Source organism: Centrocercus urophasianus, unplaced genomic scaffold, assembly GCF_019232065.1.
Source record: "Centrocercus urophasianus isolate 14NV4802_14NV808 unplaced genomic scaffold, USGS_Curo_1.0 seq_24, whole genome shotgun sequence".
Lineage (NCBI taxonomy): Eukaryota > Metazoa > Chordata > Aves > Galliformes > Phasianidae > Centrocercus > Centrocercus urophasianus.
In genome coordinates this window covers 16,471,035-16,542,895 of record NW_024884800.1, presented here as the reverse complement: position 1 = coordinate 16,542,895, position 71,861 = coordinate 16,471,035, and the positions used below count along the sequence as shown (strand labels likewise).

At 44.1% G+C, this 71,861-nt stretch overlaps 2 protein-coding genes across 10 annotated transcripts in view; one reads left to right on the top strand and one right to left on the bottom strand.

Annotated features, from left to right (window-relative positions):
* LONRF3 (LON peptidase N-terminal domain and ring finger 3) overlaps positions 1-2,875 on the top strand; it is an 18,496-nt gene extending 15,621 nt beyond the window's left edge. Inside the window, exon 12 of the mRNA XM_042824932.1 lies at positions 1-2,875. This exon is cut by the window's left edge and continues 2,333 nt beyond it. The gene's annotated coding sequence lies outside the window, so the exon portion shown is untranslated.
* A 15,453-nt stretch (positions 2,876-18,328) lies between these two features.
* On the bottom strand, positions 18,329-70,500 carry KIAA1210 (KIAA1210 ortholog). 9 transcript variants are annotated; one of them, XM_042825383.1, is made up of 13 exons: positions 47,353-48,639; positions 44,395-44,471; positions 39,768-39,936; positions 36,869-36,998; positions 34,265-34,423; positions 32,991-33,056; positions 29,818-30,027; positions 28,595-28,697; positions 26,844-27,101; positions 25,524-26,738; positions 24,621-24,772; positions 24,086-24,188; positions 18,329-20,454 (listed from the first exon to the last, which is right to left on the bottom strand). In XM_042825383.1, the coding sequence occupies exons 1-13, from the start codon at positions 47,403-47,405 to the stop codon at positions 20,282-20,284; spliced, it is 2,868 nt and encodes a 955-aa protein (XP_042681317.1). In that variant the 5' UTR covers positions 47,406-48,639; the 3' UTR covers positions 18,329-20,281. The 9 variants fall into 9 exon arrangements, with proteins under 9 accessions (XP_042681317.1, XP_042681315.1, XP_042681314.1 ...); XM_042825381.1 differs by lacking the exon at positions 47,353-48,639 and adding an exon at positions 70,426-70,500 and having other exon boundaries at positions 25,524-27,101; XM_042825380.1 differs by lacking the exon at positions 47,353-48,639 and adding an exon at positions 69,648-69,876 and having other exon boundaries at positions 25,524-27,101.
* Positions 70,501-71,861: the final 1,361 nt, after the last annotated feature.

The following is a 71,861-nucleotide window of genomic DNA, read 5'->3' as shown; positions in this document are numbered from 1 at the left end:
ATTTTGTTGATTCAGAAATTGCCATGCAAAGAATCCTCGACTCTATAAGTGAACATTGTCTTTCTTTATTAGACTTGAGTAAAGCTGCCAGAACTTCCTCAGCAGAAATCTGCGTATACATGCACTGTGTTGTGAGCCCCCAGTGTATTTGGTGTGACTTGGAAACACGAACTGCTGCCTACACTGCATGCAGGTGACCTGTGCATGCACTGCAAATTGACTCCATCAAGAAATTCAATCTGGGACTGCTGTGTGGCCACACATCCTAGGTTAATGGGTAGTTCGTGCATTCCTTCAGAGGAAAAAGATCCTGAAACAAGTTTCTGAGAACACAAGCCTGCCAGTAAAAGCTGGACAAGGAGTAGCTTTAGCCCTCAGTGAACTGACATGGTGGTTTCAGTAATGAGCTTTACAAACACAGCTTCTAGTTGTGCCATGCTACGGGTGATTTCAGTTGTACTAATTGGCACAAAGCTGTAAATGCAGTATTTATTACAGGCATAAATAAACAACTGAGCAGACTCGGACACCTTAATTTGAATTATAGAAACTGCATTGATTACATCTAACTGGGGCTGCTATTTTATTCACTGCATTCTAGGCACTTGTTTTATTTCAACCACTCTTGCTTTTATTTATCTAAAAAGAAAAAAAAAAAAAAAAAGGAAAAAAAGAGAAAAGCACTTATTGGATTTACATTTCCTCTGTGGCTAGAAGTAGTGATTATTCTTTTGTAGTGAAGCCGTAAGTAATCCGTAGGCTTCCTACTATTGCCTTCAAGGAAAGGCATTTCCTTAGACCCTGAGTGACTGAGTTCTGATTTTAGCAATCCTAAGTTATTCCATTTTCATAGAAATGTGATCAGTTTTTTTCCTGTGATGGAGAGTAGAGCCAATAATAGAGTGATCCAAGCAAGTGCTGGTCTCCTGTAGGATATGGTGGTGAGCCATCCGGGCAGCTGGAGACCTCCTGAAAGTGACACCTTGCACTTGTGAGATGTACTTCATTCATTTGAAATCTCTTCACGCTTCTGTAAATGAAAGATTTAACAAAATACATCAAATAGCAAAGGCTGCCTGTATCACCTTTCTAACTTTTTCTGCACGTATTTACCTTCTAATTAAACAGATGGGTTTTCTGAAGGAAATTACATTAATTTTCCCACTTACAGAGTTCTGTAGTAATGTTGACTTACGTTGCCTTGTGCAGGAGTGGTTTCTGTGAGAACAGCTGTTAGCTGGGCATGGAGAGCTTTGACAGTAAACCTGGGGCACAGCTGCATTTTCAGGTTAAATTGTACAATGTGACTGAGCTCAGGCACAGCTGTAGAATGCAGTTGATTAGTATTAATAATTAAATCATAAGTTGGTGTGATAAAATCTAATTGATGGTTTTAGTTCCAGTTGATGCTAAAACAGTTTTAGTTACATAGTCCTCTTTTTTTCATCTTTAAGTGCTGATCTCTTCCATGAGTGGTAGCAATAAGAGGCAAGCTGTCACACTGCATGGCTGACCAGAGCTTCTCTCCTGTGCTGCTGCTTGTGAGCAGAACACCTGAAGCACAGGTCTCCTCACCCAAACTTTAATGAAAATAAAGTCATTGAGATTTGGATGCAGCAGGTCTGGTTTCACCTGCACTGTGAAGAAAGAGCTTTATGAAATTGTTTAGACAGTCTTTTGGTGAATCCTGCTTGGTGCTGAAGTTTTGCTGATGTTTAAATTAGAGACAGACAGCAGTTGTAGTGAAATGCAGTGCTTAGGAATGGAGGACACATTCAGAAGCTTACTTTTAAAAAATACATGTAAATTAATTACAGTTTTTCTCATGCATACCAGCCCCACTGGAACTGTATGCACTGAGGGCAGTGCTTTCCTGTCCCCTGAGCCCTACATTAGGTGAAAGCAAAACGGGCTGAGCTTGTATTGTCAGCTTTGCAGCCTGACTTGTAAGTGGTGCAGCATGTCCTCAAGATGTGGTGGTCTGGGGCTCAGTCCAAAGCAGCTTTGGAAAATCTTTGAAAGCTACAGCAAGGTGGTAGCTCAGTCCAGTCGCTGTTGTGAGATGCTTTGTTAAATAAATGTGGTCTGGATACAAGAATGAATCTGCTTTGTCAGGATTAAAATGATGGGTAATACTTCAAAAATAATAACAGTTAAAAAAAAAAATGGAGCTGTTATGTTGACTTACTCATCCAGGTGTCATGTGAATTGCTTACAAAGAGTGGAATTTCCTAAGGTCTAAAGTAACCCTCACATAGAAGTGCCTGTATTCTGTTATTGCCATTCTTGAGCTTTTTAAGAGAGTCACAGCCATATATTTTATAAATATGAGCATATGCACCTTTCAATCTTTAAATTTGCAGATCAAAGGTTTACAGAGCAGAAGTGTAGCAAAACCAATGTACTAGCTTCTGTAATTCCCTGGTGGGGGATGGAGAAGTACAAAAATGGGGAGGAACAGACTATCTGTATAAGATGTCTTAATTTGGCACCATATACTCGTCCAATTCAGTTCCATCAAGCTACGTGGTTATAAGAGTGCCAGAAATATATATCTCTCAAGCCATTCTAAATAAAAAGCTCTTTGTTGACCTGTATATTCCATTTGTTTGTAAAACATCATTTTTGTGCACTGTAACGAACTTGAAATGAAACTCTCATGCCACTGAACAGAGCACTGTTCAGCTACCTCAACGTAAGGTTGAAGTATTTTGGTTTTTTTTTTCCAGATTTGTTCACATTGTCATATAAAATATTTTTAAAAAAATCATAGTCCAAAGATCCTGTATTTGTTTGTAGATGTACTTACAATTATGTTGTACCAACAAAGTCTGTGTGAAGCCTTGTTTGCTAATTAAAATTTTTGTGTTCTTTACTCTTTGGCTTGCATAACAAAGTACGTCAGGTGTGAACCACCGTTGACACAGGAGCTGCTTTTTTTTTTTAGGTGTTAGAGAAAAAGGGACGAAGAACAAATCCTAGGCCCTGCAGCCACACAGCAGAATCTGATGTGAAGGGAGGAACCCACGGGAAGGAAGGCGGTTGCCCAAAACTCTGCCTTTGTAAGGGACCTCCAGAGCACTTTCGATCTTTGCTGTAGAAGAGAAGGGGCAACGGGGAGTGCTGAGAGCCTGGCTTCCACAAGGTGTGCTTCTGTGCCTCCTGTGCTGTTTGCCTTAGTGAGTTGCCCCTGTTTCTGTGATTAGAAACGAGCCAGGCTGCCTTCCGTGCGTAGCCTTGGCCTGGAAAAGTGAGCCCCAGCTTCTTAAGCTGTGCCTGTGAACCCATGAAAGCGTGACGTTCAGCTTAGAAGCTCTGTAGCACTTCTGAAGTCCCCAGCTTATAGAAAAAAGCTGAAAAAGAGGACTTTCATTCATAAACCCCAGGCTGAGAGAACAGCTCCGCATTTTATCCTGCTGAAAACATGGAAGAGTCACCAAAGTTTAGCTCTTAGAGATATGTAAGGGCTGCTCCTTCACCTCATCACCAGACAAGCTGAGTGCTGTGGCTGCGCTCTGCTGCTCCAGTCCTGTCACCTGTGGCACCAGAGATCACCTCGCTGCTCTCTTATGTAAGCTTGCTCAGGTCCTGCATTTATTTTAGAATCCGGGGCACAGCCTGAAGGCTGAATTTAGTAAGCCAACAGCTAATTATGTCAGGGCTGCGGTTTCCTATAACAAAAATCTGAATCTGAGCAGGGAACTATTTTGGTTGAAGTGCTTAAGAAACAGCCAAAGCTGAAGCTTTGCTTGGGAACATGGCAGATAAATGATTCCTTTCAGTTCTCAGTTTTAATTCTGAAAGCCTTAATTAAGAATGGCTTTTAGTTGTAGTTTAAAGCAGAAAATAAATAAAACAAATTTGGGGTAGCAAATGTAATTCCCAACTCTATTTGTTCAGCACGCTTTCGAAGAGATTTATTCAAGGGACTCATGAAGTATTCTGAAGTCAATTACTTAATGTCTCACTTGAAAGCGATCACCAAAAAGCAGAAGCAGCGTAAAGCAGTTCCTGGCAAAGCACTTCCGTGCCCCGCGTGGTTCCTAATGCCGCAGCCATGACGGCTGGGCTGTGATCAGGGCTCGGCCCACAGCAGTGCCTGGCTGTTCTGCCCTCACTCAGTGCGGGCAGTGAGCTGTGACGTGCTGTTAGTTCTCTTAGTGAAGTGTCACAAAGTGCTGGGACGTCTCCCAGTGTGCTGCAGTTCTCTGTAGGGCCAAGTTAAAGCTCTGCCATGTTTCTGTCTCCAAACGTGAGGCGCTGCCTGCCGCCATCTTGGCCACGCGCGCAAAGGGAAAATAGAAACTTAGGTTGCAAAGGACCGCGTGGCTGGGCTTTGTTGTCACTGTTGTTCTCAAATCTGTGTTGCTTTCGAACTGAGCACGTTTTCTATCAGCAGCCACTTAGAACTCCAGAAATCACACAACACAACAGATGAAATGGTTCTTCCTAGAGGGTGGTATTGTCACCTGGCCTTCTTCCCCAGCTGTATTACAACTAGCTGCTCTGTGAAGCTCTACGTTGATGGAGGCTACCTGAGAACCAGAGCACCAGCAAAGAGCAGGGTTTGCATGCACAGCCCTCAGCTGCCGCACACTGCACAGTTTACCTCTTCTCATGGACAGCTTTCAGGTAGTTAAAGCAGAACTGACAGCCAGAGCGTGCTGTTGCTGGCAGCCTTGTGCCAGAATGGCATCTTCTCTCACAGTAGATCTGCTCTTGACTTGTAATGCTATAAGCGAAAGGAGAATTAAGCTATTTATGTAAGTGGCTTTATTTATATAACTGACTTATGCTGTATTATATGATGAAAAAGGAGGAAAAAAAAGTGGCTTTTTTTTGTCTTTTCTATGAGCTGCAGGAAGATTTTGTAAAAGTAACACTAGTAATAAATGGTTTTCTCTATGCGTTTGATGAGAAGTTCAGCTTCATCTGCATGGAGGCTCTGGCATGCAGAGGAAATGTAGTAATAGGTGGCACCACAGTGCGAAAGGATTTTAGCAGGTCTGCAGACAATCTAGAAGCTCTGAATTCAGAACACCAGCATTTAGACTGTAAGCTCGTTCAACAGAGCAATTAGCATTCAGTCTCTTCCATGGATGACTCAATGATTTGCACTGTGACTGTTAGCACTGAACGTACCAGCTGAAATTTGTTTTGAAGGTTTAGTGAAGCATTCACGATTTAAAAACGGTTTCTACCAGTATATATTTTTTTAATCAATGAGAAGCCCAAGCTCCACCATGGCTGAAGACCATACAGAAGCATTTTCAACAGAGCCGAATTCATTTTCTTTATGCTTGATGCTGTTTTTCACTCCTGAGCGAACGCCGGCTATTTAATATTTGGGAAATCAGGGTCAGTAGAGTAAATGTTTCTGTAGCAATTTGGCAGAAACACCTTTCATAACTCATAAAGTCACTCCTGGAAAGGCACAACTGGGTCGCAGAAGTGCATGGTGGGATGCTGCTTTCCAGTTATGCAACCAGGGTAACTAGAGGTTAGAGAAAGCAGTTGAATAATGAGCTTTTTGCCAGAAAGAAGGGAAGAGAAAAACACAGTGTTTTTAATGCTGGCTTCTGAGCAGCAGCTCCTAATGTGTCTAGTTAGGAGTCATCAAACTGAAATAGAACCGAATGCGTCACAACTTTGAAGAATGGCAATTCACATCCCCAAAGAAAAATACATCTGCTTGTATTCTAAGAGCAAATCCTACCAGCTCTGTGATTCCCATCGATGATGCTAGAGCCACTGGCAGCATGCTGCTCAGCTTTTCTCCCAGCCCATGTCACTACCTTCATCACTCCCCCTGCTCTTTTTACTGTATCCGTCATCCAGCAACGCCATCGCCCTTGGGGAATCACATTTTGTGTGCACCATTTCTATCACACTGAGCTCAACTCCTCTCTGTCCCTGACAGCTCGTAGCACCTTCACTTCTCCCACATTTTCTTTCCTGCTTTTATGTACTTCACTGGATTATTTCTTAAAAAATGTAATGAGTGAGGAATTCTTGCACTGTTTCTTAAAACAGAAGAAAGAAAGGAAGTTGTCTTTCTGCACCATGAAGATTTTCTGAAGTTTGGAGGGCTAGGATATGGCCTGAGGGCACCAATTAGCACATTAACTAACGAATAGCTCCCATCCAGTCTGGGGATATCAGTTACTAAAAGTGAATCCTGCACTGCAAAGAGACTAAACAAAACGGTGCTTTTAACCACAGTTATATCTCCTGTTACAGCTGCACAGCAGATAAATATATTAATCAAAATGACCTCATTTTAGGCATGAGTAGCAGTGTCTTATATAACCATGTTAAGTGTGCTGTTTTATTTCCCTCCCGCCAAGGAGAAACGGTGTTTGTCTTACAAGGGTTCCAAATAAGTCTGGTTATAAAGCGATGGGGGAAAGAACTGGAGGAAGAGACGAAAGTGGAGGAATCAGTAAGCAAAATGACTCATTCCCCGAGAGCAGAGGCGATGCTACGCTGCACTGTTAAATATTAGTTGCTCTGTAGGAAGCTGATGTTGTCATAAGCAGTCTCAGTGCTCCACATGTGCCCAGCATTTCTCAGGATGGGAAAAACAGATGTGTTAGAAGAACGGAAGCGCCTTCTTTTCAGACCTCTCAACCAGTGGCCTCAGCTTTCAGCGTTCCTTGTTCTGTTTCCAAAGCTGTTGGTGAAGGCTGCCCCCAGAAACGAGGGGCTTGCAGCATCCCCTGCCATCCTTTTCGTTCTTTGGAGAAAAGCAGCATTCGATTCATTCTTTTCTGGTGCTAATAATCATGCTTTAAACGAGCTCACAAGCACCCTGAAAAGTAGACTACATCCCCCCACACACTTAACAAGGCCAAAACTCATCTGGATTGATGCTGCACTGCAGCAAAAAGGACAGAGAGGCGTACATTTTTGCAATATAAGATCACTCAGGCAGAGAACTCTGATAAGCGCTGAAAATGTGAGAAACAAATGGCAGGGTATGCATTTCCCATTTGCTTAATACACACACATAAAAGAAACACTGTGTAGGCTTCACTGCAGCATGCCAGTGCATCCAAAACTCAAAGGTTAGTTACATAAATGATAAGGCGTGGGCTTAAATGCTTCATTCAGCTTGTTAATTACTTGCTTTGTGGTCCGAGCCAACATTCTGAAACAGGTTCATCCAATATTGTGTTGCTTCCTCTTCATTTTCAGTTAGTGTATGAAGCTGAAGTGCTGGGAACGATTTGTTGCAGCACATCAGGAGAGTCTCTTTTCTAGCAACTCACAGAACAAACTTACTCAAACTCATCCACAGATGCTCTTTAAATGTCTTCCTTAATTCAGAGAATGATGAAATTTACATCTTGGAACATTCCTTTTAAACGGGGGAATTGCTGGCTGCCATGAGCATATCTTTATAATTGACATTTTTTGTTTCAGTAGTTTCTCCTTTGTACCCTTTTTAACCACAAGGAAATGAATGGGAGCCCGTTAGAGAACTCTGACACACATACTCGCCGTATCTCTGGCAGAAACGTAGAAGCTCTGCCTTAATTGCAGATGGAAATAAATAGTTCCCTCTTCAGTTCAGTGAGCCTGGACACCAGCTTGGTCGATGCCATGGGGAGAACAACTGGTCAGTGCCAACCGGCCGATCCAAAGAAAGGCAGACCTCCTCTTATTTCATTACGTGCAGGCAGAAAGTGGAGATGCAGAATTCCGTATCGCCGTGGCAATAAATCATACTGTATCAGGAGCAAACTGTGATCATGCCACAAGGCATCTCACCAAGGTCGTACCTGGGAACCGCAGCTAAGATTTACTTCAAACAACAGATCTGTTTTAAAAGCGGAACGGTGTAACTTGCCTTGATTTCATCAGGGTATGTTTGCAGACATCTCGATTTCCTACTGTTGGATGTCATATGAACAGGAATATGTTTTAACAGCGACAATGAAGTGGATGCAAATATTGTGGAAGTTTTTGACTCCCGACCTTTTAAGAGACGCTAACTCACACCCTTTAAACTTCACCTTCTTATTTCTACATGAAGGCAGCATCTTTCTCCTCTATCATAATGTTGCCAGTTAGAGATTTCTGAGTCACAAATGCAGATTAGCATTTGGATCTGAATTACAAGTCTTGAAAACTGGAGGCTGGCTGAAAGAGAAACCTCATCGAGTCAATCCTATGGACCAACTGCAAAATACAGATTGCAGCTGCAAATCTGGGCTGAAGCAATCTGGCTGTTGCAGTGCTGTAGGAAAGGTGATGAGATGTATCTCCCTGCCAGTCTATGCATAACCTTCTTTCCACATCATTCTCTGGATGTTGCAGGAATGTTGCTCCCAAAGTTACTCATTCCCTTTGCTTCCACACTTCAGATGAGTTTCCGTGCTGTACTGTCTTGCTTTACTTTCCTCATTTTGTTCTTTCCTGCCCATGGGCCGTATCATATCCTTCCATCAATATTTCAGCAGAACGACTCCCGGTTGGAATCAGAATGGATTGCTGCTTAAAAATTGATGGCACAATATGGCCCCGCATTTCTGTTGCTGTGCACCTGTTCCTCTTTAGCTACACTCCCTCTGCCTTTAATACTTCCATTCCTCAGATTGCTCAGAACACCAGTGTATTCTTAGCTGTATTTAAACGATCAAATGAATACAATTTCTAAATTAGAACGCACACAAAAATGCCTTTTTTTGTCACCAAGTGAAGCTCAACTGTGCAGTTTAGCAGATCTCACCATACAGATCACTTTTGTCTTCAGGCTAAACATTGTTCCTTCAAATTGAAGATGAAAACCGCAATTAAATATAGGCCACAGATGTTCAGGATGCAGAGGACAAAAATATAGGTTTCATAACTTGACAGTTATGCAACCAGTTGCTTTTCACATATTAAAACAAACATTTAATTTTATGCTCTTATTTGCCTTTAATCTAAACACACATACAAAAGAAAAAAGAACCCAAACCAACAACCTGTGAACTGTCTTTAAAATGGTGAGAATTTAAAGAAAAATGGCCCTATTTTAATCATTGCTAATTACTTTTCCTCAAGATCTTCACTGTTTTGTAATTTAACGTCAGATCCCCCAGTACTCAGCCAGCCAGCTCTCCATCAAATCTCCGAGGCACCTCCATAATGCCAAGATGTAAGCTCTAATCGTGTTGCAGACCTGGTCAAGGCAAGATTACTTTTAAATGCAGTTCCCCTTACCTAATGAATCTCATTCTGAGCATCTACCCCAACAGCCAGAGCCCTCCATGCACCTCTCACCCAACGCAGCGCACCAGGTGTGCCAGAGAAGCACATGATGAAGATGATGGGATTTAATCCCTTTGCAGATAAAAGCCAGCAGAGAACTAAGCACATTCGGTACTAATATAAAAATCCTTTTCTTCAACTTAGCTTCCCTCTAGTAAATCACACATTAATTCTCTCTTGCAAAAACAGAGAAGCAAACCAGCAGAACGTTTGCTGAATGTAAATGCATGAATGAGAATTTTCTCTTACAACCACTGATGCTTTGTTTTGTACATGTAGGGAGGCTTCATGTACAAAACTGCACTGCTTGTCCACCATCTCCAGTAAGTTTGGAGCTGGGGGCTGGTTTCAACCAATTTTGCAGAGATTTCTACCACCCCCTCTATATGACAGCAAACTTGCATTTGCAGATTTGACTTCTAACATCTTCGGGAGACACTTGAACACTTTGGCAATAGTAGCACAGTTCACTGAATGAAAAATAAAAACAGAAAGGCTTGTTAAGGATTTAACCTTTTTTTAGTTAAAGTCAAAATCTGTTATCTTTACAATAAAAGCAATAGTAACTGCAGAATAAGAAGACAACCAGTTTGCCAGAGTCACCAAAAGCAGCCATTCCCCATACTAGTGATGAATGAGACAGGCCATGCGCAGAGCTCAATCTGTGCTTTCCATCACGGTGTGAATCCGCAGAACCGACACGCTTTGGTTTTGAAGCTAAAGAAGTTTAACTCAGACACAGCCCAGGGCCTCACAATGTCATTTGGCAGTCATAGAATCATAGAATGATTTGGGTTGGAAGGGAACTTTAAGGTCATCTCGTTCCAACCCCCTGCTATAGGCAGGGACACCTCCTGTGACTGCAGGCTGCTCACAGCCCCATCCAGCCTGGCCTTGAATGCTTCCAGGGATGGGGCATCCACAGCCTCTGGGCAACCTGTTCCAGTGTCTTACCACCCTCACAGCAAAGAATTTCTTCCTAATATTTGGTCTAAATCTGCCCTCTGCCAGTTTAAAACTAATTTCCCCTCATCCTGTCACTACGTGCCCTTGTAAAAAGTCCCTCCCCAGTCATTTTAGAAGCAGAATTGCTCTTAGGAGAATGCAGATAAGAAGAGCTAAGAGCCTCAGATTTCTTAGAGCAAAACCCATGCCAACATCTCAAAGTGCTCTTGACCCTTCTGCAAGATCTGGCAAACAGCACAAACAGGACACCTGCTCAATGTGAGTTACAGCTGCTAGTAGAAAAACCCAACATGTATGTCTGTTCATCCCACATCCCCACAGCCTTGTAAGGGCAGGATCAGATGTTCCCAACCCCTGAAGAGAATCTTCATTCATCTTCTCTAAGAACTGTTGGTTGGGTTTGTCAGGTTCAGCCAATTTGGGTCACACGAGTCAGGAGCAGAGTACTCCTGGTAATGCAGAGAGACAGACTGAGACGTGGTTGTTGGAACCCCTCTAAGACCAATTGGAATGTGGCAGGCCAGTCCCCACACACAGAGCAAGCTTCTCACAGCCTCTAAATGAAGCACAAAGTCCTTAATGCTAGTTACTAAATGAGAAGTGGCATCTCAGTGGGCTGCCTCGGTGGATTAATTCTAAATGCATAATTCAATACAGACCCACATAAACCTTTATGAATAGAAGTAGGGGTTATGTAAGCATGTTCTTACAGCGTATACTGCAAACTCCTCAGTGTAGCTACCATTTCTGTGCTTTAGGTATACAGCTGTCAGTAGAGCAATTCAAAGAGAACCAAAAGAACAGCAGGCCTACTTCAAACCCATAGGCCATGTGGGAGATGAACCATTTCCGAGAAATCAATTCCTTTTGAACCAGTAACAGTTTAGTTCAGCACACTATGAATAATAATAAAAAAGTCAGATTAGTTTGATGATCCCAGAAATACAGTCATCTTTTTAGGCGGGGATTAATGCTGCCTCCAGGGTAAATCCCTTTCTCATTGAATGCCTGCAGAACTGACCTGCAAAAATAATACCAGCTTCACTGGTTAAAAATATGGTGAAGGGGTTACTACAATTATCATTAAACATAATTGTATTAACTAAAGCAAGAACGTCAGGCTCAAGCTAATGGTAGCAGTAATGATGACTGCATGTTGATAGTAACAGCCACGATGCTCCTGGGCTATGGCTTAACAGCTTAACATGGTTCCTAAGAGCTAGAAACTGGTAGGGGGTTAAGGACAAAAATAAAAACCCCTCCAAACATTCCCAAGCTTTGAGGAATCTCAGATCCAGAGCTGGACCAGAACATTGCATCTGATTCACAGCTCCACAACCTTCAGAACCAAAGCATTGATCTTGGTCTCATCTGCTGAGAAGTCAGTAGAAAAAATGGTATCAAGAAACCCCAAGAAGCCAATAGAGATTATTTTAGAAAGGAAGAGCTATTGGTTACCTGTTGAGTTTTGGAGGGGCTGCCTAGGAAACACGGGTATATTTGTTTTAAACATTATTTCACTGTAGAGTGCCGGACAGTGTGAATCTGCGACAATTTCTCTCAAATTCAGAATAATTCTGGCATACACAGAAGATTTGACCCTAAGTTCTATGCTGAGATTTATATTTGAACAATACAGAAACAAAAAACGAAACACAAAAAAAGGCCCAATTATAATCTTATTTAGACCAGATAATTCCATTGGCTTTAGTAGGTTTGTTCCTGACTGGCAGAGTTGTTCCCGAGATTTGAAAGAAAGCCCGGAGTGCCACTCAGCATTGAAATCCTTCTTGTTACATTACGTTTCCTTGGAAAACTTCATCAAGTCTGTTCTTGCTTAGGTCACTCCCAGAAAGAAAACCTCTTTGCTGTGGAACTGTGGCTGCAGACCCACACTGTTAATAAAAACAAATGCAAGAGCATAGCAAGAATATCAGTTCCATCTAGGAAAATTGTTGGGTTCATCCGCTCAGTCAACACAAAGGAGCCTGTGAGTCCGTGCTTCTAAAATTCCCATTCTCAGACTGAGCGACACTGCACAAGGCACAGAAATGGGATGTTCCAGCAGCCCTGGCTCCGCACGCTGCCAGCATCGCTGGCTCAACATCCTTCACATGGCAGAAGCCATGAAAAACTCATTTTAAGGACCAGGCTATTATGCAATGGCCTTGGTTGCATCAGCGCAGCAAGGAAAGCACTGGGGGAAAGTGAACTAAAAGCTGAGGCTCTGTGCCTGCAAGGCAGTGGCAGGGCAGGAGCAGAACCACTGACTTCAGGTGGGAGAGCTGTGGGCTCAAGGCAACCTGAGCTCCCTGCAGAGTGATCCACCCTGCTGTCTGCCATGCTGCCCTGTCAGCATTCCAGGGACACAAGCTGTCTTTGCAGAGAAGTGGCAGACTCTAAAAATGAACTGGTCCTGGCAGTATGGCTGTATTATCTCATTTTCAAAGGAGAAAGAGGAGAAATCCAAATGAAAAAGGGTGGAAAAAAATACAAAGCAGTATTACGAATGTCATTTCCACTGTCTACTTCATTGACTCCAGTAGTGTTGCAAACAAGACTAGTGTTACATGTACTCCATGTAGGTACAAGGCCAAATCAGTGCATGCAGTCATGTGGCCACCTCTGCTGTAGGAAAACCACCACCCCATGTAATTGAACGTACCATGAAGGACACCAGAGATCACCTTTGGACAATTCCTGGCAGCAGGTCACTCAGATGTTTGTGCTGAAGCTGCACAAACACTTCTCTTGCAGCACTGCAGCAGGGAGCTTCTGTCTGGAAGAAAAGCAAAAGGTCCTGCAGAGCTGAGTGACTGCTGGAGCAGAGGCAAGCACGCCGCATGGAGCAGCTACTCCTTGTTTGGATTGTAAAGGCTCCCAGAAGCAACTTACCAAACCTGGGCTTATGGAAAGTGCGTTTTCTTGGAGCTTGTGACTGACACCATAAGATCCTACAGATCACGCTGTTTGGTGGTGTTACATTGCCTGTTGAGCCTCCAGGCCGTGCTGTATGAGCCAAAGCCATCTCCAAGATGTCTGAGGCTGATCACAGCCCCAGAGTCATGCTGACCTGGTTTCCAGCCCTGGATTCCCAGGTGGTAACACCCATCTTCCCGCCATCCAGCATTGCTGGGCTCAAGATGGCAACACCATCCTTTGTCACAGCAGCCCCTGTCACTTTACACCCCGGGATGCATTGCTGCAGTCTGCACGAGGTGGGAAGGGCCATGTGTAGAACGTGGACGTGCCCTCCCTGAGGTCCCTGGGAATGAGATGGAACAAAGCTCTATGCTACAGGACCACATTTAACCCAGAGGCTTGGAGGAGATGGCAGGAAGTTTGCCGACTGCTACTCTGAAGGAAAGTCAACAAGCAGGGCCACAAAGCTTTGCTTCCAGCTGATATATGTAGGAACTAAAGGACATTTTCTAGTCAGGTCAGCAGTTAGAATATGCACGTGGAAGGAGAGACTAGAAACATATCTTCACTTTTATGAAGGAATGTACCAATGTCTTGCTCTACTACAGTCTCATATAAAGTTGTCATTAAGTAATTCCTCTTTAATGCATCATTCCCAGCAGTGGTTTTAATACGATAATCAAAAAACACGTTTTTCTGATCCTTGCCAGAGTGCTTTGCTGTGTGCTGGGCTTTGGCAGTAAGTTATGCTCTGAAACTATTGGGCAAGTAGCAAGTGAGAAATGATGTCAATATGCCTAGCACTTAATATGCAATGCAAATATTCCTGTTGATTGTTCTCTCTCCATATGTAGCACATCTTCACAGTCAGAGCTCTTTTTTTATAAACAAAGTGAAGCAAGGAGACACTTGTTTTCATAAAAGATCATAACACTAAGAGTGCTTATGTAATAAATTGTTCTGTCTAACACAGATGGAAAACACAAAATGGAAACACAGAAAATGAAGCTCTGTTTTCAAGCACCTCTGGTTTCCTTCCATGCAAATACAGATCAGGTCACTGATCTTTAAGCAGAGCTCTGTTGGCCTATGAAATGCTGTAGTGAAAATGCTAAGTCACACCCTGAAGCAGTGATGGAGCACCTGGTGGGAAGGCAGGGCCAACCCAGGGGAGCTCAGGTGCATGCAATGCAGCTGAGTGACCAGAATGTGTGGATCCAGGATCGACCCCTTCCCAGGCCTCATTTAAGGGCTGGCAGTAGATATGAGGGGGGTCCTTCTGCAGTTCCCTGCATACCTGAGGCCTTCTGAAGGTAAGCAGCTTCTTTCCTTTATTTGTGTGCCCATAGCTGTTCATTTGGGTGAATTCTCACTTGCTCCAGCCTAGGACCTTGCTGCTCTGCTTTCCATCATGTTACAAATTATGTGTTTTCCTCTCCTTCGCAATATGCGTGATTCAGGCTCCAAGCTGAGTGAGTGCCTGTTTTGTTTAAAATGCAGCTCTGGTTTTATGTAGATATATCCTAACTTGTGCATCTACTTGTGACAGAGAAGTCATTTTATTTACTCCCATGTGAATAAAACACACTTTCACAGCTCACAAAGCCCGTGGAAATTGTTTCTTCCTGCATGCACAACTGATAACATGCTGACCCTCTGGGGGGCACATCTCCCCTCTGTTTGCTTCTCAGTGACTGTTGCTTTTCTTCACTTGCCCATGTCAGTAGCGATGTACAGCCAGTACTTAGGCCAGCAGGAGTGACGCATTTATAGAAGGCAGCCAGCAACATCTCCTGCTTGCTAGCTCTGCCAGTGCCAATGGCACCGTTAAGGAAGGCTGCTGCGAGCAGCTCTATGGAAACACAACACAGCCCCAGGACTTTGACCCCTTCCCATACATTGCTGCCATTGCTACAACGGCCTTATTGTGTAATTTGGGAAAAAGTTACCTCAGTGCCACAGAAACAGATTCCAGAGAAGTGTGGCAAGCTTCTAATTTGGGAACACTCAACCTCACCCTGCTATGTTGGAAAAATACCTGTAAGTTGAAACTAATTTGGAGGCCGGAATAAGACAGTAGGGAAAATATAATGGAGTATCAACTGTAACTGCTTAACAAAATAGGTTAAGGAGATTTCTAAGCAGAGCAGCATTGCCAACGCTGACAGGTATGCAATCTTGAACTTGTTAGCTATTCACTGGATTCCTGTAAGACATGGTTAGCTAGAAAAGAAATTAAGGGAAAAGTAGGTTTGATCCTAGACGTGAAAAGGTAAAAAGTTTAGAGAAAGAAACTCTCTATATTTTTAAGGAGCTATTCTGAGGCAGAGAGAAGCAAAGATGAGAGTCCCAGGTATGGAACAGTTTTTTGTATTAGAATGTTTGTACCAGTCCCTTCTTTCTGCTTTTTCATTTCTATTTCAGACAAAGTTATATTAATGAAATACTCCATGACTTCAGTGGCTTTCATACCTACTTGTAGTTTTGGAACTAGGTTGGCTCATAGATCAGCGTAGGAATTGGTGGACAATAATCCTGTTTACATCAACAGCCTGTAGGTTTTTCTGAACTGCCTCTAAAGAAAACAGCTATTAAAAGAATTTATTTTTAAATCCCTCCTCACACAATAGGAACAATAATAGCATCTCACTATTTCCATAACCAATAATCTGCCCCTCAAGCTGGGAGAAGTTGCAGAACTTTGGCTCTGTTCCTTTCTTAGGAGCTATGTTGCACAGCTCTGCTATTTCAAGCGCTGCACTGCAGCATCCCACTGTGAGCCTTTTGTTTCTTGAGTTGTACCATCATTCTTCCACAGATTCACCTTCATCCTGCCATGCCCCTTCATTCATCCAGCTGGAAATACCTGAGCAGCTTTTCTGATCTGTGAAGATGCGTGGTTTTGTGTTCCAAGTTTAGAATTTATCCCACCTGCTTATTTCTATAAAATGTTTTTTTGTTTTTTGTTTTTTTGTTTGTTTTTTTTTAAAAAAGAAAGGTTGCACTCAATCTTTGTAGCAAGAACTGACTCGGGCTGTAAGAACAGCAACACCCCATATTGAATAACGACTCTTTGAGTACAAGCCAAAATGCGCACAGAATGCAAGCGTACCAAGCAACAAACCAAGGCCAAAATCCTAAACAGATGTCAGGATTACCTAAATGTGAGGGGTTCCACACCTTAATTGCCAACATTCCAGTGGCAAACGATGAGATGTTTGTCAAACCTGGGAAGCTCAATGTAAATGCAGGCAGGGAAGCATGCACTAGAGGAAAAGACAAAGAGGGACAAGTGTCTGACTCTGTAGGCAGCTAATTGCCTCTGTGGTTACTAGAATCCTTCCAGTAACAGTTCTGAAGGACAAAGTATGCCTAATGCCTTTTCTGTATTGATCTGCAAAGCACTTAACTGAGCAAATGGGACAAGCTCAACCTTTCTAAGCTGAGAAGTTCTACTGTAATATTAAATCTATAGGTATATAAATTCAAGCAATTAAAAAGAGTCTATTGCTGCTTAGGGGACTTTCTCTGTCCCAACAGGAAACAGGACAGCAGAGTTTTCAGAATGGTCAGTCATTCCTCACTATTCCAAGACCTTCTAAACCATGGTCATTGAAATGAGGACTGGCTCCATGGTGATATCCAGGGGTTTTTGATTCTTTGGGTGTATTTAAGGAGATGTTAAGCCATGTTCTGGTAATGAAAATGTTTTGGAGTACTGATAGTAGTGCGTAGCTTTGGAGGTCTTTGAATTATTTTCTTATTTCTTTGTTTAAATGGATTAATTCCTACTTGCCTGCAAACCCAGTTAATTGTAAGCTGATTCACAGCTGGATGATAACATAACAGTCTCTTTTAGCCCGATTCATTGTAGGTCACTGTTACAGTAAGAGGAACCTCCATAATCTCCAGTGAGGTGCATGCCAAGTTGCTGTTTGTATCTCTGATCTCTCCCATAAAAACATCAGGTCCTGTATCTGGATGAAGATCTACCTTTAGCCAGGCAGCAGGCGTTCTGAGCAGTAGAACTAAAATTCTAAACTGTGATTCCCTGTTGGACACAGTCCTGTATCTTCCTGCATGGCCTCCTCACACAACTGAACTCACTACCTTTCCCTATCAGTGGCACCAGTTTTCAGTGACTCCTTGTGATAAAGCATTTTTTTCCCCACACTTCATAGCTCCAAAACCTCCACCATATCACAAACAGCAACACACCTCACTCTGTCTCCTCCACTTTCACAACAGCTTCCAGTCTCCCAACTGTGATACTGTACAGTGAGTTGGATGTGGGAATCCACTTTCTGCAACACCCAGAAGCCCTGTTCTCCTTGGGGATGGCACTAGCACCCTCTGCTGTTGTACAGGAGCACCAAAGCCAGCTGAAGCCCAGTGCCAGCCCTGAGTGCAGGGCATCTCAGGGACAGCCCTCAAGATCCTTTGCTGAAGGCCCTGAGCCGCAGAACCTCACAGTTACACTCTTGGCAATGTGACTTCGCAGTGACTTTGAGGCAGCTAATTTCCAAAAGCAGTGATTGTATTTGAAAGTGATCATGTTGCTTTGGTGTTTTTTTGCTTTTTTGTTTTCTTAAACCATGCAGAATGAGCTTACTATGGCAATTATCTGCACTCATCTATCACCTACAATCTACAAGTGGGCAATGGCAAGTTGGAGCCTCACAAATGCAACAGTCAGCTTTTATAAATGTATTAGTAAATCACCAGTGATTCAATGTTGATTTTAAAACCTCACCTTGCAGTTACATGAGTCTAGTTCTGATTTCTTCCTCTCTGAGCTTTTTGTCCTCCTGGCTGTAGAAAGAAACTGGAATAAAATAACTTCAGAAACCCAGAAGGCAACTAAATACCAAATGCAGCATCTCATGATTCTCATGTTCCTTTCTTCTTTCTGAAAGCAACCCCAAGTGGCTGGTGAGTAACTCTGAAATCCATTCGAATGAGTATTCACAAAGTTTCTTGTGATCACAGCAGCGCAAGCTGACCATGACCTACGGGAGCTGCAGCAGCCCCAGAACAAAAGGAGCCATCAGCCCTCTGACGATGTTTTACATTCCTAAATAGATTTAGGAAACCTTATTAGTATGACCAGCTGTGCTGATCAGTGCCAGACCACACAAAGACATCCCAAGACAAGATCTATGCAGTATATCCATACAGAGAGTACATATTAAGCAAGTACCTCTTTTTAATTTTTTCCTTATAGTTTCCTTTCCTTCCTTTCCAAACAAGGGCCATCTATTGCTCACTGTTTCCAAGAAATTGCATCGTCACCACTGACAACCACATTTAATAGTAAAATAAAAATGAGAATGGAATACAAAAGGGGTTCCTTCAAGACAAGGATTACAAAAGCATCTGTACATACCAAACATAATGGAAACAAGATCAAAAGCAAAAACAGGGCAGAGATTCTAGTAACATTTGCAGTACTTTAGGGAAAGGACCCCAATTCCCACTAACCGAAAGAGAAGAGTTTGCTGAATAAGGCAATACATGTATTTTACATGGGGTCAGTGTAAGAGTCTGATGGGGTGGCAGCTGGACAGAACTTCAGAAATCAAAGCTGAGTATGTCCATTTATGTTACACTCAAAAGCTTCAGAGGAATACAGATACTTCAGATTTTTTCAAAAGAAGAAATTGCTGTTAAGAGAAAGAAAACAAGTAGTAAAATAGGCCTGGATTAACAAACCAGCAGTGAAACTCTTAGTCTTTTTTGTGTCAGTACGAAACAAACAGAATCTATAGCTTCAGTGTGCCTACTTGAGTAAGTTTTCACCTATCTAGAAGAGTCCACAATCTAGCTCTTAATTAATACTGTTTTCAATTATTGTGATCTATATATTTAGATTTAGGCCAAGACTGGAAGACTGAAATCTTCCTATGTGATACCTATTTTTTGTTTTGCAATTAGTCCTAACTTTTTTTCCTCAAAAATACCTGCCACCTTTCCAACTAAAAACTGCCCATCAGCCAAGTCGGCCTTCAAAGTTTGCACTGACTGTAAACAAGAATTTAAATGTGCAATCCTGCAAGAAAAGACAAAAAGGACCACTGGGTGCCATTGGCTTTTAAGCCACTAACATCATTTTATAGAGCTTTTCTTTCAATAGCCTGCTCCCTTCAATGATGGCATTTTTAGTCTGATGTTGGGTTACCAATTAAGGGTGGATGACTCACTGGGGAAAGCAGCTCCTTTATCACACAAGAACGTGGAAAATGGAGTGGCCTTTGTTGAACACATGCTGTGAATTTCCAGGTAGCAACAAGTTTCCATCCGCTGCCACTCTTTAAGAGAGAGGGTCTGTTGATGAATCTCACAAAAAAGAAACCACTCTTTGCCATAGTTAAAGGAAGAAGTTTTTTGAGGGTTTGGTTTGTGGGTTTTTTTTGGTAGATTATTCCAGATTTCCAAACAGACAACCAAAAACAGAGTGGATGCTAGAGCATGATGGTTTTCTAGGATGTGGGAGAGAAAAGGAGGCATGTGCCTCTGGGTCATTCCAACCTGGCATCACTGAGCAAAGCACAAGACCTGCAGCATTGTGATTTCAAATTATCCAAAAGGCAAAATGACTCCAACTCACAGTGCTGCTGTTTGGATCCTGCAGCTATCACAAAATAGGTCCATTAGCAATCAGAAGCAAAAGAGGGCCATTACACACAAGTGTGATGACATCAATGCCCATGAGTCACAGTGATGCATCAGTATACAGCATCATATCTATTTTGTAGCACACATTAATTCCTTAGCCAAAAACACATTGCACAAAACACTACATTGTTCATGGAAACTTTAAAAACATATTTAGCAAGGGAAACATTTCAAAAGCCTGAAGCATGTCTTCTTAGAACATCAGTGTCTTTTAGTCAAATACGTAAGTGTATGACATAAAGATCAAGTTTTCCTAGTACTTGGTAGTACAAAATGCTCTGCTTGCTAATACTTCAAAATTGAGCCCCAGGTGGCATTTCTTCACTGTATGTTCACATACAGCAGTTTGAACAAAAGTTCTAAGGCTCTAATTTCTTGGAAAAATGATCACAGTGAAGAAGGATTTAAATGGAGTTAATGCAGCTATTGACGGTACAAAGAAGGATGTCCACATCATTTGCTATTGTACAATCTGGGGCATTTCACTCCATGCTTTGGCTTTCTTCTTGGCCAGGGATAGCCAGGGTGGTTCAGCAGGACTGCATGGTGTCATTGGCAGGTTAGAAGAGTGTCTTGTTTCCTTTTCAACAGCAGGAATCACAGATGCTTCCTGAGCAATAGGTCCAACTTTACCTGCCAACAAGAAGATAGCCATCACTCATCAGAAGGCTAGAGAGTTAAAAACTCACTTTCTGCCAATAATATTTTTGTTCTCTGGAAAGAAAATCATTTTACAGCCCACAATGTCTGTGATTCAAGAATAGAAGTCAGAGAAATTACTAAACTGGATATCACTGGCACGATCTGGTCCAGCTACAATGAAAGCTAGGACCAACTATTGCGATGGAAAAAATTGTATCAAGTTTTAGTTGATAAAGCTGTCTGCAAAAGAATCTTCTCCTCAGCACTAGCAGCAAGTGCCTAGACCCTGACGTATGAGGATGTTCTTCAAAATTCTTCAGACCTGAAGACTGCAGTCCCAGGCATTTTTATAACACATCATCAGGGCTAATTCATTTCTTAATCTTTTCAAACTCTTAATTGCCATGACAGTGCCAAGCAAGGAGCTCCACTGGCTTCTTCTGCTCTGTGACTGGCAAGAATATCTGGGAATAAAACTACTGAGTATGAAGGAAAATGGAAGCAAAATACTTGCAGGGCAAGGATCACCCCAGGCTCACTGAAGGCTTAAAAGAAACTGGTAGATGGTCTTCAATTCTGCTTCAGAAATATTGTTAAGTACTAGGTAGAGGTCAAATGCAAGAAGGTGGGATTCTGGAAGAGTTAGGTGCTCCTTTTAATTGCAGCCTAACACAAGCCTGTCATCCTCACAAAGGGCGAAAGACTGTAGATAGGGCTCCTTGTATGGCTTTGAGTTACTGTTTAGAAAAGGCATCCTCCCTCCATCTTCTTAGAGAATTTTCAAGATTGATCACTTCAGACAGCCTGGCATGGGGCATCACAGGTACAGCTCACATTTCTCAAGATATGATTCACAAGTCTTTCAACATTGTGCTCTCCCCATCCCTTTCAACCCATACAGGACATTATTTTCATGTCCAAGTCAAGCTGGGAAAACTCAAACATTTCCTCAGTACCACATCAGCCTGTGTGTGGCATGTGTCTGGCAAGATGAGGCTGCTGTGCTCCAGCACAAGAACAGAGGCCACATAGGGACTTGTGCAACTCTAAGTACAGGAAGCTTGATCTTGCACACACTTAAATCAATGAAAAATGTCAATCAGCTTCACCAGCCACACTCCAGATCAAAGCCGAGGAAGTTCCATGTCTCCATGCAGGAGGTCTCCTTTCACAGCCCTGACTCAGTGCTATCCTTGCAGGAGGCAAGCTATACTTAGGAATAATGGAGGAAGTGTGCTATCCACTAAAACCAGGCTGCAGCTCTACATGCACAGTACATTTTTTTGAAAGCATCTAGGAGGATATAGGAATTTAAGTGTACTGAAATCTTGAAAATGGGTTTTCACTTTTCGGGAGACAAACCTCACCATGCTTAAGCAAAGTGAAAGAGAGAAGAGGCAAGCTGGGTAGTCTTCCCATGGTTATGGAACATGTGGGCACGGGCCGTCACACAGCAAAACAAACCAAACGCACTCAGCTGCATAAGTATCTGATTTCTTGGAATTTGTTTCCAAACTTAGCTGACACTGAGCTGTCCTGGCTTTTGCTGCTGCGTACAGAATGTGCAGAATTGTACACAAGGCCTCAGCCATCTATTATGGGAGAAGAAAACTGCTCAAGTTAACGTAAGCCAAAAAACAAAATCCAAATAAGTATCTCCTCTGGATACTGAATCTAAATCCCCTCCACCAACAGCACCTTCAACTGGGTGAACTGCTGGCTGTGCTAATGGGAACTGAATAGGAAGAGGAGAGTTTACATTTGGGATTCCTAACTTCCTGCTCACGTGCTGATTGTGCTGAGTGTTTCCAAAGTGTGGTTTTCTGAGTAGTTAAGGAGTGATGTTTCCCCTAAACATCAGACTGATTAGAGTTCTCTTTGACATTCCAGGAGTGGAAGACTATCCCAAAAACGCTGTCCCTGGAGGGGAGAAATAGTCCTTGGTTATCAGGAAACTAGTTCAGTTCTTGGGAAGAGGTGATGCAGAAAAATTCTGCTGCAAGGCTCACAGGCAGGATGAGTTCTACTAGATGAGTAGCAGCACGCTTTGTGCAGTTCTGGGCTTCTGCTGAAGGGTGCATGGCTTCCAAGACATGGATAATTCAATGCAGAAATCCAGCCTGTTTGGGACAGCCTTTCAAAGGAAGACTGCCATTTTATCTGAGCAAAATTCTCACTTTGCAACTAAAACCGTGAGATGAAGTTGGCCTATAACAGAATACTTTCTAAAAAAGATGGTATTTTCATCCCCTACCCATAGTTCGACTAGCAACAGACATAGAGTCTCCCTGCAGGTGCACATCCTCAGCTGGTCAGCTGCCTGGAGTAAGAGAGAAAGCTCATTCTGTAGCACTTGTAAACTCAGAAAGGGATGAATGGCCTATAAAGGCTACCATGGGGAAGAGGCAGGGATGTTAACCCCTTAGTATCTCTAATAACAAGAATTCTGGGTGCTGTGGATTGTAAGGGGAAAGTGGCCTTGTAGTGAAAGTGTCAGCAACAGGGATCTGGATCAGAGCCACTCCTCTGACACACTGAGGCATTTCTTATCTTCTTAGGCAGCATCTGAAATCAATAGTTTTCAGCTCACATAAGATGCTTGCACAGCGGAAGAACTGGCTTATCTGTACCTAGCTGGAGCGTGCTTGGCACCACACTGAGTGAGCAGGGAGGTATAAGCTGCAGCCCAGCAGTAGCCCTGAAAAAGGCATGTGAGTCACAGCGTCTGAGTCACACTCTTCCCTTGCATTTCTCATACAGAGAATCAGAGTTAATAGGGCAGGAGGGGGGCCTTTCAACCTCTGCTCTCCCAGGGGCGGAAATGACTCTTACCTGTATTATTCCTGAGGAGCGATTATCTAACCTCTTCTTGAACGTATCCAGCAATGGAAACTGCAGACTATCTAGAAGACCTTATCCTATTCTGTGTATCAGTACTCTTTATTGTTAGGAAGTTTTTCAGCCTCCCCAGTGCATTCTAAGCTCATGCAGGGCATGAGCTTCCTCTCTGCAGCAAATTAAGTCCTTCTGTAGACTAAACAACTCCACTCCCATCAGTATTTCCTGGCTGACTGGAGGTCTAGAAGACCCGACCTTTTTGCTGCGCTGTTCTGGACACTATCCAACTTCAACTGCTTCCTGGAAAATATTTTTTATTATTGATCTTTGCCAGTAATAAATCACCGTTCTGTTTAAATGCCATTCCATGAACAGGCCGTGGAGATGAAAGCACATCACTTGCTTTCTCTGCTGAAAAGCCAGTGCATATAAAACTTAAACACATGACCTAACACATATACAACTTATATGCAAACTACAGTCTGAACAGGCCTCATACAAAGTATGCTGATTATACAAAAGAATAGAATCATGGAATCATTAAGGTTGGAAAAGACCTCTAAGATCACGTAGCCCAATCATCCACCTACTATCAATACTGCCCACTAACCCATGTTCCTTAGAAGCACATCTACACAGTTTTTGAACACCTCCAGGGATGGTGACTCAACCACCTCCTTGCACAGCCTGTTCCAGTGCATCACCACTCTCCATTCCCTACCACTCTTACCACTTACTGGTGTAAATTATACCCATTATGTAAAGATGTGGCTGAAAGAGATACCTGCTGCAGCACACACACTGGTCTTCATTTGTGGTTTCTTCTCCTGAGTCCTCAAGCTAGAAGGCATGTTCTTCTGTATGTTCTCACTACCACAGATGACTTGCTAGAAAAGGAGGAAGAGAAAAAGAAAAGGCAAATAAGAAACCTGCCAGACAGCTGTGTTCCTAAAGCTTGCCATTAGAACTCTGGTAGCATCTCCAAATCTAACTATGGAAATGCAGAAAAGGCCAGACAGGAATAGTTAGGGAGGGAGAAGACAAGAAGTAAGATAGTTGTTACAAATACAGGGTCACTGCACATGCAAACAAGTTATCCTCTCTTTCTCACTGAGCAGGAATTTAAGGCTTGCAGAGGAAATATATGCAAGAGTCAGTGGAGAAGCCAGACCTTCAGTACATCTTCTGCAGTGAAGCAGAAGCACTGGAGCAGATTTGTGAATGCTGTCTGTAGGACACCAATGGTGAGAAAGCTGCTGCACTGCAGAGCAGCTCTTGGTGAAGGATTTACCCCCAGGTAACTTTACTTGGCACTCTACCTCCTCTCGATCATCTTTGCTCGAGGTTTGCTCTTCAGCCTTCTGTTCTTTGGCAAGAGGGTGGTCCTGGAAACCCTTTTGTTTTAGTTTTGCCACGGAGATCCAAGCCGGCTCAGAGGAAGCAGTTTCCAAATGTAGAGAGAATACTTTTTCTATAGAAGAAATATTTTTGCAATAAAGAAGGGATTTAGGTCAAATCAGCCAAAAGCTAGTGTGTTTTCTGTTTTAAATCCTTCTGCTTCTGTAATACCCTTTGAACACCAGGGAGATAAAATTACCTTCCCTGATGATCCTGTCCTTGGCATTAACCACTTCTCTGTTTATTCTACGGTTTTTTACTCAACTCTGCTTCCGTTTAAGTCAATGGCAGAACTCCCACTGGGACCATTGTGAACCGGATTTTGCCTTTGAAACAACATCCTTACACCGCAGACTGCAGTAAGATAACCATTATTTTTTCATGTCGGCTGTAAAACACAGGCTACCATTTTGCCTTTTGAGTATTTTAAATTAAGTGACCATAGGAAAAAAAAAACATGCCCAGTGCAACTCCTAGTTAACACTACTGCAGTCTGGAAAATTAACTACAGAACAGCAGCAACTTTTACAAAGCTGTGTTAAAACGCCAACTACATGCAGAAATAGGTTGCACCAGAAATATTCCAGATGCCCTTAAGCTGTTATTCTGACATTATTCTTGCTGGAACACACCCCTCATTAAGATAAGCCAAGAATTCTCTTGACTGGCTCAATCATCAAGCTATGAAATGATGGTAATAACCATCATCAAACTCAGCTCAAGGCTGAGTTTGGTCCTCTTCGAGAGGATTTTATCTTCTGTTTGCCATTTTTTCAAAGGTCACCACTTCCTACAATGTTTGAGTAAAAGTACAGCATAAATACCTGAAGGTTTAGTACTATTTTGCTTCTTTGTCCCTTCTTCTGATCTTGTCTTGGCAGGACTTTTGTCTTCTAAATCGGCTTGTTTTAAAAATGATGTTGTGCTGACAGGAAGGCTGGGAGATGGCTTCCCAATGCTCGCTGGCTTCTGATCCTCCTTGACTGCAGCAGAAGCAGTGGAAGCAGCTGAGGGAAGCAGCTTTGGAGACTCAGCACGGCTTTCACTCTGGTACTTCAGTAAAGAAGATGTCCTCCTTAATTTGACCCCAAAAGGATTTTCAACACTTTTTGCTTCATGGTCAGCCCACTCCAGAGAAGAATTCAAATGCAAATCACCGTCCCTACAATCTCGATCAAATCTGTTGGAGTTATTTTTCATGGAATCCTGGATGACTGCATGTTGTTTTGTTATTCCTTCAAATAACTCTGGTCTTACAGGGGAGGTTGGGGAACTTCTCATATAGGAATCTTCCTTTGAATTTGACCCCCCCGAGAGAGATCTTTGCCATGCAGGTGCAATGGTAAACCTAACTGGCTTCGCAGCAGCAGTCTTTAGCAGACTTTGTATATTTTCTTCTGAGGACTGACTGTCTTTCTCTGGTTTCCTGTGAGAAGCTGCACTGCTTACTTGGTACTTACAGTCATCGTTAGAAGAGACATTACATGTCAGTCCAGCCAAACTTGAAGAGGCCAGACTTTCAATGGAAAGCTTTTCAGAAGCATGTGATGTGCAGGTTTGCTGACTGACATGGTTATCCTTTGAAACAGGACAAGGTATTGCTGCTTTAAGGCATCGTTCCAATTTGCTGGGAGGTAGCATGCAACCTGCTTCTAACACAGACGCAGCAGTGTCTGGTTTTTTTCCTGCACTGCCTTTGGATGGCTGAAATTCTGTTTTTTCACAAGTTTCACTGTCATTTCTTGTCACTGAGCTGTTGTCAGACTTCAAAACATCCACTGTCTTGACGTCAGAACACTCTGAATCAGCTACAGCAACCTGTGAAGTGCTCAGAGCGGTATTTAAGACAGACTGGTTGGAGCAGCTCTCATTAATACCCAGAGAAGCTTCTACTTTGCCAATCAATAGTGTACCCACCTTTTCCTGGTCTTTGACATTTTGGTCCACAGATTTTGCTGGGGAGTTTTGTGCAACATATGCCAATGCAGTTATACTCTCCGTTTCAGTGCCACTGCTAAACAAGTTAGCTGCTAGTACACCTGGAAGCACAACAGCTCCTGCTTCAGTTTGTTGAGATTTTGGAAGTGCAGATGCTTCCATATCGGTATTTTGCTGATGTAAATTCAGTTCCCCAGAAGTCTCACCTGAACACTGTGGCACTGCAGCACTGTGCTGTTCCCCCAGGCTCACTGGAGGAGACTCAGGTCTCAGAAGAGATGTGGCTGCATTACAGTGATGGTCCACATCTGGAAGGCATGCATCTTCTTGCAGCAGAGTACAAGAGTCTTCTGCCATAAGTGTGGAACTGTAGGAGTCAGGGTAAGCATCAGCAGGACATTTTACACTTGGTGTCTCCTTAGAACCACCTCCCTTTTCACCATGCTCCACATGGGCTGATAAGCCTATATTAAACAAGAGAAGAGCGTGCATTTCAAGGTTCAGGCACCATCTATATTAGTAATTCATACCAGAAAAATGGCTGTTAAAGCATATTTTACAATAAAGCTAAATGAGTGTTGTCTGCTCAAGGTGTACCTTATCACTGGCTGTTTAGTTCTTTCCCGTGTGCATCCCTGTTTGTAAAGCTAACAAACAGATTTCTGGATATCTGGATTTCCCTAGATATTTCCTCATGCATATACCTAAAACAGTTGTCTAGATTGACCTGGAGGATTTTTTTGTGTTTGAACAGAGGATCTCAGCATCAGGTAGCACAGCCTCCTGGAGCTGCGGCAGGGCTGCTGAGCGCCTGCATGGCAGAGAGATGTCTGCACATGGAGTAACTCTGATGTGTCTCTCTGTGAAGCAGCTCAAGGGACGGCTGCAGGGACAGGCAATGCATGTACCCCAAGTGAGATAAGCAGCTCACCTGGGGTTGATGTTACCCTTTATCAACTATAGAGTGTACATTAAATTCAATCCTCCCTGAGCACCTGAGACCCACCAACCTGCACTGATATCTGGGAAATCTGGGATAGAAATACACCAGCAAGACTCACCACAGCTGACACCTTCAAGTGCAGACTCAGACTCTTCTCCAGCCCCTAACCTGTACTGATGTGTGCGATTACTCCTCCCCATGTGCAAGACTAAAACACAATTTGTGTACAGCAGACTCAAATTAATGCAGTAGAGATGCCCAGCTAGCAAGCAGGCGATATCTGTGTGCTCCATTTGGTGCTCGCTCCTGTGAAACAGCAGGAATCCTCAGTGCTTTTCATGCAAATGACAGACACTAATTTCTTGAGCTAGCAACACTTAGCTAGCTCCCACAGGGTCAGGCCATGAGTCTGCCCTGAAAACAAGATGCCAACATTCCCACTACACTGTAGCATTACCATCAGTCAGTGCACTTTTAATATAGTGCTAAGTAAAAATGTATGCATTATTCTGCAGAAATTTCAGTTGCTTTTACAAGTTAGATTACAGCTGTTTTACCACATGTAATTAGCTGTTATTCAAATGATAAGAGGGAAGGCAGGAGAGGAAGGTCTAGTAAACAAGCCAATTAACGCCACCTTACACATGTAACATACAATTACAGAATCACAGAATCATAGGATCACAGAATGGCTTGGGTTGGAGCAATGCTGAGGTTGTTTTCTTCCGAGTTTCAGGAAACTCATCCCCAGCCAATGTGAACTAGCCAGCTGTGTAGAACTTCTGAACCTGGTACATTCACCTCACTTATTTTTCACACTGTCCTCAAAGAGCACCACAGTTTGACTGAAGAATATGATGTCGTCACCATCACACTTCAGCATCCAGGACTGGTTTTAAAGTATAAAACTGAGAAGGTGCCTGGTTTGAAAGAACTCTCAGCCAAAATAGGTCATGTAGGCCTATTATAGAAGAGTTCAATCCACTGTTTTGGAAAGTCACAAGTTTGCATTACCTTCCCAATCACTTTTATGCTGGTCACTTTCAAGTAATTCTGTTGGATTTCCCTTCTTTTCAGGAGTTTCATAAAGGCATGCTTCTTTTTCTATGTGTTCCACCTAATGAAGTGCAGAAAGATGTTTTAATTAAAGAATAATGCACAAAAATTGTATTTTATAAATACACATGGATGTTTTTGAATACACAAAACATTTAGAAACGAAACCTGTCTTCTGTAATTTACCAACACTGTGGGTAACGTTCTATCCCAGTTAAGAAGCTCAAAATCATTCATGTTTTAAACTATCAAAGGTCTCTGGAAAACTCTGAGGTTCATGTACTCTGAGAGAATGAACATGTTTTGAAGAGGTCACCCAAGCAACCTGATGACAGAACAGAGCAAGGCAGAGACATCACCACCACTTCTGGTACCTCTGACCACCATTCCAATTAGCTTTTCTCCTTCAGCACTACAGCTGCACCAGCCACAGCACAAAAACATCCAGCAAAGATGCTACAGGGCCCAAGTTTCCAAGCAAACCTCATTCTATATTCCAGTCTTCCAAAATTTCCAGCTCTCCCTCCCTTCCTCAGAGTGGGGCACTTCTAACTCCAGGACAGATTGCCATGCATGGGTCTATGATGGAGGGGGCACACGCAGTACAGAAGGGTTGTTCCTTTTTCCTTCATCCTCCAGCTTCACTGCTGCCTTTCCTTGTGGCAAACGTCACCTTCACATTTCCTAGAGGGCAAGAAGACAAGCCTCTCATCCTAATTTCTCTTTTCCAGGAGGTTTCTCATCCCATTATCACTCAAGTATACTTTCTCAGGCCACAGAGACAGCTCAAGACTTTCTGTATTTTTTTTGTTTTCATCCACCTCAGCAACAGATTCTCACAAGCAAAGGCACAACCCTTCCTAAGACCCTTCCTTCGGCATAAAAAAAAAATTACACCAAAGATAATCTGAAATTGTTTGTAGAAATAGGCCTGGGCTTCTTTAAAACTGAAAACAAGCTTTTCAAACAATATGGATGTTTTTACAGATGAGTCATAACATGAAATTTTTTTGAGTGAATAATGAAAAAAAATTAAGTTGCATTTTTATTCAGCATCTATTTCACTGAAGTAATGGGTTGGAAAAAATCATGTGGTTTGTCACCTATTTCCAGAAGGCAAAAAGTAAAGGAAGGTGAGCATGTTCTTTCTGCACAGGAATTCTTTTGCAGAGGAGACCCACCTGGCTTTGCTGGCTCTTGCTGGTAAAGCCCTTCTGTCTCCGGGGGTTGATGGCAATGCGGTGCCGGGCAGCAGAGGTGTCCAGGCAGCCCAGGGGGCTGGCAGGGATGGTGAAGTCAATGGGAAGGGAGCTGCTGCCCCGTGAGCCTGCAGCCCCTGGAGCAGCAGAGGCTGAAGGACTGATGGGCCTGGAGGAATCTCCAGAAGGTATCTGTAAAACACAGACATGTCACTGTATGTTTTGCCCACACTCCCACAGCTCTGAAACATCATTCCTTTGTTAGCTTACTCTGTTTCAGAAGCCTGAAACAGACATAAATCCTTACTTTAATGTCTAATGCACGTCTGATGTCTATGCATGTCTAATGTTTTTTCTGCACAGAGATTCCTCAGCTCTGCATGTTCGCAGCTGTACATTACACAGAAGTGAGAAATGCCCACTGCAAGTGCCTCAGCTGCCCCTTCCCACTTAGTGTCTGAGAAGCCATTTGCAATATATATATGCACCAGCAGGAGACACTGGTGCAGTTTTTATAGATGCCTTTTCTTCCAGATAATGAGACACAATGCAGGAATGTACTATTAAAAAGCCACAGTAGCATGGGTGTTTTCTCCTCATTCCTTCTACTTCTAAGAAAGTTACCACAACCACTCAGCTCTTAATATCACCCTCCCAGGATAAGAACCAATGCTTCTCTCCAATACATCTCCCAGACCCATCTCCCAGACAGGGGTGTGGATCTCGTCCCCATACCGGTGCTGCTCTGGGGATCTGAACAGCAGCAACCTTAGATTAAATGATCAAAATACAGCATTTACAGGAATGCTCGTAGAGAAACCCCTAAACATGCAGTGGGACTGGTACTGTTACTGATTTGAAATGCAGACCTGCAAAATGTCACACATGCTCAATAAGTTTGATTCAGTCTAACACACTCACTACTTTGGCTCTGGACACAGAAGCAGGTGAAACAGCCATGGGCTTGGCATTTGGCTTGGTTTAAGCCTGATATACTGCATGGAATGTGAAGCATATGTATGCTGATAAGGTTCTAAAGATAATGAGAGCATCTTACCAACTGAGCTACAAAAACTAAGTATGCTGTTTTGTGTTTAAAGCAACTGAAGCTCATTTCCTTATTCCCTATGCCATCGTCGGACTGAAACAAATTACAACAGAATGTCTGAGATTCTGCTCACAAAAGTTTTATACATTGTGAAAAGACAAAGAAGAATACATCTAGTAAATTGTTATTACTATAATTCTGTAAGATTAATGTTATGCTAAGCTCAAAAGGATCACATTCAAGTTCTTCTGCCTTTCAATTATGGAATCACAATTCTGCTTATTTAATATACAAACCACCTAAAACTAGCATCTGAGCAGCTGCTGTTATAAATGGCAAATGTATACAGCTTATTCCACTGAGGATATTCAGGATATTTTTTTCCTGTGAGCACTGACTGATGACTGGTATCTTCTCTCACCAACAGCGGAGCAGAGACAGGCTTTGCACACCAACATTGGAGGATAAGGTAGATTTGGTGCTGGTTCTCATGCAGTGATGGAAGCCTGCACAGAGAGTGCTGTGAGGCACATTTCCTACAGAGCGTTTGTGCCAAAAAATTGTTCCCAGCCACAGAAGTGGAGGCCCTACTTTGATTTTATTTGCCCTGGGCTGAAGTTAGATTTCCATACAGACTCTCTGGCAAAGCAGTGTCAGTGCTGGTCAGTGTCTCTGCAAAGTCACCTGATGCTGGCTTTGACAGTCTCAGATTTATCCCCAGGTAACCAGGAAGTTGGCATCTATAAATGCAGAAGTCTCCAAGAACTGACACCAGCGATGCATCAGGGTTTTTCACACAGCATGAAAGGTCTTGGAAAGCCCAGGAACATAACAGAGGGGGTTCAGAGATGTTCAGTAGCCATCCTCTGCGTCAAAAGCAAGTAAAATGTAAACCACCACACTGTGTGTCGATTCACACTGCTTAGGATTGAATTCTCTTTAATAAATACAAACATGTTATTAAATGGAACAAATGTTGCTGAGTTCTCGGTGCTCTTCAGCATTTCTTTCATCTTTGGGATGAGGTCACTCCCTGTAGCAACTTGTTCTACTAGTTCAAATCCTGGCATTACACAAAGACCTACAAATGCTACTGAAAAAAACACCTGATGATTGCTTCGGAATTACGACTTTTAGTTTTAATAAACATATTAGGAAGATTTCTGCTTAGCCAAACTGCTCACCAAAAAAATACCAGGTAAAGAAACAGATGCTGCACTGTAGAAATTAGCCAGATTCCTAGGGAAGTGGTGAGAAAAAGAAAGAACCTTTCCTTTCCAAAGAATCTTTCCATTCCTAAAGGAAAGGATCAAGGGATGACCATGCAGGAAAGCACCTGGTCTCAACCGTAGACAGGGAAGCTGAGCTGGTTTCTCTCTCCTTTTTCAAAGGCTGGAGAAGGAGAGAATGAAAGCGAGTTTCCTCAGCCATGGGCTGGCACGAAGCGTTTGAGAGTGTGGGGTGGGCAGGAACTCCACTCAGCTCCAACCAGCAGGGACAGTCAAGGAGAAAACCAACAAAGCACCCTGCAAAAACATGACCTCTATACATTTTGCCAGGCTGGTCAAGTAACAGAATGTGTTGTCCTGACAGCAGAACTTGCTGCTTGTGATAGTCACTTGTCATTCAGAGGAAATGCCAAATCAGTGCGGAGCTTTTCCTGAGGAATGTGGTGTAAAAAGGACAGATCCTGCACTTACTGCCAGTGATGAGAAGCAGGCCATTGCTTGCAAGCCACTGGTCGACAGGTGTTATTAAGCTGTAAGTGCTGCTGGGTATTTGGTCATGGAAGAGGAGATGAAGTGCTTCTAGTCCTCCTATCTTGTCTGTTTTTCTGCTGTGTAACTTTAAAGACTTCTACTGTGTTACAGAGCTGACTACACTGTTCACACAAACTCCCTACCAGTAGATTTCTGCCTTTGTTTATTTGGTTCTTATTGAAAACTCTGTGAGAGATATGATTTCAATACCGTTGGCACCACTCTGGACTGTTCATGAGCAGTTTGCTACAACATACTCTAACCCAGGATACACAAAGTGAGTACTGTAATGGCTCCATACCGACACCACACATGCTGGTTTATTAGCAGGAAGAGTAGCTATTTACCTGTTCATCTTCACTGTCTGTCCCGCCTAAACTCAAAGAGCTATGACGTTGAACAGGGTTGGAGGACTGTGGGATAAAATAAGGAAGAGGGTAAGTCAAGGGAAGGATCGCAACGAATCACCTGGGACTGGACGTGCAGCATTAAGATTATGAAAAAATACAAGAGGAAAGTTATAGGAAGGGTGACTGCAAAGTCCCTGCCTCACAGAACACCTCTGATTTGTTCACTGGAGACCAGACATGAGGTAGGGGAACTTTATCCTCCTACAAGATATGCCTTAGAGGTTGACCTCAAAGAACCAAAGTGCTCTGCTGGGTGTATTTGCAACAGGGCAACATGCACTTTAATGAGGAATTGAACCAACACATTTTTTAAAGTTAATTTAGTTTTTGGCTTGTTGTTTTAAGAACTTTGAATTGACAAATGCTTGCATACTCACTCAAATCCAAAATCATGCATCTGCTATAGAAAGGCTATTCATAAGAAAGATAACTCCAAGTCTCTTTAGAGCCTATCAACACCTATTCTCATGATACTCATGAGATTCTAGCTTCCCTGTCAATTCAGTTAATATTGCCCTGATTCTGAACTATTACATTCTAAAGCCAGTAACTAAGATTCTTCTGCAGTCCCATTACTTTTGTTTTCCCTATTAGCTTTAAAGCACCGTAAATATCTTCCTCTTTCATATACGCAGCAAACTGCCAATCTGCCCAGCTCTTTGGTGCTCAGAGACATGGGAAGTCTGTGCAGTGTGTGTACCTCAGCTTGTTCTCAGGCTGGGAGTGGTACAGTCACACTAACACAACACTCACCGTGAATACTTCACTTTTTATGCTTTCTGCCTTGTGGACCTGCCAGGAGACACTGCCTTTCCCAAAGGCATTCAGAAATGTCCTACCAACTGACTTACTCTCCTCCTTCCTTTATGATATAGGTTGCAATTGCCCCAGAAGAAGTCTACATAAAGCCCAGAAAACTGTACAATGATGAGTCCACCAAACTCATAGATAACTCATTCTAGTTCTGACTGATGGGTACCATCACAAGATACCTGGCAGTAGAAAGAGCTTTAAGTGACTCCAGTGGTGTTTTACACAACTATCGTGTCTAAATACCATGAGATTGCATAAACAGAATAGAAAATGGCATCAAAACACATATTTGTGTGTACAGAGGTTTTATCACAAGTGAACAAAAAGGCCTTTCCCTTCCTCAAACAGATATTATTTTTTCTGTGCAGAAGGTCACTGAAGTGATGTAACAACTGTACCTTGCTTGGTGAATCGGTCAGAACTTCATGAAGGGTTGAAATGTCAGGAGGGCTTCTGGGCAATCCATCATCCTCCGAAACTGTGCCGGCATCTTCCGTTTTCTTTCCAGTGATAACAAGTGGAGGAGATCCAAGCCTGATGTTTCGCTGCAGCTGAAGCTGTGGTTAAAGAGCAATTTAGACTTTCACTGGCACTGTCTATAATTTGGAAACTTTTACCCCAGTTGCTTCTATTAGACATGAGGAGTCTTTTGTTTAACAAAAGTATTTGAAGGAACAAGCTACTCACAGAAAAAAAGAAAAAAAAAAGAAACATTAATTAAATTTTATTTAATTGTATACATCAAGGACCCATAGTTAGAACAGACTTCCATGCAAAACTAACTTAAAAATCAGTTGTACTCAGTAAGTTACCCAAGACAAATTTTACCAGGCAAGAAAATTCATAGCAGCATAACTAAGTTTAGATTTAAGCTTTTATCTTAGGCTTAAAAATTCTCTACATGATTACACATGCCAGGACACCCAAACAGTCCCACAAAGTACTGTGAGCCAGCATTCCCATCCCAGGCTTATGAGGACAACTCTTCTTCCCAAAGCCCTTCCAAATCCCACCAGCTTGTCACCATCCTCTGCTGCACAAATCACTAAGACCCACTGCTTACAGAAAGAGAACTTTATTCAATTTCTGGTCCACCCTAAGGAGCTGCTTGTTTGTTTGCCCCACCATCACGTCCCGGTTCTGTCTACAGCAAGAATGATAACAACGGTCAGGAACAGCTTTGTTTGTAAAGGAGCATGGAGATTCTTTTCCAATCCTGCACAAAAAAGTGCTCCAGCAGGCCTTGACCCTCAGCAAGAAAACAAAGTCTGTAACCTCACAAGGAGCCAGATGTTCCCTCCAACTAAAAAAGCTCCAAACTCAGGAAACACCATTACCTGAACTCTTGGCTTAAGTATTTTGACTGTGTCACATCTGGAGTATAGACAAGGTCTGAGCAGCATTTTTGTGCTTCAGACCTCATTTCCCCAGGATAAACATGCAGACCTCTTTTTTTCTGGTTCTTTGCTTATTGAACTAACTTTGGACATTCTACACCTAAATTTCATGCTGTTCTCAAAGCTATGCATTCACTTGTACCCTTTAAAACAGATTTAAGCAGCTGTCATTCAGTGGGATTCATTTGCTGCTCATCCAATAGCTAAAGCAGTTACACATGGTAGCACAATGGCATCCTCAACTTCCAGGCCCCCAATTTAAACAGCTTTCCTTCTTCTTACCCTGATCAGTCAAATAAGTATTACCAATACAGTCTGCACAATCAAGACTGACAACAAACTGCACAAAGACTGCATTATAAGGGCAAAAAAATATGATATATAACATATGTGCATTTAATGGGAAGAACACGGCCAATTTTATTCTCCTCTCTCTTCACAACTTGCCATCTCTGACTTACTAAATTTACTGCATGCAGACAGTAAAGTGGTAGGTGAGAAAATCTGAATTTGCAGTTTTTCTTTTACTAGTAGAGGTTAATCTATGCTCCTAAGAAAATATCTGCTTTTGTTAGCGCTTGGCTTTTAATCTGACAACAGTCAAACACAAAACCAAGCTGTCTTTCATTGCTAAGAAAGTAGTGCTGGCAGTATTAAGTTACCATGAAGGATGACACACAGATGAGGAGAGGGCACAGGGAGTTGGAAATAGCATGAAAAGAGGTTTTTCTCCTCAGTGAAGTTCTATCATACACAAACACGACCTCCCCTGCTGCTCCTATTGTTGTGCAAAAAAATACCCTGAATTGAAGGTTGGCTTACTTTGCAGTCTCATGGAGGAACAAGTCTCTCTGTGCATCTTCGGTTTCTTAACATGTGATGCAATGGTGCTTTGCAACATGAAGCTCACATTGGGCCAAGGAAGAATTTCAATGGCCTTTGGCTGCCTTATCAACAGTTTGTTTTGGTCTCTGGAAAAGCCTTAAACTTTTATCTCAGTGCTCTGAGCTGGGTAACTATTTGAACGCAGTTAACGTAGCCAGCAGCTGATAAGAGAGCCGTCAAGGAAGGATCGGTATGTGCTTTGGAAGAAGGAAATGACCTAGCAGAAAACAGTATCCTCTGCTGGCAGAGAACAGAAGAATAATGGTATAAATAAAGCTGTCGTTAATAATGACCTGACAGATCCATCATCCCACACACTTGCACAGACCCTGGTGCTAACGTGTGGAAAAGAAACGCAGCCAGAATTGAAAAAAAAAAGGCAACAAAAACCCAACAGCTCCAAAAAACACAGTACAGATAAGTGGCCTTAACCCAAAAGCAGCAGCTATGAAGTAAAGAATGGGAATTCCATTGGAAGAAGACTTACTCATTAAGGAAAGATTCAGTTCACAGACTCTTTGCACAGTAGGGGACCTGGACAAGGCTGAAAACACCACAACTATTCAAAGACGCAGCTTCCAACAAGCTGAACAGATCCAAAGCAGTTCTGCCTTGGATGCTTCAGTCAACACAACACACAGCAGAGGCAACAAGCAACAGAGTTTCCTGGGAGACAGCTAATGGAAGGTAGCACCATGAATGAGAAAAAGATGTTCTCACCTGCAAAGTTTTCACTCTTCCAGGTATGCATTCCTGAGATGACGTGTCACCTGCTGCACTTCCTGATACGGACTCAAAAATGAAGACACTGTCATGCGACAAGGCTTTGTTTCCCATGTTTCCTTTGGGCCTAGAAGGAAGGAAGAGCAGTTAATGCCATAGGTACAGCTCTCCAATACTTTTCCTTGCATGGTGATCTTAAAGAAAAGGGGGTGAGATGCATCTCACTCAACAGCAAGCTAACTGATTGAGGTAGTCATAGCTAGATCCTTCTACACCCAGGAGGGAAGAGGAAGAACTTTTTAGGATGCTAATTGAATGGAAGTTTCTATTTTAGGATGTGAGCAGCATCAGCCTTGAACACACAACCTGGTCTTTGTGGGCTAGAGAGGGAATCCAGGGTGGTATGTCAGGTGATGACGACATTCACTTCTTTCTCTCTGTATATATATCATAACAATTGGACAAAATGATCTTGAACGTCTTTTCCAACCTCGATGATTCATTGACTCTACTTGCATTTGCAAGAGAATTACTGTATTTTTGTCTGGCAGCAGCAAAAAGAGCATCAGATGAAATATACTTAGAATTAACTGTAGATTTCATACAGATGAGTCTTTTATGTGCAAACATTTGTGTGCAACTCCAGGCAGTGTATTTTTATTTGCACTGAAGTAAAAGAGACACTGTTAGTTAAACCCCTAGATGTTTTAGCTACTTTATTTCCAGCACTGCTTTTCCTATGCAAAAGCTCAACTCATTCATGTGCAACACCCCTGAAGCTGCTATCCCTAAGGATATGATGGGGCTTTCAACCCAGCGCCTTAACACTGCCGTCAGGGAAGCTTTTCTATTTCCATTCAAAACTCACACCTCTCAGAAAACTAAGAAGTAGTGGCACATTCCGCCCACTTCTCCTTCACAGATGACCAACCTCATCGATTCCCTGCAGCACCATGGCATTTGGTACATCTGGGGTTCAGTCTCTGGATGTTATTCAAAGAAGACTGCATGTTAAATGAAAACAAAAAGGAGGAGGAATGGGAAGAGTAGAAGGAGGAAAAAGAAGCAAACCCAATACTTCTGTCTTAAGAACAATAAACAAAACTGTTTTAGGATTGGCTTTTGTATCCAGCATGCCAGGAATTGCAAGGCTCAGGACCTGACTACAGACCCTTCAAAGCTGTACTTCCATTGGCTTTCAAGATCAGGTCTTCCAAATGATTTGTCCAATCAGCCTCTCTTGGTGTCTATAAAGTGTGCTCATGCCATGCAGAGTCTGGACAGGACAGGGTTTTCAAATAGCACAAACATACTTTTTTTTATTATTATTATTTTTTCTTGCATAGTCCAACCAATCCTAAGCCTAAAGGAAAAAAAATGGAGAGATTTTACTCACTTATTGATCTCTGGTCTTACGAAACAGTTTTAAATCACTGGAGAGCAGGGAGAAAAGGGCTGAGGAAAAGAGCAACTGGACTTGGAGAAGGGCAAGAGAAAAGTGTTCTCACTTACACAGTTTCTGTAGCAGACAGTTGACTTCAAGCCAGATCCCTTCTAAGGGCTGATGGGATAAGCTCAGCCATTCCTAAACCTCTGGGACCAGGTTAGCTGAGTCACTAAAATTCCCTTTATCCTAAGGAGGGGTTGTGTAGCCAGTTACTTACTCTGTTAATATTGCACTAACAAATGAAAGAAATAAATCATTGTTTCCTTAAACCCAAATTGTTTTTATGATGCAGTTGTATAATTATAACAGACAGAGTGGAGAATGGTAGCACAAGGAGGCACAAGAAACAGTAAGAAAGTAATATCCATAAGTTATTCCACCAGGAGAAACCAGTAGCATCCAGCTGTACCTAATGTCTTTTTCAATGATACAGTGCATTTGGCAGCAATGCTGACTTAATGAGTCTCACACTCATGGCTTCTGCCAGTGTCTTATGCATCCAATGTTCCCTCCAACAACATACTGCAAACCCTGGGAGGTGATCAGTACTGTCACACTTGGTCCATCCAGTCCGTAACTCCACAATCCAAGGCCTGAGATACTCAAAGAGAGGCCTGAATAGTTGTGGAAGGAGAGGAAAGCTGGAAAGCAACCAAGTTACAGGCTGCAAGATACTGACCTGTGACACCCCTGGTGAGAGACATAACCGTGTTCAGAGGTTTGTCCTGTTCCAGAAATAGGGCCAAGCAATGTAAATGTTGTAGCATAGATGGTCTATGGCTATAGGTGAAGCACTATTACCAGTGCAAGCTAATACTTTCTATTTAACTAAGTGAAAAAGGATAATTTTCTGAACTGACTCCACTCTGTGACCAGAGAATTGTTGTGGGCACAAACTTCACTCATATGCACAGCACTTCACGGTGGCTGACACAAAACTAGAGGGCTTCTGTTGCTCCCTGTACCTAAATGGTTGTGCAAGAAATTTAAACTAAGCAGCATTTTCATACCAAGAACACATAACTCTTTCTTTTCCCTTATCCCAACCAGAGGCCACAATTTATGCTAAAAAATAGCAACTCAACTTGGCACGTATTCCCTGTGTTGCAGAATTCAATCATTCTCCTCTTGTAAAGCTGATGATTATCAGACCTTCCAGGACAGATTTCAAAGACTAAAACAAATCAAAACAATCTGGGCTGTATTCAGTTTTACAGTCTACAAGGTTGGATCACCCCTGCCCCTGGCTACCCTCCCCCTCTCCTCCATGTTGGCTTTTGAAGCAAGTAGCAAAGAAAGAGGAAATTCCTGGAATTCCTTCATCAGCATTAGGGCTTGTTTTGCACAGACTTGGACGGAGGCTGCTCCTAAGGGGCCAACTTGTGCTTTCATCCTATTGCAGCAAGAGGTCTGCTTTTATTTATTTATTTTCCTTCCCCGCCAGCTTACCCAGCCTCCTTCGGCGAATGAAGTGGGTTAGCATCGAGCACATAGATGCTGACGTCCCTGATGGACTGGCTAGGTTTTAAGTTACTCTCCCCTCTGGGAGGTGGAGGTTCTTTCCTTTTCTTCTTGGCAAAGAAGTTCTTGAAAGTCTGAAATCTGGATTTTTTCTTTCCTGCAACATGAGAAAAATGAAAATTTACGGAAGTTGGAGGTGTTGCTTAGCTTGGAGAAATTTTTTCTTAAATCCTGGAGGAAGCCTGTGGAGAGCCAGGAGCAGGAGCAGCCCATTCAGTCCTAACCAGCTGCTTTGTAAATAATTCAGCGCCAGAGTCCTGTGAAAGGTGAAGCTGCAGTTCTTAGACTGGCTGCCTATAAAGGAAATGCTGGCCTTCAGCTGACAATGGTGCTGCCTACTTAGGTTCCAGTTTATGAAAAATGCACCTTACGTAGAGAACACTTCTATCTACAGCTGAACAGTGATAACACAAATCAGACTCAGTATAGCTTCGATAAAACAATATTTTAAAATCTTTCACTCTGAATGCCTTTAATTTGCTTTGTTTATTTCCGCTTTTTCTTTACTCAGTGCTGTAAGGACACAAAGAGGTTAAAACTGGCAAGAGAATTTAAAAACCCTAAAGCAAAAATATCTGTATTGCTCCAAATTAAAATCAGCTCCTCCAAGATCAATGGAGCAAGCTGAAATGAAGATGCTCACCTGCAGGATGTGAAACCCCCAAACACAGCAGCTCTGAGAACATAATTACAAAACTGTTGATCTCAGATTTTCTACTGTTGTTGAAGCGAAAAGAAATACAAAAAGAACAGCACAGACTGTAAGGGACATAATTGACGTCTTTCATTTTGAATAAACTAAGATATTTTATCATTATTATTTATATTTTCTTTCAATGCACAAGAGCTGCATTTTATTTGTCACTGACTCTTACACTGAAGGGTTGGTTTGGAGTGGTCTGGGCCAAGCTATTGTACTAAGACCCTTGTGGTGGACATAAATGCATATGCAGAGCAATAACATCACTGCGTATCAGAGCCAAATTCATTGTTCAATTAATACTTTACAGCAGTTGGCATAATGAATGTTCACAGCTGGAAGATTCCTGAATAAGCAAGGCATTCTTTCCACAGTCATTGTCTTTTCCCAGTGAAGATTTAGTCAGCAATGCTCCGTCTCAACGTGTGCCCTGTACGTGTAGGGATTTCTGCCAGCAAGCCTTATCAGGGCTGAAACTGTGCCACCACACAGCTGCATCACACACCACACAGTAGCCACTCTGAGAAGTAAACAATGATGCTGAGATCTGTTCCCCCATCTCCTCGTGGCTCTCAGGCCAGCGCCAGCAACATGCATCGTGACATACAAGAATGCAGCTGCCATGGAAGACCTGCACTTTACTTTTCCACTGCTTTGGGCTGCCTCTGGCTCTGAGCCATCTTTCAAACAGTACAGTGTAAAACTGCCAATGGATTCCTGCTCACCTAAAGATGAGATGTGGAGCTCCCATGGAGGGTTTATCAGCAGAAGATCTCAAGAGCTGCTTCTCAGACAGTAAGTGAACGAGGTAGTCATGGAAAACAAACAGGATAAATTGACTCCCTCGGACTCCAGAGCTGAGCACAAAGCTTTTGGATTTAAGACTCTCATGGAGCTCAATGAGAGAGATGGTAAGAGAAGACAGATCACACAGCAATCAAAAGAGCATCGTGCCCACAGAGAGCACAACTGTGTTGATCGAGGCTTTAGAGGCTTCAGAAACACCTCTCCATCATTGCTGTCATTCACATCAGCAGTTACACAACTTACATGGTATTCTCCCAGCAAAACTGACAAAGGGGAATCGGTTTACACCAGACAAGCAAAACAAAAGATTAAACATTTTCATGAAGCAGTGCCCCAAAATTACCACTCCAGCAATGCCTGCAAGCGCATTCTGAAGCCTCAAAGAGCAGAAGAGCAAACTTGGCTGCATATAAAGCTGTCCTACACCAGGCAGCCACCAGTGGTATAGTCAGCGTATTACCAATGAGTGCAATTATAGGCTAGTATTTCCAGAAGCAGCAGGTGAATGTTTGGAATACAAATAAAAAAACCCACTACCAACAACAAAAGAAGTGATCCTAAAAACATCTAAGGGAAAGATACAAGAGAAACAGATATTAAGACCTACCACAAAGGAGAATGTTGTCAGGGCACTACTCCAAACACTTGTTTAGATCAGAAATGGTGCTAGCTTTAGAAGAGACTACAGAAAGGATTTGAGACCACTGCCAATTAGTAAACCTCAGCTGGCTTGGGCCAATACCTGGGCACTGGTGCACTACATGGAGTTCTCCAGTGCAGACACACTGGTTACTTCAGAGCCTCCTCTACACTCCAATGTATTACTGATGTCAGGGCACACTCCTCCAGCAATAATTCCTCTTCAGCTGCATTCTGCTCAGCAGCGTATCTTCAGCTGCTTCAGAGTGAGGAACACCACGTTTCTCTCAGCTCCAGAGGATGGGCAATTGCCATATTATGGCATGAGAAAGATGACTGCTAAGCACTTTATGCTGCGCAGAAATGAAAACCATGGCACTGCTCTGCACTGGAGCATTTGATGAAGATGACACCTCCCAGAAGGATTCATATCAATGCTCTGCTGCAAACACTTGTGTATTTGTTCCGCACACTGTTGATGGCAGTGGTACATTTCCTTCATAGGTATCTACATTTAATTGCCCTGTGATAAGGCCAATATGTCATTAAATTGGTAGAGTGCTCTGTGACAACTCAAGCACAAAGATCTTACTGCTTAAAGTGGAAGAAAGTTGTTGCATAACAAACATCTAGTCAAAACAGGGTGAGAAAAACCCAAGCTCAGACAACTGCCTATTCCCCACTCACCCACTGATAGACATTGACTCATCATTTCCAAATGCCTGCAGTTGCCAAAATTCCATTTTAAGGCATTAAAAATAAAATACTATATTTAAAGGCTACTGTCCTAGCAAGCAAAAGCCTTCCTGAAAATGAATTGCTTATTCTAACTGATTTAGCTCATTAGCTTATACTCAGTTCTCTCTAACTTCCTAAGGTGTAATCAGGGCACACTTCGCTTTTTTTTTTTCCTTCAAATCCAGTAGATGTTTCACCAATAAAAGCACAGGATTAAAAACAAAGAAACCAACCAACAAAACAGACAAGACCCTCATAAGATGCCATTATTCTAGCTTCATTACAAACACTCAGCATTGCTAGACAGGCAATAAAATCAAGGAATTCAGCAAGGCTAGCATTGGATGCTGGTAGTTTGTGGACAGTGATGCTGTCTCTACTTGAAAGAAGCAGCACACGCTAAAAGCCCTGTAAAACCAGTCAGACAATCAGGGAAAGCCCAAGAAATTAATCCAATTGACTTGACTGTGAAGGCTGGGAATTTCAGCCCCCAAAGCCTCTGGGTCACTGAAAGCTATGAAGAGGAAGAGGTGAGACAATTCTACATGGGATGTAAACAGGATATGTTTAAAAGGCAAGGTAGGATTTTTCAGGGCCAGTCAAGAATCCCTTGAATCATTCTGCAATAGTGCAGCAACTTTTAACATTCTTGAGGTTTGGTTCAGTTGGAGATAGAAATGTCACTGTTTTTCTTAGAGCCAACACTGAGGACAACAAGGCATTTCCTGCCTTGTCACCAGGGCCAGAATTTGATCTGTTTCCTGAACACCAGCAAACTAGCACAAAATCTGCATATGTGGGTTTTCTCACAAGGTCACCAGTGTATCATGAACAACAGCAGCCAATGTGGTACACTAGATTACAAAATTTAGGAAACCAGCTGCTACTGAGCATCCAACATCACATTACCTTCACCCTTATCCATCTGCTGTATAAGGTTCAACTACAAGACCCTTTGCCATTTGCTTCTCTCTTCTACCAATATTCTGCAGGCAGCAGATGTATTTCTAAAGAAAGAAGCAAGATGACTTTTGAAGCACTGAAACATTGAAGACGATTGTGAAATGTTAGCCAAGGGGAAAAAAAAAAACTATCAGTGGTACGACAGTCACTGCTGAAATGCCTCAGTTTTCGTGGTATTCTTTATATTTGCTTAGCTTCCCAACACCAGACTGAACATTAGCACAGGGGATTTGCTTTTATTAAAACAACTCTGGTGCAAGGTATTTCCTCTTCCTTCAGATTATTCCATTCCCTCATGGCTGTCTGAATCAGCCCATGCCACTAGTTGACATGATAAGTAACAACTGGCTGTTTGTGCCAAGACCAGTGCATTAGGCTGCAGTGGGGCACTCACAGCTCCCACAGACAGCCCCAACACAGCAGAGCTGGCTTACAGCATCCGTCGTCACAGCAGACACAACAGCCAGCTCCTCAAGCTCCAGTGTCCTGTTTTCTGAAAATCCAGGGCAGAACCAGAAAATAACCAGAAAACAAGCCTCCAGTAGGGCACATCAAATGCCCTTCCTATAATACTGCCAGCTGACAAAGCCAAACAGAAAAAAAGTCAAAACAGAACCGCCAACCAGGTCCCTATAGATGGCCCTCTAACCTGAAGAAAACAAACCTTGGCTTACAAATCAGCTATCCGACTGCAGATCTCCTGCTTACCTGTGTACTCTTCGGCTGTCTCCCCTGGTTCAGGTGACTGTATGACATCTGTTGGCCCCGTAGCCATGATATAGTCACTGAAATGGAAATTAAAGTATTAGTTAAATTTTAGTCCACATTCCCTGCAGACTATGATCCCACCTCACTGGAAGAGTGTGGCTGGATCCTTTCTAAAGCTGCAAATGCTCATCACAAACAGGGCTCACACACTTATTTTGTTTCTCAGCCACAGAACCTTTTTTTCATTAGCACTTATTTCTCCAGTCAGAACTGATAGAGCAGCCTCACTTCGTGCCAGCACCTCCCTCTTTTTAAGAATCCAGGATCAAAGTTTGCATCTGAAGAAAATGTGACCAGCAAGGTCCGTCACTCTTCCCAGTGTCTGAATTGAGAATCTTTATGCATGCTGTTTGCTACAGGCTGACAGCTCCATGCACAGTTCCACGTACAAAGCATCTCAAGTAAGAGCTCTGCCGCCAGGGTTGGCGTATTACAGTGCCCTCACCGCAGGCAGCCTGTCAGCATTATTAAAATTAGTTAAGCATCAGCACTGAACCATCATCCTGGGCTATGCTACATTTGTGGAAACCAATAGATCAAATTTATTTTGGATCCAGTGCAATCAGCTTTTAGCCACAAGCTTTGAAACCTTATCGCAAGCTGGGCTATTGATCAACCACATTAGCTGATGGCATCATCTTCCTCTCTGATGAAAACAAAAGTTCAGCCTAGTTTTAAGATCATTCAATGTTAACTGGCTCCACTTTGTATTTTCCAAGGCTCCTAAAAGGGCGTCTGTCAGAAACAAAGGAACGAAGCAGCAGACCGCAAGAGTTACAGCACAAATGTCAAGCAACAATGGCAACGTGACAGTCCACACGGCAGCTCATAAATACTGTCCTTTGTTGGGGAAGATCCCCGAGTGATACCCTTACACAGCAAGCAATTCCAACCTGCTGTGGCAGGACGTTAAGAGGGAGAAATCTTTACAAACAAATGAAAATACCCACAAACAAATCCTGCCCACTTTTCTGCCTGGTCGGACAGTTTTCCTCTTCAAAGCGGTACGCTGCTGCCAACTTAAATTGCTTAGGTATCTGCTTGGCCAGTTAGGAAACTTGTGGATTTTTTCTCTATCAGCCACACCTCCAATCTGCCATGCCGGAAAGCACTAGTGCTTCTCCCAGCCCATGGGCAGCCCAGCACCTCAGAGAACCTCAGATAAAACAAGGAGTGCAGAGGTGATGGGGGGTGATGGGCTGCAGCTTTCTTCTGCTTCAGTACATCTTTAGCAGTGGACACAGGAGTGCATTAATGCACTGTCGGGCCGAACAATCTCATCTCACCTTGCAAAAATACGATGAAAGTCACTGCAGGGACCAGGATTGGTTACACCTTTTCTAAATAAGATGCACTGAGGACAGTTTTGAAACAACTGTTAAACAGCATTCAGAAGCAACCGTAAGTAACACTTCTAAGATTTTTTTCTTTTGGATAATAATAATCACCCAGCTTTTCTACGTTTTACCCTCAGGTCTCATCAACTATACTTGGAAATGTCTGCATCTCCTGCGCATTTCAACTCAGTCATCTGCAGACCTTCTCATGCCGACTCTGTGTTAAGAAGAAATTCTGATCCATTTTTTCCCCTTGATTTACACACCATGCAGATCGACGTTCTGATTTTTCTTTAGGGCAAGGAAAATGCACTTGAAATAAAGCATCAAGGAAGCACTCAATGAATGTACAAGGACAAAATGGCAAGTCCCCACAGTTGAGCTTATTTTCACAGAATGTGAGTGGCACTGATATCTGGCTCATTTGCACCCTAACTTCAGATTTGCCCAACTTTAATACAATGAAAACGTTTGAGATCCAGGTTTGTTTTTGCTGGCTCTACATTTATTTAAATCACTCCATCATCTCAGCTGCTTCCATCAGTCCCTGAAGACACTTTGACTGCCACACTTATTACAAGTACAAGCATTTGTTTCCATTCGGTGCAGCTTTTATACCAGTAGAATTAAAATTGCAGGGCAGTTCAGCTCCGAGGCAATCTCTTCACAGGCAAATCAGCTCCTGCACTAACTCAATTTTATAGCTGAGTTCTCTGGGGCATATGGAGGTCAAGTGTCAATTGCAAGGGCACACTGCCTGTCTGCAGAAGTGCCCTCACTTAGGACCCAATGGAGCCTTTGTAGACCTGATCACTGCATCATCATTCCAGTGAACCAAACAGTGACTTGAGGTGAGGGGAACATCACAGGTTTTTCCATGCAGTTAGTTTAACAAGCACTTAGATGACAAGAAAAAATACAATATTTACAGAGGAAGTGTAAGTTCCATCATTAAAAGCTTGATGATGCAGCTGAAGAAAAGTTAGCATTTAGATGGTATTTAGATGTCAAATTCTGGTGGCAGTGTGTTTTATTTTACAAGAGAAAAGCCAGCAACATTTCTGGGCGACGAATCCTAGCCTAGGGATTAATGTAATGGAGAGAAAGAGGACAAAAGCTCATCAATACCGATCCATGTGAGTGCACAGGCATTAACTGGTTGAACCCTCAGACATTGACCACTGCCAGCCCTTAATGACAGCTGCCAGACACAGTGCTGCATGTGGCCAGGACGTATTGATACCGCACGTCCATTTCAATCAGCTGCACTAAACACATGCACCCTGCACGCTCCCCCAGAGCAGCACACCACGAGACAGAGTTTTAAACAAATACCATACGCTCACTGACTTTCAGCAAGTGAAGTACTGGGTGAAATGAATGGCCCCTTTGGAGCAGCATTTTTGGTGCTTGTCTGGCAAGGAGATGCAAGGGGACAGCTGGGAGAAGGAGTCCACCAGCAGGCAAAGCAAAGGAAGCAATACAACCCCCACAAGGTTGCAGGGCTTTCTTTATTTCAAAGCAGGAGCAGGAGCTGGCTGGTAATCACTGCTGTGCTTACCCGGTTTGGTGGTTTGGATCCAGGCTCCCTGCTATCCCATACTCAGCTTCCATTTATCCCCCTACTGCCATGCGTTCACCTGGAGGTCTTCAACTCGTGAGAGGAACTAATCAGTCTGGAGGGAAAGCACTGCCCACAGACAGGAGAAGCAGCCTTGCCTCTCCTTCACCAACTGGGGCAACCAGCAGATACTTGGAATGCTCTACAGTGACCGGGCACAAGAAATGCAATCCCAGGAGAGTTCTCTGAACTTTCCCTTTTCTCAGCTAAGTACCTCACCTGAATATGTGTCTCAAATGGGGGGGAAAATGCAAATAGAAAAGACAACTCCTTTCCATTCCTTGGTTTGTGTACTTAAGTGGCTCCTGTGAAATCAGCCCTGTACAGCACCCAGGTTTCCTGCGCTTAGCAAAGACCCAAGGCAAAGAGGAGATCTCTGCTCCCCACAGAAGGACACTGTGCAGCGAGATGGCTCAGCACAGGGGGACACATGCCCCCACACAGGCCTCCAGGCAGCAGCCACGGCCAGCATCCCCCAGCGCATGGCTCTCCCCTGAGCTCTAGGCCTCACAAAAGAGCAGGATGTAAGACAGGTATGCGTTCAGGTTATGCTCTTCAGTGAAAGCCTATCAAAACCAAGGTTTTGTTGGTCTCTGTACCCAGAGCCAGAACCTGGCCCACCAGGTACACACTGAGCAGCGTGGGACCCCGCAGACAGCTTTGTTAAAAGCAGGCACTGACCTCACACAGCTCATCCCACTGGATGCACTCTTCCAGAGCGCGGTGTTTCTAAGACAAATTGCCCATCTCTGACCCACACGATGGTTTTGCCAGGCCGCAGCTGGCATCACCACAGCCTGACTGTGGCTACTTTATGTAGACATGAGAGAATGGCACAAATAGAAGCTTACTCAAGGACTCTTGCTGCTGCCTCCACTGATGATAGTGAGAGGTAGGAGTTTACAAAGTTAATGAATACTGCTTGCATAATTCTACGGAGAGAAGAAGAGCTTAACAAAGTTTAAGGCCCTTTTCAAAGGATCACAAGTAATACGATAATAGTAGTCTTTTGGAAGTCTAGATAAGTAGCTTATCGATAGAGCATCAATAAGAACACTTTCCCAAGGGTTCTTCATAGCATATTCTTCATAGCATATTCTTCATAGCATCATAAAGCAGTCAGCTGCTCCCCTCAAAGAGATATCCAGAGCAAACAATGTTCACCTTAAGAGATGCATTCACAGCTTTCACCCTGCGCTCAGCCAACACCCGCTCCCCATGCCCCATCCTCACACCTCAGCTTTCCAGCGAAGGCTTGCTAGAAGACAGCTCCCAGTGGGCTGAACTCTCAGTACCTATAGTCTGCTTTGAGAAGCCTCTGTCCGACTGATTCTGAAGGATTTCTGCTATTCAGCAGTGCCTGAAGCAATATGTGCTGCCCTCCCAGCGAGTGTGTGTGTAACACTAATGGAAAGCAGATGGTGGGCTGAAGCCGACTTAAAAACAAAAAAAAAGAAAGAAAGTAGCAGGAGGAAATGCCTTTCATACAGTCACACGGGCTCAGACTGTAATTGTGTGAGAAGCCAAAAGGATAAGAAGGGGGAAGGGCAAATGACAAAAACTATTTATAAGCTACGAGAGAAAACACAGCGGCAGTGCGCTGTCAGCAGCCTCAAACCGAGGGGCTCAGTGCTCTGTCCCTGCCCCGCTCCCCAAGATGCCCCCACTCTCAGCACTAAACCACTGCAGCATGGCCTCTGTGCACACAGGGACATGGCTGCCCCTGTATGGATGTGGACCCGTGTTAGCTTAAACCTGAGCAGGTACCAGCAGCTGAGCAGCTACCAATCTGCTCTTAGCTCAAAGGTCGCACTGATGTCAAGCTACTGCAGCTTTGTGACAGCTGGCATCTGTACCAGCCATGTCAAGCTGCTGCCCTCATGCCCCTAATTACTCTGAAGTGCTCATTAGCAGGACACTGCGCTGTGGCTGTCAGTGCAAGGATCCCTACTGCATGCTTGCATCAGCACAGACAGCAGCACTGATATCCACCTGCTTATCAGGAGTTAAGCCAAGAGCTGCTTCTCTCACAGTGATTTATAGCACCACTTTTCCACTGCACTTTCTGATCTGTACAAATCAGGAGAAACACAAGAGAAATTCGCTCCAGTCAAGGCCGGCACTCACCCAGCTACTCACTAAGCACACACAGGGCTCAGCCAATACTTTGGACCCAGGTGGACTCTCCAGAAGAGGAACGTGCATTAACTGCCCCAGCTGAACTGCACCATTTGGCATCAGTGTAGCAGTAAGTCAGTGCCTTTCCCATGTAGTAATTCTTCTTTACACTACAGAACAGCTGGAACAAGGATCTTCCACTCTTCCTAACAAGAAGCAACAGAGGCAGCAGGCAGCCAGCAACGGCCAAAGGAATGCACATGCTGCAGGCAGCAGGAGCTCCCTCAGATCTGCTGCCATGGGTACAGCCAATGAGCTTGGGAAGGGGGGGACATGCATTGAACACAGAATCATACAATCAATTGAGTTGGAAGGGACCTTTAAAGGCCATCCAGTCCAACTCTCTGCACTGAACACGGACACTGACAGCTCCATCAGGCGCTCAGAGCCTGTCCAGTCTGACCTGCCGTGTCTCCTGGGATGGGGCACCACCACCTCTCCAGGCAACCTGTGCAGTGCCTCATTACCCTTGCTGTGAAAAAACTTCCTTATATCCAACCTAAATCTCCACTCTTCTAATTTGAAACCACTTCCCCTTGTCCTGTCAGCACAGACCCTGCACAAGAGTCTGTCCCCTTCCTTCTTACAGCCCCTCTAGATACTGACAGGCCGCTCTCAGCTCTCCCCACAGCCCTCCTTTCTCCACGCTGCACAGCCCCAGCTCTCAGCCTGTCCTCAAAGGGAGATGTTCCATCTGTCAGATCATTTTTGTGGCCCTGCATCAGCAAGGGAGCAACAAGAGGTAGCTATGGAGCTGCTCCAGTAAGAACCACTGCCTCTGGAAGTGTCCCCCAAACAGAGCAGCAGGAAGCCATATTGCTACCACCCCATTCCTGCAGCCTCTCAGTGCAGGAGTCAGCTCCATGGACAGGCCAGGCTAAGCACCTCTGCACTGCTGCATTCAAACCAAATCCACATGGGGGTGGGCATTTTTGGCCACTGCTTTCTAGGTTATCAAAACCCTTAGCATTTTTTAAGAGTGCTATGCTCCTGTCTTTGAATCCCTGCTTATTCTCACAAAATGTGAGGCATCATTACATCCTAGGCCTGGAAGATGCTGAGGATGTTTTTAACAAATTAAGTTGTCTGCGTGTTGCAGGAAAAAAGGGGCTGAAACAAAAACAGAAGGCCAGAACTGAAACACGGAACTTCAGGCTGTGTCTGAAGCTCTACTTTTTTTCCAAAACAGTCCCTTATCCCTCACTTTGTGGGTTGAAAAACAGCTTAGGGATAGAAAAAAAAAACCATCAGATAGCTCACACTGTGCAGGACACACTGCTTTCAGGATGAGTCAATGAAGAGATTTCATGCCCAGGAATTTAAAGCACACTAAAGAACAACAACAAAAAAAGGAGCAACTAACAGAAATGTCCCGGAGTCACTGTGTCATAACACTCACTCTGTGGATCCAATTACCCAAACCAGGCAGCCAGCTCTAGGCTACAAGAGAGAAAATCAAACCAGGCTCTGCGGACTTGGACTGGCTTTGGCAGGAAGCTCAGGAAACCGCTCCATGTGAAGTCCCAGACCCAGCAGGGCAACATCTATTGGCTGTGCACATGTGAAAGTAAAGAGCGCCAGTTCCGCCTTGTGTTGAAACGCACTGTCTGGCTGAATCCCATGGCCTTCCACTGCTTCTGGAATTCAGACCCCATTTTGGCTGCTGACCTTAGTCAGAGCCAAAGGAAGGCCTGGCACAGCATCCACACCTGTGAGAGGAGAAATTCTGGAACTCTGTGTGACTCTTAGGGCTTCCAGGGAAGCTCCCACTGCTTCTTCCAGCCCCAGCGGGGCACCCCGTGCAGCACAGGAGAGCTACCAGAGCCAAGGGAGGTCACCCATGTGCTTCATAGATTCATAGAACCACAGAATCATTCAGGTTGGAAAGGCCACTAAGATATCTAGTCCAACCATCAGTCCATACGTGTGACTGCTCTAGGCCATGTCACTCCGTGCAGCATCCACTCCATTGCTGAACACCCCCAGGGACAGTGACTCCACCACCTCTCTGGGCAGCTTGTTCCAATACCCACCACTCTGAGAAGAAGTTTTTCCTAATATCCAGCCTGAACCTATGCTGGCATAACTTTGAACATTCCCCAAGTCATTTCTGTCCCCAGGTTACTGAGTGCCTGTTCTCTTTAGAGCAGCCAATACAAAGGGGACCTGCTCTGAGAGTGCATTCACACACACTCCACTAAAATCAGACCATCTGAGCCAATGCTGTTCGCACCAATAGAGAAGCAAGTTGCATTTAGCTTGAGGAAGACAGAGACATCAGGGAGTAGAGAGGGTATCCAAAATGGCTGAAATTCAGGAGGGTGACACCAAAGAGGGCAAGGACCACAAGAGGGTACTGACAAGAGGATATTTTGGCGAAAGATCAGATGGGGACAGGCATTCTGCAAGACCTTAACTGGCCAAGAGTGGCAAGAGAGGAAGCAATGAGACAATTTGCATTCTATGAAGGAAAACAATGAAATTTCAACTACTGCAATATTCTTTCACTCAGCTGAGAGGAGGAAAAGTAATTTCCTAGAATGAATCAGCAAACTACTCCTCTACACCTCAGTCAGGCTGTATTTTCCCCAGGTGCAGGGACAGCTTGAGGATTAACATGATGTCTGCAGTATGGTGCTGAGCCAGAGCGCTCACATGCATCCCCCTCATGCCTCAACCTCTGCAGGGATCAGAGCTGTGCTGTTAGGTGAGAGATACTTACAAAGCCTGGCAAGAGCACACAGTTACATATTTCTTAGAATGAATAAGCATAAATGAATTCACTGCGAATAAAAGTCAAACATTCAGTTCTCTAATTAGCACCAGATCCTTGAAACTGTGAGGCCAAAAGAAACAACCACAACAAAAAATTGGAGCTGGAACACCGCCTTAGCTCTGGCTGAACGGTCAGAAAGTAGAACCTTTGTCTGCACAGCAATGTTCCCCTGCTCCAGCTGAGTGTGCTGCTGTCCCTCCAGCCGTGACACGGCCACCAAGGTGCTGTGACACAGTGACAGGCCATGTCAGACCACCAGCACCCTGGTACTTGTGCAGCCATATGAGTGCAGCAGCTCACACCGGCGCAGCACGGTTAAAGGATGAGTGAGGACGTGTGGCCCAGGTCTCTGCTTCTTCGTGTACCTTGCAGTGGAAGCACTGCACTGCTAGCACAGCACTGACTGCTCACAGCATGATGAGCAGCGACAGCATCTGCACGCAAAATCAGACAGGATATGAACTGACTGGCTTTAATTTGTATAAACAGTGACACCCACAATGAAACCTTGGAGGGCCACCTGCTACCTCAGTACAAATAATTGTTATTACTGCTACTACAGCATACGAACGAATCAGAAAGCCTGCAGTTAAATGTTTCCTGTATTCAAAACACTTCTTAAAACTCCCTGATGGGTAACAGTTGACACAACAACTTAACTCAGAAATACATGCTCCGATGACTTTAGAGTGGGGCTTTTGGAAAGAATCAAGGCATTTTGTGCTCAACTGTATTCTTACAGCAGCAACCTGTAAGAGAAGAAAAGCAATAACAACCTAACCTTGGAATTCCCTTGGGTTTTCACCCGTCTCCCCATCTCGGCATTGCCAGGTCTGGTTGGCAATCAGCTCTTGCTCTCCTACATAGCTCAGTAGGTTACCTGCTGGAAGCACAGCTTGAAGCTGGTACCTTTTTGTCTAAAGCCAGATTTCAGCTTCTAAGGCCAACTCCAGGCCTTTGCATCACAGCTATTAAATTTTCCAGACCTCTGTACAGGAAGGAAACAACAAATTAATCTCTTTTACTGAAAGGGTACAAAGCCAGACACTCCTAGTGGCATAAGGAGAGAATATGAGCTAAAAGTATGGCAAGATGTTTTTAGGGCTCAATCTGGCAAAATAAGGTAGACAAAAACTCCAGCCAAATGGTGCAGAAGAGTGAAAATCACATTCAGCAGATTTTCCCAAGCCAAGAAGCTTTGCTTCAGTGGAATAGGAGCAGGACAGGCATTAGGGGTGCACGTTCAGCAGACACTTGGTATTGCAGCGATAGAGAGGGGGCTCCTGTGCTGAAACCAACCATAGGGGCACAGCTGCCTCGAATTCCTCAGCCTGCAGCCAGCAAATGCACCACATCATGTTGGCTGCATAGATGGTTAGCCACCAAGCACAATGCAGAGAGAAGCGTGAGCAGCAGGAGGAGGACTGGCAGAGTGGAGTGATTCACTGGCACAGTGTCTGTGTAAGACACAACTGAACTTCTTGCACAGGGATGAGTCACAAGGAAAGAATCAACAATTAGAAATAGTTGTTATTTCTGTTAATAATACAGCACCACTGTACTAACTGTGCTGAACCTCCTGTGGTGCCATGGCTCTGCCACCTCCTGGCTGCTTTTGTTCACTCTATTATTCTTGTGTAAGAAAACAGTGTTTAAGTCTGAATGCTTTTAGTATTAAGCACTGAGCTGAGCAACCCTTGTGAGCTGAAGACAAAATGCTCACCAGTGTCCAAATGCTGGTAAAGTGCCATGAACAGGAGCAAGCTCATAGGTTGCACATTGAAAGACTCCCAAGGGATTATAATGCCTGGGGAGTCTTCTGTTCAGTCCACCCTATCTGACTTGGCCCCAGTGAAGACAGCTCCCCGCTTTCCAAAAAGTACATCCCTCCTCCAGTTCTTTCCCTCCCCTACCCTCCACACACCATTTCCTGAAACCAGGCACTGTCACCTCTGTCTGGAAATGAACAGCTTGAGAAATGCTCCACATCTCAGCGTGTGCTAAAGAGTCTCCTGCCATAACCCCTCTGCAGTGATGTGGCTCCCAAAAGCGAGATGCTGCAGGAAGCAAATGAGCTGCTGACAGTTTGGAACTGCCCCGCTCCCCACAGTGCCAAGCTGCTACTTCAGCAGCACTTGGTGGAGCTCTAAAGCACACCCAGTTCACTTGCAGCAATGCAGCAGCACCTAAGCTGAAAATAAACTTCACTTGATGGAATGGTCGTATCAGTCTACGCTGACAAATATACCACAAATATATTGACAGTTTCCCAATGCATCCCTTGATCAAGAGCTCTTCCCAAATGCTGAACGTGTCTTCAGGACAAGAGTGCACATTTTGCAGAATGTATTTTTCAGCACTTTTTGACAGTTTTGGACCAAAAGAAAGAAATGAATTATTCCACTGGAAGTGCAGAGCTTGGTGTGGCAGAACACACTCAAACTGAAGCATCCCCATAATTCCAGGAGTGCTTGTGAAAGGCACCATGAAATCTCCAGTGACCACCTTAACTACAGACCAATTAAATATGTTTCCTCGGAGTCTGTTATAGGAGCTGGCTCTGAGCTGGCAGGCAAAGCCTTCAGCCAAACACTTTATATAGCTTCTAACATGCTATATTTGTCTTCGGAAATTGGCAGTTTGCATTGACCATCAGTGAATCTTACTGTTCAAGCAAACGCATTTTTTCAGCTCATAATTATGTATCTGGCTAGTACCAATAACAGAAAGGCAGATATTAACAGATTCTTCTGCAGACCTTAGAAAACTGCATCATATCTGCTTAAAGCTGATTGACTTTTCCAGCAGCAGACCAGGACCAAGCACAGCATAGCTCTGCAACAAGGATGAGCCACAAGAGCTACAGACTTACTGCAGGAACAGTTTAAGATCAGCATTGGGGTTGCCAATGCTGGTTAAAGAGAAACAAGAAAACAATCTGCAGTTTTTTTATTCAGCTGATTAAGATTGGTGCTGTTACATTACATTAGGATTTTTTAAATTTTTTTCTTAGGATGGCATCTCCTCCAAGAGCATTAACAAAGCACAGGGGTGGGACTCAACACAGAACGACTGGCTCAGCCGCACAGCACTGCTGTGCACAAAGGCGAAACGTGGGGCACTGAAGGCTGATGTGGCAGCAGCGCAGGAGACAGTGACCCAAAGCAGCTCTTAGAACAGCCCACGAGCCCCTGCTGGGTGCAGCAGCTCAGAGGAGCTCTTTCCCAGTGTCAGTGCTGAGTTTCAGTGCTGGAGCTCTGGGCTGCTTTGGCTAAATCGTTACTTGTGCGTAAGCCAATTGCTTAAAACATAAAATGCATTTCATTCACAAAGCAAACTAACTCCCACAGGTCCAACAACCACATGAGGATTTGGGAAGCTTCTCCTGTGACACATTCGATGCTGTCCAGAAGGACAAATACTTTGGGTGAAACTCAAAAGGAACTTAATCCAAAATTAATCTCAGGCTCCAAACATCATTGTTGCTGAAATTAATGTCTGAGATTCGTTTTAACAGCCAATAACCACTGCCAAAGCTGCATGTAAATTTGCAACAAGTACAAAGTATTAATAGTCACTAACCACTTGGGAACACATCACAGGGCTGAGACAACAGGATGAGGAACATAATCTACACACATATCCAGTGTCAAAACCAAACTGAAGAATAACAAGAAAGAAGAGTTTGTTTAGAAAAAAAATGCTGTCCTTTATGAACCAAGTAGATTTCCACAAGGAAGGAAGCAATCGTATGTCATACGAAAGAAGCTTCATCTGCTGCCCATCTTTTATAGGCTCTCCTTGCCTTCCACAACTGCATGCCCCCTCATTCCTAACGTAGACTTGCTTTCCAAATACTTACATCCCACTGTCACAAGTTTCAAAGGAGGAAAAGAGTCAGCATAGGATGGGAATGCTAACTGAAATCCAGAAAGAACTGGGAGACTTTGAAAATCCGTAGTTCAGCAGAGTAAAGTGAGACAGCTGGCATAAGGGATGCAGCCTTTAGGAAAGGTACAAAGAGGAGGAGGAAGCTGTAAGCTTTACTTTTGAGCTGCTATCCAAGCCTTCATCCTTACCTTTAACTATCATCATTCATATCTTAAGCCTCAAGGTACAATTTTGCTTGCTTTTCACTGTTAATTTTCACTTTCTGTAATCCTGTATTGTATGCAAAAGTAGAGCCCTCTACAGTCCGCTGATGCAAATAATCATCAAAAACAACCCTCAGTTTTTGCAGCAGAAAATTTTCTTCCACTCCTTAGCAGGGAGAATGTCAGAGGAAAGAGAAAAGCTGTCTTCGTGGTGATTTAAAGCACCAACACTAATGTGCATTGTCCCATCCACTTCTCCCTCTGCAGCCCGCTCTGCAATCAAAAGAATTTCTTGCAAATCAAATCTCTCAGCAGGGTGGAATTACAGAACAAACCTCAGGTTAGATATACAAAAACATTAAATGTCAGATTTCTAGTTGAGTATTTTTTAAAGCCAACGTGCATTTCTGTATTTCTTGTTATTTGTTAATACATGAACAGTGCAGCTAATTAATAAAGAAGAGAACACTTTCCCATCACTACACCTGGACAGCAAAAAGTTCATTCCCTTTTCAGTGTTTGCTGGTGGACACGTATATCTGTGAAGGAAAAAGAAACAACTACTTCTCATCAAATTGGCATTTCAGTCATGACTTTTCCAATATTGACTTTTTGCACTTTGGTGCTCAGAAGGGCACTTTGGTCCCAGGGCAGGAGCACGGCGTGCAGCGCTGCTGCAGTACCAGAGAAGCAGAGCGTGAGCGTACCCACCGTGGTGCAGGGGAGGGCTCCACATGGCACTTACTTCTCACTTCTCAGGCAGCTGTAGAATCCAGCCATGGTCCTTCGCAGAGGTGTGCAGGCATTTAATTCATCCTTGCACACAGATGCTAGCGCAAAGACTCGGCAGCGCTGTGCCCTGCTCACCGAGTGCCCACACGCACGCACAAGAAGGCAGCGTGCCGATGCAATTACTAGCCAGATAAAGTTCCTGATCTGAGGCCCTCAGACTCTGCTGAACCGGGTCCAAGGAGGGCTGTGCCTGCTCCATACATGGTTATGAATTGTTAACTCCCCCTTTCCCTGCCTCCTTCCAGCTCTTGGTGAGCACGGCATCCTAAGTGTCAAATACCATATGGCATTTGGTTCCGTCTCCCTGCGGGGCTAATGAGGGGACTGACTGTAATTAGGATAGAAAGAAGCCCCGAAGAGATTATATCATTTTTGTTATTTTTTAAATGGGCTACAGAAAATATTCACACCATCATCACACAAACCTGCAGCCATTCTCCAGCACACAAAGGGTGCACAGGACCTTCCAGCACAGGCGTCAGCCCAACTCACTGTAAATCACAAGCAATTCTAATGTGCTGCTCCACACATTAACAGCCAAAACTACGTCCCTGCAGTACCGCAAGGCCAGGCAAGAAGCTCTGGAATTTCAAACAGCCACCACACCTGTATTAGAAAAATCCTGCCTGGCAATGCCCACTGATGGCACACACAGCAGCTGTGCCTCACTGCCACTAGGAGACCCTCGTGGGTGCAGAAGAACAGCTCTGGTTTAATGCTGGGAACATGTCCACAGCAGCTCTGTTCAGACAATGACCCGAGCCCAGGGTCAGCAGGGCTGCCCACACATCAGCATTATGCTGCATTAAGTCCATGCAGAACAGGTGCCCAACATTTTGGTTCGCCTGGGCAGCACTGAGTGAACAGAAACTGCCTCGGGCCACATACACAAAGATCTCCCTGAAAGTAATGCCCCCCCTATTTATTTCCATGGAAACTACAACTGATGCAAAGAGCACGATCACACCATTTCATAGAGCAAATTCTCAGCTACAAAACACTGTTTTTCATAAAGTCACCACTACTAGCTCTGCATTTTTGCCAGTGATGAACAAGAGCCTGGATGCTGTGCTTGTCAAAACCTGCACCAGTGGAGATGCCTCACTGTCACTGTCAGCACTGCTGAAACGCACCATCAATGGATACCAGTGTCTAACGTGGATCATTTCTTCTAGAATATTAAGAGAAATATTTTAACACCTTTCCTGCAATAGAGACACAAAGTTTGAGAAATGTCCCCCTGGTGCACAGTCCCAGAACGGACTGTTGTAGCAGCTTCATAACAGTGCAGAACTGTGTAACCTATGAATTATGAACCTTTGAACACCATTTATTTTCTATAAAATCCCATACATAAAGGAAAGCTGTGACACAAACAATAAATGATATCAAGTGCAAGAGCTATCACTAACAAACCGAATCATATTCTCATCTAGACTCCCAGCAGGAGAGAGAAAACTTTCACAATGCCATCCACAGAAAAACTGCAAATCCAACCTGACCTGAAGATGTGCTTCCTATTTGAAAAAGATGCAAAAATGCACTAGCACAAGTTGATTTTAGTTTTACTGCTGTCCTGAATTACTGTTTTTGTCACAATGATTCCAGTCCAAACTCTTCATCCTAATTACGAGCCAGCTACGAGCCTTAGCCTCCACCCACTGAGAAGCCCACAGAAAAAAAGTCAAACCCAAAACTTTGGTTGTAGGTTATCAACCACTGAGAAAGAATTCAGGGAGACTACTGGGGAAACATTCTCACTGGTACAAAACCTCAGTCATGGGGCTGCACTTGAAATCTGCCCAGCATTTGGTTCAGAAACCGCTGCCAAAAGAAACATTTCTAGCAAGAAATGAAGGAAACCTCATCAGAAGTTCACATTTGTATTTAAAAGCAAGAAAGATCAAACGGCTTTCTAGGGGGAAGGCTCAATCCAAAAGGCAGTGGAAGGGCGTAATCCTGATGGCTTTGGAAGAATTTCATAGTTTTAACTAGCATAGAGTAAGGCCCTCATGATTCAGATCATTTTCTTTTAATAACACAAAGCAGATTCCTTGTCTGCTAACTACCTGAGATGGTTTGCCCTCAGAATGTTTCCTGTCATTGTTCTTTTGTCTTGCACGTGTTCGGTTTTTGTCTTGAAGTTACTTACTTGGAAGTGCAAATCTTCATCTGTTGGTGCTCATGTAGGTCAAATGCAGTCTTGTTCCCAGGAGCCGGCAGATTCACCCACACGCACTGCACCACTTAGAAAGACCCTTTACTTTCCAAGAAGCACAGACTGGTAAACAGTCATTAAAAATAATTACCCCACCTCAGGATTTACTCCTTTTTATTCTCTATCTCCATATCAGTCTCCAAGCCACTTCATGGCAGCATTTCTTATTTGTGGCTCTGATTCTTCATCTCTTGCACAGCTCCAAGTAGCTACACGTGGAGCTTTCTGGGTAGAGATCCAAAACCTGTGATGCTGATAAATATCATGGCTCCAAGTCCACAGTGCAAGTAAGCAGTTACGTGATGCTTATACAGGTCATGCAGTCAAACAGGAGCCAAGCTGACATTAGCTTGTTCCTCGTCAAGTGCTAAATGAGCGGGCTGCTCTGCTTCCAGTTAATTAATAAAAGCTGTTTTCAGCTTGGTAAGTAGATGAACACCGAATTACCACAGAATACAGACTTTGGCGAACTAAAGATTGTTCTTTAAAGATAGGGGAGAGAGCAAGTTTAGACACCTGGAAGCTGAATCAGATCTGAATTTCCTCTAAAGTCTGTGGCTTGGCCTGACTGAAAAACAAACATTCTAGCCCGTTTCTGTTTGAAACAAGCACTCCCCTTGACTTCTTCCTACTCACTGCCACTGCTCCCCCCACAGCCCAGTAACCTTACTATTCCCTCGATCACTGCACATCCTAATCTGCCTTCATCCTCTCTGTCTGTCTGCAGGTGGAACGAGTGCTCCAGATGGCAAGGTGCCCTTCCTCGGGGTGATGCAGAGGTAGCGGCAGTGCCTGTGAAGATTCCCAAGTTTCTTAATTTCTCCAAAGGGAAGGAGGAAGGCAAGTCTGAGCAAGGCCAGCGCCTCAATCATCGAGAAAGGTTGCACTAAGATATAATTCACAAAATCAGAGACTTAGCTGTTTTATGGGCAATTTCAACAAGAAAGACCTCTTCAAAGTAAGTAACCAACAGCAACTGGTAATCCAGAACAGGAAACTCAAAATAAGCTGAACACACTGGCCCGTTTCCACAGCCACTTCCTACACACACACACGTACACAGGGTGCACACCAGCAGCCCGACAGCAGAGGTGTTAGGAGCTACACACACAGCAAGCAATGCAAAATATGTTTCATGTCCAACAGATCTACTGCTTTTCTCACAGCCTCTTGCAGCTAAATCTCCAAGGGCAAACCGTGTCCTTACCTTCTGGGCTCTGAGGCAGCAAACACTTCATGCTTCTCAAAAAGCCCACTCAAAGCTGGCTTGAGCAGCATCAGGACACGTGCACGGTGCAACACAGCAGGGAGGACCAGATGTCACGGAGCTTTGACACCTCATGATTCACCAACTGCTTTTAAACATCGCTGTTAGACCATTTCTTAACCAATTTTCAGGAGACAAAAGTTTTTGGTGAATTTTTCAGCCTGCAAGTGTAAGGGTAGGAAGAGAAATCCTATGGTAAACTGGCAGACCATAGCACATTCACAGTGTATGTCAGTGTCTCTGCCTTGACTTCCTATTCACAAGGCACACGTTGGTCTCTCACTTCTAGCCCTCAGCCCCTACCAAAACGCAGCCTACTTCCCTTTCTCCCAGTCCCTAACAAGGTCATGCTTTGGCTGTGCTGCTCTGGTAGGCTTTGCTGCTGTGAAAAGCACAGCACCTGTCAAGTGAGAATTCAGTGAAAAAGTAACACAGTCAATGTCTGGACATGAAACAAGGTGTGTGGGGCAAATCCACAGGCCAGAGTCTAGCTCCCAGCTCTCCAGCTGCTATCATCAAGCGCTGAAACATAGGTTCACAGAAAAGAATCATAGAGCCATACAACCATAAAGGTTGGAAAAGACCTCCAAGATCATCCAGTCCAACCACCCACCTACCACCACTATTTCCCTGCTAAACCATGTCCCTTAGTACCACATTTACACATTTCTTGAACACCTCCAGAGATGGTGACCCCACCACCTCCCCAGGAAGCCCATTCTTTCAGAGAATTTTTTCCCAACATCCAACTGGAGATTGAGAGCTTTCAGACTAGTTTTTACGCTGCACTTGATCTTGCCTCAGTACTTAGAAATCTGTGCCATTCCAACTGAACCAAACATGTTGAGCCCTTCCATCCACAATAACCTGCAACAAATCCTGCACCGAAATCTAACTGCAATACTGCAGGTTGCTCTCCCCACACCACAGTGCTCTTTGCATTTGGCACATGGATCATTTAACCACGTGCTAGCATAAATGTGACACTCAGGAGCACTTTTCCAACGCAGAAACATGTTCATTCTTCTTACAAGTGAGATTCTTCTGCTGGCAAATCGGCCTGGCTTGGGAATTTTCAGCGAAAATGCTTCAATACTCAAGAAACAACTGTCCACACATCACTGTTAAAAGCTGCACTATCAGAGCTTTAAGCAACTGGGTTGGAATCACCCACAGCATTCTGCAGAAAACAAAGAAGTGAAGATAAGAGGATTTCTGCCTTTCAGAGTTCAGACATTCATCTGTGATTAACATTAGAAGGAAAACAAGGGTCAAAGCCTATCTCCAAAAGTAGAGTACAGCCAGGAGCCTCTAACTGTGCATTATACCAGCTTCTTATTAATGCATCTGAGCCTGAAGAATTTGCCACGATACTTGCTTTGGAGTCTGATTACTGAATGTTGATCTAATTGTGTCTGTTTTTACACTTTGTGTGCAGTGTCTGGGATTTGGGGGATTTTAGTGGTTGTTATTTCCTGCTGGAGGACTTGCTGCAAGATCCTTCAATAAAAAGAATATTGCAAAGACTGCGGCAATACATACAGTCTCTGGTTCTAGTGTTTGGCAGTTCCAATTATGAATTGCTTCACAGTTTCTCACTAACATCTTCAATTCTGAGCAAGGAGCAAAGATTAACCTCAGTATGGTATATCCAGTGTATTACTGAATTTAAAATATGGCAAAAAGGATACCAGTACACTGCACCTCTCTTGCCTAGTTTGTGCCTCTTTTGTGTCTGCACAGTCAAACACAATCTCTTCCTGGATTATCTGGAGATGAAGGTCAGACCACGTGTCCTTTAAAAGGTAATTTCCCCCAGATTTGCAGCAGGATCACAGACGTGTGCTCACACTTCAGTGTCAGAAAATATCAATTGCCAAACAAACAATTGCAGATGGAGGGAGGGGTGTTTGAGGGACATTTTACTAATTTGCAATTGATTTGCATGTAAAAATGCATTATTTATAGAGAACTTAAGGAGGCCCCTGTGTACATAGACAATATAGCAGGAAGTGCTGCCTCTCATGTCTCTGCTTTTTTTCCATCCAAGACCATAAATCTCAAATTTAACATTATAATGAGTTCGAATGAAAAGCAGATTTTTGTTATTTTTATTTTTTGACACAGAGGAAGAGCTTGGTATTTCCTGCGAAAATACCAGCATGGTCAACATTTTCTATACTGGAAAACTGTGGTTCTTTTGTCTAAGTTTGGGTAGTGTGGAAGCTGAACAAAGGAGCTCTATTTCTACACGTTCTGACTTAGGAAAATACTGTGTTAAAAAACACGACGTTCCAACAACACGGCTTTTCCTCCTTGGAGTCCAGGCAGGCACCAATATGCACGACCATCTGGAAAGAAATGTGAGAACACGGTACGTAGCTTCAGGCGCATGGATCACTGCCTAGTCTGCGTGTCGAACATCAGAGGTAACAGCTACTGAGCCTAAACAAATATCCCGAGACGCCTTGAATAGTGATTGGAGTTCTCTACACCCCATCCTTCCCAAATTCCCCTCTAGGGAGAGATGCAGTCAGTGTTCTTGCAACACACCGTGCACCCTTGGAGACGGATCAGACCTACGCTGCCAGCAACGCCTGTGCTGTGAATAAGCAATCAAGTTTAATGACTTCCCTGGATATTGGCTTTGCGCTGATGTAGGCCCACCTCTTGGACGGAATTACTCCTCATTTGTTTGCACAGGTATAATTGGGGACTCGCACATCTGGAAGAATGTTCTGAAGGCCATCAGCATCCTGAATTTCTACCGCCACTGAAATAAAGATTCAAAAGCGAAGGTCATCTCAGATGCCATCTCACGGGCTGAAGTAACAATACGGGAAATGACAGAAGCACAGCTCTGAGGAAAAGGCTGTCTGACTCCAGTGCCTGCAAACACAAGGCTAAAGATAAAGTGACCGTTAACGTTCAGAGAAGGGCAGTGAGGTCCCTGAACGTCCTGCCTGCAGGCTTTATTGCTCCAAAGGGAAATGAACAGAAAAATATGAGTTAGAACTGCATACTGCTGACATTTAACTCAAATCAGTAGGCAATGGCAACGTCTCTTTTCCTTTGTTAGCTTTCCTCTGCTTAAAGGCAGGCATACAGTATCTGTTTCATTTCACAAACTGCAAAATAAGTCGAATGCACTGAGTAATAATAAATTTACTCCCACCACTTGGTATCTGCAAGATTAATCACAAGCGCCAGACCTGTGTCCCTCTGCACAGAATGCAGTCTTACTGCGGATACAGATGGGGAACTGAGGCAGAGCAATCCAGTGACTCTTCCAGAAACCACAAACCGAGACTGAACCCAAAGCTCCTGGTGCCTGGAACTGTGTTTTGGAGCTTTTTCCCATCCTCCCTCTCTCTGTAACGATGGTTAGAAAGACCCTACAAGAATAGGCACCCTATAAATATCTAAGATAACTTAGTTCACTAGCTAGGCTTCAGCTGTGGGAACTCCTACAGAATCACTGGCATCAAAAGGCTGAGTTAAACTAGAAATCAATTGCTCCACCTCACAACTTGGCCCAGCCTGCCCAGAGTTTTAAAATCATCACATAATAAAACATATCCCATACTGAGACGATGTTGCCAGAACAGTTCCATACCCCAGCACAGTCCTGACACAGCAGCCTCCCATATTTCTCCGATTCAAGTTCTGGGAATCTTTAAATATCCAGTTTGTTCCCAACTGTCTCTTACATATGCTGGCACTGCTCCCATCGTAATGGGAAGGGAAAAATACCTAATGATTAGATATCTACAAGCAGGAAATATGCTAATTGCAGAAGAATTTTACCTAAAACTGTTGAATGAATTACAGTTCTGAGTCACCAAGTCACTTAAACACATGCTTGAACTGGATCTCAGCTTGGTCCATCCCATTTCTAAGGGTACAACTACAGAGCTTAAGCAAGTGCTGAGCTGACGGGTCCATCTACTGCCACGGGAGCAGCAGCATCTGAAAAAGCTACTTGAGTCATGACAAATTGAAGTCCATCGTACTCCTTCTGCTCTATGAAGTGGTTTAGGAGATATGTACAGCTCTCCCAGGACAAATGCCACTATCCAGCCCCACCACTCTGGTCCACCTTGCTGGCCCAGACACAACACGATTGAGATCCAACAGTGTTGGCTTTGGGTACCAACTTCTTGCTTCCATTCTGGCAGCTTCCATCCAGTGAAATACCAGCCAACACATATCCCACTGGGACAAGGAGCACTTGTCACCCTGTGCCATGAGCTGAAAAGCCACTCATCTCTTCTGCTGGTTTTAGCAGCACCTACGTGAGAAGGCAAACACAGATCAGGCCATGAAACAGCTCCTGTGAGTACAGCACAGAGGTTAATGCACCAATACTGCCTGCAAGGGGACAAACTGAGGCACTGCCTGGACATAAGCCAGTGTGCAGCCTAAGGACAAGGCACGCTTGCTCTGCACTCAGCTACCTTTGGACACAAATGCTAAGCAAGATCTCCATTTATTAAGGAATATTGATATATGATGTGAATTACAGACTAGATTGCCTTTAAAAGCAATGAAAGGTTGCTAAGAGAAGTTGCAGGATGGATTTGAGTTGCTTTCTTGATTGCAGAACACCAAGACTGCATTATTTTCTCACAGTGGATGAGTTTTACTCTTTCACTAAGGCAACTGTAACCAAGTACAAATACTGCTGAGATTCTGGATATTTCCCCTAGGTTGCATAAAGTTTTTCCACCATAAATTCATATGTAATTGCTAAAAATAATGAGATACGAGTAAAATAACCATAACAAATCCCAAGGGAATATCACTGAGCACTGCAGAGTGACTACTAGTCATCAGTAAAGCTGTTGACATGATGAAGCTTTTCCTCTGCTCAGAGGCTGCTACAAAACCAGCAGGTACGTCATCTCTGGAGAGTCCCACATACGTTACGCATGCAAAATCCCCTGCACAGGGAAAGGGTCTTTCACCACTCTTTGGGTGCTGCTTTGCTCCCCTTTTTCTCTTTCCTCTTAACACAATTTCACACTGCTTCTCATTAAAACCACAGCACATAACCCTTAGCACAGTCTATGAGCTCAACAAATCAACTAAAGTAAGAACTTCAGTGATAAATGATAGCCTTTCCTTGACTCTGATTTCTTGCTTTAAGCTGATTTATTTTAAGAACCTTAACATTTTAATATATTTTCTTCCACAATACAATATCACAGCATTAGGAGTTTAACATTCATCAAATCTTCAGACATCACTGTGGCAACAAAGCGATAATGCACAAAGGCTGCATCCCCCCAAAAGGAAAGGACTTCAAAAAATCAGTGCTTAAAGAAGTCCATGTTGGTAGTTAACATTATACGTGTAGGCTGTTCACTGTGCTTCTGCTCACTCTATCATTACTGCTCCTGAACTCTCAAGAGTAAGCAAATCCACCACCCTGTGGTTTTGAAACACACTCTGAAGGGGAACGGCTGCAAGCTATGCCTCTTCCAAAGGACTGACAACTTTGAAACTGTACAGCTCTACACACCTGGAAATACCATCTTTCCTCGTGTATCTGCAAAGAAAGAACAAAGAACTCTGAAAGGAACTTCCACGCAGCTGTTCTGAAATAGCAGCTCCAGGTGACTTTACTTTCCCAGTGCACAGGAGTTTTCTATGCCCCATTCTCAATAACATCATCTTCCCATCTCCCTTTTTTTTAGTCAAGATTTAAAGAGTCAGTTATATAAACCCACGAGCTGCCTCTGAGGTGCTAAATCATTTCCTGGCAGACTTAAATGAAACGCATTGCTTGAAACAGCAACAAAGTCAAGAAAGCATGCTAATACATATTCCCAGCTTGTAGCATATTCCTGGATAAATATACTGTATATATGGGACTGCAGTTTAAATTTACATAGAAGCTCTTGGCCCATTTCTCAAATACCACATAAACCACACAGCCGGGCTGCCTTGCTTTCTCTCCCTCACCCTTTTGCTTCTCCCAGCTGACCAGTGAAATCTATCACACAAAACAGAAGGTAAATTCAGAGCTCAGAAATCCTGGCACCACTTTGACAGAAAACGGGTTGAGAGAATGCGTCTTTTCTAAGCCTTCCCCTGCCCAGCACTTCCAGTACACCAGAAGACATGGTTTTTTGAGTCACAGAGACAAGATTTATCCTGAGATGGGAAGAAGAGCCTCAGGTCCCTGTTACCTGGCTGCAGTCATGTGCAGCGAGACAGCAACGAGCCTGGGAACAATGCTGCTTTGCCTTGTACTGCAGGCCAGGGTGAGGAAATGTCCGCAGATGGCGTGGGACAGGCTGCAACTCCAAGTCTCTTAAACTAGAAATGATTATGAATGATTATTTTTAAAAAGAGCATTGGCTCTCAAAAGAGCAAAGATTCAGCAAAGATTCAGTGCGCAGCAGCCTGACCCATGTGTGCTATCCCTCCCATGCCACCCCATGGAATACAGAAATGGTCTTACCAAGTGTAGACTGGGAGAAAGCCTAAGACAAGGTCAACTGCAAACTGCTGCGACGTTTTCTGACAAATCATAGCAATTCTATTTAACAGATTTTCATATTTAATGGTGACGGCTTCTTCATGTCAGTGGAATTAAAGAGCTGCTTGTTGGGCAGGAAGGGGAAGGGGCTGGAACAGCAGGTGGCAATCCAACGCACAGCAGCGAAAGCGCGAGAAGCTGTGCAACTCCTGGCCTACCATTTGGCTGAGGTTAGCTCGACTTCTAAGCAAAGCAAAGTAAAATCATGAGCTCTAACCTATGTTTTACCCTACAGACGTTTAAGGAACAATTTACATGTGAAATCAGATCCTCATTACTTCCTACAGTCTTAAGTGCTTTGAGGAGTTGCGGTCACCCCAAATTCAACCCCCCTGAGTCAGCAAAACTATGCAACAAGTGGGTATTTTGGAAATAACATTTGGCACTCCCTTCGTGTTCAGTTTCTGAACCACTGCAGGTCCTGTTTCAAGCTTTGGGGCTGTGTATTTGGGCTTTTTTGCCTGGCTTTGCTTTGTTAGTTGGTCAGAAGATTTAGCATCTTGCATGACCATTTCTCTGTGTGAGCTACGATGAAGAGATCGCATGGGATTATGGGGAAACTGCAGTAGTTGGCAACAATGATGGAGGAATATAAGTTGAAATGATCCTTGTTAACACCATCAGCTGCAAATCTTAGCATTTGCTGCTTGCCAAAGAGGTGGTTTCAAGTTCTGACCTGCCTTCCATTCTGACCTACTCCTTCCATTGCACATACAAGATGTCAACCAAAGATATGGAGATAAGGCCCTCCAGATGGAGAGAAATGCACACGGCTTTATGCGTAAGCAATAGACTGAGCTTAAATGGGCTGAAGAATAGGCAGCCCTCTTGAAACTCATCTGAGGGAATGACGGGGGACAGGACTGCATTTCCACTACAACCAACATCAAAGTAACAAAGTCTCATGATGTTACTGAATTAATTTAGAAGAAACTGATGAAATTCAAATGGCATCTATGGCATTGGCATGGCTTTTGAAAGCTATTTTAGACTTTCATAGGATGTGTGTGCATCTGCGTACGCATGACTCAACATGATTCTGGTGGCTTTCCAATAAAGTCAAGCCACTGCAGCTCGAGACCGGGCCACATCCAGAGCTCACTAAAAACAGCGAGAGTCCTTGCACCGAGAGCAGCTCCCCAAATCATCACCTGTCGTTGCAGACTGCAGCAGGGACGGCAGTCACAGGGCTCTGTCCTCTGCCTGACTTATGACACAGCTGGGTGCTTACGTTACGTAACTAAAGATATTGAGAACAACCACACCGCATACAAACATGAGGATTACTGCAAATCCTCAGGAGGGGAAAAATAATTCAACTCCCTAGTTGGCCACACCAACGTGTGCTTTCTTTTCATTTATACAGTTTTCATAGAAATAAATACATATATAGGAACAGATCTCTTCAGCAGTATCGAATGCAATAAGCTTTCTGGTCAAAGTCGTAGTGGATTTTAGCAGAGATCAGGCAGTAAGGATTAAAGATGTGTTTGCTGGCATTAAATGTTTTAGACTCTCTCCCATGTACACAAAGTGTTGTTTCCCGAGTGCTCATTTTCCCAGCTGGTAAAAAACAAGGGACACCTCAACCCTTCCTCAGCGCTTACACACGATCCCGGTACCTGCATGTGCAGACAGGGCTTCCTTGTGAAACATTCTAAATAACCAGTGGACTCTACACACATTTATTTGGATTTTAAATAAATAGCCCTGTACGAAGCGGTGCTTGGACCGAGCTGAACTTCTCACTTCTTCTCTGACCACCATCCAGCTTCTCCTGTGAAAATAAAATGTAGCTGCGCTGCTGCCTGCAGTACTGGGACTGGTAAATTAAACCACACTGCCAGCAGAGGCAAACATTAATTCTGAAACAGGACACTTCGTAAGACATCAAACTTAACTTTTTGGTTGAGTTTGTGCTTAGCGGCAGCAGGAAAGACTGAAGAAAAATCTACAGAAGTAACTGCTTCCCAAATGTCCAGATACAGCCAAAACCTGTGCTGTGGGTCCTGAGGGACAAACAGTTTTGAGTCATCAGATCTGCACTGGGCATATCTCCATCCTGTTGGTCACAGCAATCCGAGACATTCTGGTTTCAGAAAGCTCCCATCAAATCACAAGCAAGGAACGTAAGTGAAACAAGTATTCTAATTCCAGAGCTTTGTAGGAAACTCAGAAATTTGATTTTGGTTCACATAAGTTGGCTTTGCATAGTAGTGAAAGCACACAGTACAGGTACATAGCTGAATGTTTTATAGCAGCAAGACACGTATTTGTATTTCTCCTCACAAATCTACAAAGGTGCTGGAATCCTAACTGTCATTAAATATATTCTGTGAGAGCAAAACAAACAGAAAACTCACATTCGTGAAGCTGTTAAGAACAGAGTGCTCTTACACTTGGCTTTCGAGGGCTGTTTTAAGGGTTCCCAGCAGTATTCTCTAAGCCACCTCCATCAAATCCTCCAAAGTATCAAAAGGACGAGGCAAAGCAGAAAAGAGCGGCAGAAACAGGAACCGCAAGGGAATGGGAACACGTGCACCCCTTCCAAACCCCGACTGCAGGGCTGAAGTCTCTCGGCCTGCACCGGAGGGCTCTGACGGATGCCGGGGTTTGCGGGAAGGCTGCCCAGGCTCGGCATCCCGCAGGACGTGGCCGGAGGACACGCGGGCAGGCACGGCTCTGGGAGGCGCTGCCCAGGCAGGAGCTGGAGCAGAGCGGAGAGCCCGCAAGCCGCTCGATGGGGTCGGCGACGCTCCGCTCGCACCGCCCGCGGCTCGGTAGCTCGACCGGAGCCCCGACTCGAGCCCCTCCTACCGGCACAAGAGCTGTATCACACACAATTCGCTAAAGACGCGCGATTGCGCTTTTGCTCCCGACACGCGGCTGTCTGTGAGTTCGTGCTCCTAACAGCAAAAGGACCATCAGGGACCCGGCGGCTGCCCGCGCATCTTTCGGCTGCTCCCTTCGCCACTCTCACCGCGTCCCCGCCGCGGCCCGGCTCCCGCACCGCGCGGCTCCCGCTCCCCCGGTCCCGGGGCGGCACTCGTGCGGGACACGGCCGGCAGTGCCGGAGCGACGCAAGGGGCAAAAACCAAGCCCCGTTCGCACCGATCAGTGCGACGAGTCCGGCGAACCCACCTAAGTCAGACGGCTGCTCGGAGGCATCAGGCACAGAGGTCTGATCCCGAAGGGCTGCGGGTTCACGCGGACGCCGGACCCCGCGCTCCAAAGGCGGCGCGGCGGCAGCGACGCGTACGCAGCCCTCCTCGGGAACGCGCCCGGCCCCGCCACGAGCACCCGCCCCGCCGCCGCACTCACCCGCCGCTCCGCAGCCCCGCGGCGGCCCCTCCCGCGGCGCCGGGCTCCGAGTGCGCTCCTCGGGGACGGGACGGGGTGCCGCCCCCGGTGCGGTGCGGCGTCGTGCTTCTGGATGCCCCCGCGGCCCCCGCTCCTCCCGCAACGCTTCTCGCACGCGCGCCGGGTTCGCGTGCCGCCGGGTGCTGCTCGGCTGCCCGAGCTGCGGTCAGAGCGAGCGAAGATGTAAGTAAGCTCTGCAACAGGTAGAAATGTGGCTCGTGTTTGGAAGGGTACCGAATGAAACTGAGCACCTAGGCGATTTGGGGAAAAAGCAAGTGGGACTGCTTCCACAGGTCCGTCTTCCTACTGCTGCTTTCTTTTTCAGCCAGCCTCCCCTCACCTGTGCCACTGAACGAATGGCAATGAAAGCTCTGTTATATGAAAGCAATGAGCACTGTTAGAAGCAGAAATGTCACTCGTGCTGAGATGAGAATCTGTTCCTATCTTGTGTTCCTGTAAGTAACACACTACATCAAAGCTCTGCCATCCTGCTTCACTGCTGCATCCCTTCTTCTGAAGTTGACCCTACTAATGCTGGAGCTGATTGTCAGTGTACAGTGATGGAGTCTGCCCTTGGCACTCCAGCAGAGCTGAGAGAACTGGTCCGATGTCAGTGATACAGTGCTGGGAACAGGCAGCTTGTGCCCCAGAAGGGCCAAGTGACCATCTCCAGAGGGAGTGAAAGTTGGTCCTCGTAAAGGCCGTGTGCTCACAGCACTTCTCTACCCAGCAGAGGGAGTATTTCCTGCTCCCCCTGAGAAATAACAGCAAGATTGATTTGCCTCAGTCTGTGAATGGGCTGTTTCTTTCGTGTCATCCAGCTGTTTTCTATACAGAAATTCTTCCTGGCTCATCTGAGCTCTAAGCAAATCCAAGGAGTTACTTTCAGGAAGTCAGGGATTGTATTTACTCCGTCACTGTCCTGCACTGTGCTTTCTAGGGGTACCAAGACTGTTACATTGCAAGAATCACACCGTCCCGCATTTTCCTTTCTCCTCCCTCTTCCAAAGCGCACACAGCTTGTCAGGCTGCCCAGCTTGTTTTCGACACTGGCTGCCTTTCAAAACGAGGAGCCCAGATTGAGAATTCACACCTAGAACTTTTCCTATGGTTCAAAGACAACGAGACGTCTCCAAACCCTCGCACAGTCACCGCAGACGCCCTTCCTCCCCTCCCAGCCACCGCCAGCCCTGTTTGGCACAAAGGAATGGAAAGCC

What these genes read in the sequence shown, in the direction of transcription:
- KIAA1210 (XM_042825374.1), bottom strand. Translation starts at nt 47,405, where the DNA reads ATGGAAGCTGAGTATGGGATAGCAGGGAGCCTGGATCCAAACCACCAA. An exon ending in GACAGCCGAAGAGTACACAG is followed by an intron (nt 39,937 to 44,394) that starts GTAAGCAGGAGA and finishes CTCATGTTGCAG; the next exon opens with GAAAGAAAAAATCCAGATTT. An exon ending in GCATAAAAGTGATTGGGAAG is followed by an intron (nt 27,102 to 28,594) that starts GTAATGCAAACT and finishes TGTTTAATATAG; the next exon opens with GCTTATCAGCCCATGTGGAG.